The 72,089-nt window shown below is 36.2% G+C and overlaps 2 protein-coding genes and 1 pseudogene across 3 annotated transcripts in view; 1 reads left to right on the top strand and 2 right to left on the bottom strand.

The window, feature by feature from the left end:
- The window catches only part of LOC306858156 (ectonucleotide pyrophosphatase/phosphodiesterase family member 7-like), a 3,846-nt pseudogene extending 1,077 nt beyond the window's left edge, over positions 1 to 2,769 (top strand). Inside the window, exons 3-6 of the transcript in view lie at positions 1,130 to 1,412; positions 1,710 to 1,928; positions 2,474 to 2,597; positions 2,685 to 2,769. The product of the transcript in view is annotated as an ectonucleotide pyrophosphatase/phosphodiesterase family member 7-like (transcript). The remainder of the gene's footprint in view (positions 1 to 1,129; positions 1,413 to 1,709; positions 1,929 to 2,473; positions 2,598 to 2,684) is intronic.
- Positions 2,770 to 13,651: 10,882 nt separating this feature from the next.
- LOC306857329 (noggin-3) lies at positions 13,652 to 15,358 on the bottom strand. The gene has a single exon (XM_079397231.1). It carries the CDS (start codon positions 14,923 to 14,925, stop codon positions 14,254 to 14,256), a length of 672 nt encoding a protein of 223 aa, XP_079253357.1. The 5' UTR covers positions 14,926 to 15,358; the 3' UTR covers positions 13,652 to 14,253.
- Positions 15,359 to 24,941: 9,583 nt separating this feature from the next.
- LOC306858155 (ankyrin repeat and fibronectin type-III domain-containing protein 1) lies at positions 24,942 to 62,315 on the bottom strand (the record flags this gene model as incomplete). The annotated part of the gene is made up of 17 exons (XM_079398554.1): positions 62,124 to 62,315; positions 60,354 to 60,564; positions 51,377 to 51,571; positions 49,488 to 49,601; positions 48,606 to 48,703; positions 47,060 to 47,150; positions 46,247 to 46,354; positions 39,279 to 39,378; positions 37,930 to 38,062; positions 37,058 to 37,174; positions 36,294 to 36,509; positions 35,989 to 36,155; positions 33,746 to 33,887; positions 32,690 to 32,858; positions 31,855 to 32,021; positions 27,732 to 27,945; positions 24,942 to 25,705 (listed from the first exon to the last, which is right to left on the bottom strand). The coding sequence occupies exons 1-17, from the start codon at positions 62,298 to 62,300 to the stop codon at positions 24,942 to 24,944; spliced, it is 3,183 nt and encodes a 1,060-aa protein (XP_079254680.1). The 5' UTR covers positions 62,301 to 62,315.
- Positions 62,316 to 72,089: the final 9,774 nt, after the last annotated feature.

Raw genomic sequence — 72,089 nt, 5'->3', positions numbered from 1 at the left:
AGTGTATATTTGGCATGAGTAAAGTTCACAAAAGATCACAATATACTTTGAGTGTTCATTTACTGTAGCCCAAACAGACGAGCATAATGCTAGCAATGTTAATGTCATGGATTCGATTCTTAAGGAATACACAAACTGATCAAACATTTACCATGAATGCAATGAAAGATGCGTTGGATATATGTAACTGCCAATGTATGAACTAGTGCGGTCAAAATTAGCACACACAGGCGATTCATTCTCATTTTAACAGATTAAAAATATTTAAGGCAATTAACACAGGGGTGGAGATAGGGTTGGCAACCCCACTCACAACTGCTACTTCTGTCTTTTTTTTCTTGACAAGAATTGTTTTTATTTATACGCAGAACGTCTTTACTGTCACATCAAACTGGAAACTTTTCAGACTAACCCTCCAACTTCGCCTCAGCACCAGGGCGCTAGTCAAACAAGCGCAGAAAAGGTACAGGTGACAAGGAGCTTCAGTAGTACAACAGTGAACTGCGATCAGATGAGATGTTGTCAGGCCACATGTCATGAAAAACGATTTTTCCTGTCCTGTCAGCCATTATACTGTGCTTGTAGCATGCTTGAAGCATGCCATAAAAAGTAATGAGTTGCGAGAAAACACAATGCCTCTCAAATCCACGTCATGTTCAGCAGTGGCAGCTCTTAAAGCAGCCAAAATAACCTACTAACCCGGTGCTAAGATGTCTGTTAATCAAAGAACAGAAGAAAAATAAAGGAAATCAAACCCTTTTGTAGCTTTAAGGATTCATCTATATTTAATTTAGAATTTAGCATTTGATAACTTATACAATTCCTGTATATTTCCTACTTCCTGAAGGGCACAGCACAGCTAAATATGACGTTTATTATAATGTTTTTTTTGCAAAGATTGTTTTAAGTTCACTTAAATTAAAAGTTGTTATTTTTTTAAGTCTAATAGATGTTAAAATTGATAGCTCTCACTTATACTGTAATGCTGAATGGCTATAGCCAATGGTTAAATATTAGGAAAAAGAACAATTTCATAGAGACATCAGTAGTATTGGTATCAATGATACTCTCGATTAAACAAATATCAAAAAATACTCTGTCTTTATGTTGTTTCTACATTAATTTAAAGATTGAAAGTGGCGGTCAAGAAAGTGGACCAAACTGTGGGCTACATATGGGAAACTGCTGAGAAACACGGACTCAGTGACCATCTGAATATCATCATCACAGCTGACCATGGCATGAGCACCGTGTTCAAAGGGGAAGATGTAAAAGAGATAATACTCACTAACATCCCTGGATTCTCTTTGAAAGATCTGAAATTTCACATGGTGGACTATGGACCTTTTGGGCTGCTGTTGCCCAAAGAAGGGAAGCTTGACAAGGTATATGAAGCCTTGGCACAGCCTAAGGCACACCTGTGCAATAATCATGCTGTCTAATCAGCATGTTGATATGCCACACCTGTGATGTGGATGGATTATCTCGGCAAAGGAGAAGTGCTGACTAACACAGATTTAGACAGATTTGTGAACAATATTTGAGAGAAATAGGCCTTTTGTGTACATAGAAAAAGTCTTAGATCTTTGAGTTCAGCTCATGAAAAATGGGGGCAAAAACAAAAGTGTTGTGTTTATAATTTTGTTCAGTGTACATAGAAAACATTATGCTATATGGGATCATTTCATATGTTCTAAATGCTATTCCAGTTCTACGTATTCCAGACCTACAAGGGGCAACACGGCTATGACAATGAGGACATGGACAAAGCCTTTCTTTAGGGCAGTAGGACCAGATTTCCACAGAAACCGTTAAGGTTTACCCTCTAATGTGCCACTTACTGGGGATAAAGCCAGAAATCAATGACGGGTCACTGGATAACACCCGACACATGCTGATATCCAACGGAGAGTCATGTGATTCTGGAGGTAAATCTGGAGGAATCTAAATAAAAGTGCATATCTTACAAATCTGACCAAATAATTCAAATACTTATTATATTGTATATATTTGTATATGCATAGTGCATACTTATTTCATATCTTAGAGGTCCGAGATAAAAATTATTTGTATTATTTTAAGAGGTAAAAATGATCATAATTGAGACAATATGATATTTAAATGACAGACAATAACAATAATCTGCCACATACTGCTATTTTATACTCCTATATAATGTCAAACTCAATCTCTGCTTTCCTCTTAGCTATCTTTACAGTTAAAGACAACTTATGGTATTTTGATAAGGTATCTTGATAAACCTTCATTTAAATTACACCATTCAAACAAGTAATGTCATCAAATTGTATCACTCTGTCAGCAAATGGATAAAATCCTGCAAGGAAAGTATTTCAACTCTTTTACCCTGTCCTTCACCATATGAACCAATAACACATGATGAACCAGCACTATTACCATCTTATCACAAATTACATGAGTTAAAGGTCATCAATCAACTTTTTTTTTCTTGTAGATGTTCCCAAGTCAAATCTTCATAACGTGTTTGTTGGTCTTGCTGCTGTGGCTGGATTTTTACTGCTTGTGTTTATGGTTGTTACATCCTACAACATGTATAAAAGACGGAAAGCAAATATGAGGTATGACAGAGTTCCATTATTGTTTCCTTCAGCACATTACCTCTCTATAAAAATCTGATTTATTACTTTACCTTCACTCTCCAACAGAGTGAAAGTCATAGATGATGAGGACCAGATAAAAGCTGACTACATGCAAACATCGTTTTTAAGAGGAACATTCGCTTATTCTTGAATTGCTTGTCATTTAATACTACAGTGTGATCCAAAAACTCAGAGACCACATTAAGACAACATTTAAGGCCTTTTTTCCATTGAAACCTTGGTGTGAGGTTTTAGGAATCCGAATGGATGGATAAATAAATAATTAAATAAATAAATAATTTTAAATATTTTATATTTAAGTATTCACATCAAGGCATCTCAAGTACACTGGTCAATAAAAGAAAAGAGGAACATACTGTACAATATGAAGATATTTATACATTTATATTCCATGTATATTTTTCAATTAACCCTTCATTCATATTTTTATGCTGATGAAATAATTTGTTATTAAAATATTCTATTAAATTAGAAATATAGTTTGTAATTTTAAAAACTTGTTTTAAATTATAAATGATTATAAAACAATTTGTAATAAAAATTTTATTTTTTTATTGTTTGAAAGCAAACTGCAAAATAGAAGCATTTTGACTGGTTGTCTCAGACTCTCAGCTGCTTTGTATTGATTAATATGCAGCATATTGTATACAGTATATACTGATGCCATCTAGTGGAAGTAGTGGGTATTTTCAAACTCAAAACAATTGTGACAGTATATGTGAACCAACTGCATTCAAGTAAATGCTAACTGTTAATGATGAAAATCGCACATTATTTATAATAATAATAATAATAATAATAACTTTATTTTTATATAGCGCCTTTAAACAGTTTCTCAAAGCGCTTCACATAATAAAACAAAACACATGTTTTATTTTTACTCAATTCTTGAGCTTTTCATTTCTTCCAATTCCGTTGCGTGCACACTCATTCAGTACACACAATAGGCTGCACAATACCAGTCAGTTCTATGGAAAAACACAAAGCAGAAAAAGAGCTTATGAGGACTAAATGACTGACAGAAGTTATCATTACACAAAGCTGCAGATTCAATGATTTATGGTGAAATCCCGTCCAGTCATGTGGAATTTTCCCAAAATAAGTTTAAGTAAACAGCTCATGACAAAGAGGCACTCAGAGCAGGCTGGTATGCATAAACAGTTTGAACAGTGTGCTGCAGTGTAGCCCCCTCCAAACACATTCACACATACACACACACACACACCCACTCAGTCACCCGCCAGAGCAGAGCCAGTCTGGAAATGTGGAGTCTCCCCCTAGCACGCGCGCCAGACTCCCATCCATGTTCCAGTGCAATAACATTTCTCTGTCTCTCTGTCTCTGTCTATTGCTCTACTACTGTTGCAAGACACACACTCTTCTCCTGTCTGGAGAGATCCTATATGCTGTTGGATGCAGGGCGCTTTTAAAGCAACATCATCTTGAATGCAGAATTTTAGCACACTACAATCAATGAGATGTCTTTCAGCGGACATATTAAACCTAAGCATATAACAAGTTAAACTCGGTTGACAATACTTGTGGCAGAATGTTGAAAACTACAAAAAAAAAAACATTTAGACTTGTCCCTCCTTTTCTTTCAAAAAAGCACAAATCTGGGTTACAGTAAGGCGCTTACAATAGAAGTGAATGGGGCCAAATTTAAACTTAATATAAACGTAATATATATCAAAATTGTAAACAATGTGCATGTCAGTGTTTTTTGGTGCATGTATAGTTTATTAATATTTTGAATATTTTTTTAATAACTATTTTATTTTCTTTTGTCTATATAGTTTTCATTCATTATTATTATTTATTAGTAGTAGTATTATTAATTAACTAATTTCTTTAAATGAGGCCTTGGCAACTAGTTGAAATAAAATATGTTTTTTTATATATATTTTATTTCACTTAACATTCATTTTTTTCAAGTATAGCAACATTTTTTATGGTTTTAGTTTTAATAGAAGAATTAATGCAAGGTCTTTTATAAAATTACAAGCTGCTCATTTCTGCTTTGGCCCAATAGCTTTCATTGTAAGAATCTCACCATCAAATAATTCATTGCATTTTTAAAGAAATTAATCTAAATTTTGTGGTAATTAATATTATGCCACAAATGCTTTAAATTGGGCTTATACTCATTCTGTAATATTCCCTTTTGTCAATACAGACATGTATTCTTTTAAACTTCACACAGGTTTGGATATGTCAGTAACGACAAATAGGAGACGAGTGTTAACTGCTGTGCTTCCTCTTGAGACCTTGTTATGACTGTCAATTTGACCAATCATAGTGTAAACACTTGGGAATTTCCCTATGAAGACCTACATAGCACTTTTATTCTATCACAACATGTCAGCTCCTAACCGCGCCACTCTAATATTCTCTGCTCTCATCCATTATTAGCTGTGAGAGCACGTCAAACAGCCACATTCTTCTGAGTGGATTTTCTCCTTCCCTCTGACTACGTGCATGTCTGCGATGCTCAGTGCTCAGAAGAACGGTTGAGCCAGGAAACAAGCATGTTTACATCTGAGGCTTAACAAACGTGCTGAGCTGAAGGGAATGCAGAACGGAGTATCAAGAGGATCATGTGGACTATTTTTCCAGGGCTATTTCAGGTTCATAGTGTATTGTATTTTTTTTTAGCGCCACCTTTTCTCCTCTCATCGGGCAGAATATACTGAAATAGTCGTCTTATATTAATTTGAACAGTCATTTAAATCGAAATTCAAATATAGAGACTTTTTATTGTGGTATACCCAATAAAACTCTCAGTGGATGAGGTTTGAAAGCATTTAAACTATTTCACAAGGACCGGCCAAGATGCACTGGTGGTCTTGGTCAAACTCCATGTCTCGCGGGGGCGGACAAGAACCGTGTCGCCTCACACTCTGGTGAGACCTCTTAGGGGATTGCGACGACAGATTTACTCCAACAAGCTCTGTGTTACTGCCGCCTGGCTCCAGACACCAGCACACCACTCTGACATACCTGTCAATGAGGTGTCACTGCACAGAAAGCGCACCATGCTTTCTTCTGCAACGCCACCATGGAAACACTGACTCAACACCTACATATCCTCACTCGCTTGCTCCTACAGTCCCGCTCAAGCAGTTCTGATGAGGTATTCCTTTGAGCTGAAACAAGGCATTAATCCATGATAACTTCTCCTCATGCCAGCATGCGGGTGCAGGTCTCTCCTCCAATGCTTGCCTCATGCTTTCATGCCTGCCAGGTTGAATAACTCTAATGTAGCTGCAAGATTTAGGAGGTAATATCTATGTAAAGAGGGAAATGGTCTCAGCAGTAAAGCCATAAATATGTCATTCGTACTTTGATGGATAGATGCTTCAGAATCGTTTCCACAAAGCGGCCGAACACAAAAACTGCCATTCGTCTGTGTCATATATGGTTTAGTTTTATGTATTTGTGTGAGCAGTGAGGTGTACAATATGACACTAATAGGTAAGATGCTTTTTGCTATGTAAAAATAAATGACGTCCTTCTGGACGAAGGTTTAATCAAAATCTGGTTATGGATTCTCACGTATATAAACAGTCAAATCAGAGTACAATGAGTCATGTGCTAAATGGAGCCGAACCTCTCTGACTGTGAATATCTACAGAACAAATTAGCCAACAGGTCAACTGGCCATATGCCCAAAGGCCTATGACCACTTCACTTGACCACCATAATAGAAGCCAGACTTAATGTACAATGACAAACTTTTAAGGAATTGGAACATGAAGCTAACCATGAAGAGTTGCTTCGCCATCTTACATGGTCATGAAGTCAGATAACTGACTTGTTTCCTTTCTGATTGAATTAGCCATTTTGAATTAATCGTTTGATTTTAATGATTCAATAAACCATTTTAAACAGGGACTTGCTGCCACCTACTGGCGGTTTTATTGTTATATTTATTTATCCATGACTGACCTGAACCAGCCAAGCTGCCAGCACAAAAACACATTCAGCAAAATAGTTTAATTATTAATATTTATCAATATCAAAATTATTATCAATTCCTCCATTTTAGGCCCCAGGAGGAAAAAAATATATAAATAATAGTTCATTTAATAAGCCTAATTTTTACATTAAATAAAAACCTTTTCAAAAATATTTATTGTTTATTTTTGTTTTTACAATTCGACCACTGTATGTATGTATATATATATATATATATATATATATATATATATACAGGGCTCGAATTGAGGGGGGACAAAAAGCATCACCTCTTTAAAACCACCCCTTACCATCCCCTTTGGATTATTAATTTTGTGTATTACGTAAAACTTATTGACATGAAATGTTAAAATGATCCACTTTTGATCATATACTAACTAAGTAACGGCGATTGGCCAATCAGAACTCAGTTCTGTAACAAGCTGTGCACAGGCAGAAGCAATTTCGTCATTTTTCGCACAAAATGGTTCAAGCGCAACTTTTGAAGATCTTCTAAAAAGAAGACAACAGAAGGTATGATTTTTCCTTGATTAGAATTTAAAGACATTCTCCTGACATAATGTAGGTGTGACTGTGAGGGACTGAGACGATAGGAGAGCTGATATTATCCAACTTTGAGGAAAAAAAAAAAACACGTCTTGAGAGTCCAAAAGCATCCACTGCGCGATGAAACCCATTAGAATACAGTTAGAAAAATGACATAATTCCAGCAATGAAACAAAAAATACCCATGTATGAGTTTTTAAGTGTTTAGATTCATTGCACTTGCAATGTACTTTTCTGTATATCAGCGCATGTGCGCGAGCCCGCAAGCACAAATGTGCTATTAGTTTCATACAACAGTGCAGACAGAGCAACATGGCGTTTCATTCTGTTTAATTTCGGTCTCACTTCGTTTCTATTGAATCAGCCGTTTTGAACGAATCCTTTGATATAATGATTCAGCAAAAACAGGGACTTGCTGCCACCTACTGGCGGTTTTATTGTCATACAGAAGACCATACTCTTTGCCTAAACCAGCCAAGGTGCCAGCACAAAAACACATTCAGCAAAATAAGCAGAACTCAATCTGAGCAGCCGAATCCTTACCAATCTTCAAGAAATGGCTAAAAACTCATCTGTTCCATCTTTACTTAACCCTCTAACTCTAGCACTCTCTATTCTAATTTGTTGCTCTTTTGTTGGTTTTGATTGCTTCTTATGTCCTCATTCGTAAGTCACTTTGGATAAAAGCATCTGCTAAATGACTAAATAAATAAATAAATAAATAAAATATTGTTTAATTATCAATATTGACCAAAATCCCTCTATTTCAGGCACCAGAAGGAAAAAAAAAACTTATAAATAATAGTTCATTAAACAAGGATAATTTTTCATTAAATATAAACCAGTTTTGTAATCATTGTGTAAAATTAGCCACAGAACCAAATACATATATATAGAGAGAGAGAGAGAGAGAGCGAGAGATAGACATATATGCGTATAAAAGATGGCTTAGGCTACTATGGTGACCTATAGACACAATTCAATGTTCCAGACTGAGTGAATTGGTCTTTATAGAAATGGGGTGTCTAAAAAGTACATGCTTTCTTGTTAACATAGTGGTGTTGTATTTTTTCTTCAATATATGAAAATATAGTGGTAGCCTATAAGGTAGAGTGGGGGAAAACGCCCCCATGGGGATTTTTCATACTTGGTTTATAATTTATGTCAGTGTCACTAAAAGTATGAAAAAAATTTCTGAACACATTTAACCTTTGTTTTACAATTTTTTTTTTTTTTTTACAGTCCTTAAGGGGGGCGTTTTCCCCACTCTATATAATAATTAGCCTACCTATTTGTGAATGTGAATAGCCTCTCGGTCAAATAATTGTGTTTCTAAGTTTTTATAAAGTCATGATACATTTTCTAGATACAAAAAAAAAAAAAAAATCAATGACAGGCACAGCTTTACGTGTTCTTATATGGACCACTAGGGGGCGCATCGTATATGAGATACACACAGTACAAAGGATGCTAGAAATGTCCACATGCCTCAAGGTACGATGGCATTGATCTTTCAACAATAAATTATGACGAATGATCTAAAGCGATTCTAATGTGTCCTTCTGGATGAGATATAAATTAAGATATAAAAGAAAAAAGTTATTTTACATGCCTTGTCTTAATACTAATTCTTTATGGTTATACTAATATTATACAAATACATGTATTGGTGGATGAAGTCAGTAGGCTACTTTCACTGAATAAGAGTCAGGCCTGAGTCAGAGATGATAGTTTCGACTGACAGATTCTAAAACAATTAGACAAACCATTGCTACATGTTTGTTTTCTTTGGCGGTGAAACAGAAGAAAAAGAATCAAAGCTGAATTAATTTATAAAATTGGATTAGCAATTCTCCTGCCGCCTCTATCCATCAAAAACACCACTCGTTTACTTTGGAAAACGCAGCCGAGACATTTAATGCCATCTTAATTCACATCTTCTGTTACACCGCTTCTCATGTTAAGAAAGGCTGTGATCCATAACATTTCAGTCCTGAGCCTACATTTGGAAATAAATAGTGGGGCTATCATTCAAGAGGAATTACAAACTTTGATTCCATTACATACACAGACACAAAAACATGCGCTCACATGCTGTCTCACAAACTCACCTAACACACACACAAAGCAACGCTCATATGCAGAGGCACATGCGAGAGTGGCGCCACAGTCTGCTGGGTGCATTTATTATGAATCAGCTTTGCCAATACTTTCAACACCAGTCCAACTTCCTTCAAACAGCCACAGGCCGATGCGTGATGGATCCCACTTTTGCGTAGAGAATCAATGCAGGACAAATAGTTCCTACTTCGGCCCGTGTCAGTACCGCCATCCAAAACACCTCTCAATCCAACACCTAAATTATGTGAGTAATTGATCTGGACAGCGAAAGGCTGAGATTTGGGGCCTTGCTTGTTCAGTTTGCCACAGATTTCCCTGGTGGCTCAGTTGTTGAGCTCTTGATGAGCTTCCATGATGTTAATTAGCTTGAACACAAACAAAATACTGTTTCCACGCGGACTGAAGGTGATCTGTTCCACCTCATTACAAATTAAACCTCCATACATTCATCTAATCTCCTGTAAATATCCATTGCAGCAGTCGAGCGTGACGACAGCACTGTGAAATTTCAAACGGAGGAACCTGATCTAGACCTGAAAATATTGAGAACGAAGCATACGGGTGGCAACTGCGTACACAGAGATTTGTCTTTCAGTAAAGGATTAAAATGTTTGTTCGAAGTGTTATGAATACAGAAGAAGAGATCCTTCCTGTGCTACGGGAACAAGTCCGTTCTTTACAATATATACAGCGATGGGTGGAACGATGGCACAGAGCCCACATTGGCCTGGCGATTGGGGGAAAATTATAGGGCTACACTGCCAATTTCTTAAGGGAAAAAAAGCAAGGAGGAACAAAAGGGAGATGAAGCTTGCGGTTTGATTAAACCTCAGTTGAGTCAAGTATTTGCCATCCCTCATGTTTGTGTAGTGTTTTTGGAGGGGAATAAATGATGAGAACTTGTGCTCAAACTGAATGCTGAAGGGGTTTTAGGCATTTCTATCTGTCAACCTTGAGGAGAAGTGCACAAGATGAGCTTTCAGATTTAAACTGTTGTTTTTCCTCAGTAAGAAACCAGAATTTAAGGTTGCAAGACATTGAAAAACATGAAAAAATAATACAAAAACTATACAAATCTTAACAAAAATCAATGATTTTTTTTATTTAATGTAAAAAAAAAAAAATCAATTTGCGGTCCAGATGATTGTGCATTGATGTTTCCCTTTCATTAATAAGGAGACGTTCTTTAATCATATCTGGTACAGACTCTCTTACACTTCAAAGTCGGTTTGAGCCTGCACGTCTGCAAATATAGCTCTGATCTTCCAACATCTGACATGCAATCATCCCCCTGACCCCATCGCTATGATCTCTGGTATGAACTTGAGATCATGCTGACTTTTTTCTCAGTGAAATCATCCTCAAGAGCACACTCAGATACCCTGATAACACCTTGCCATTTTCAAAGGTGCCTAAAAACAGCATTTAATGAAGTCCAAGACACACAAATATAATACTATTGAGTTTTTTTAAGAGAGAGAAAAAAAGAATGCAAACTAAAGTGAATTTCCTTGTAGCAGAGTAGTGACAGACATCAGCCTGAGGCTTATGTTGATACATGTCTCTTCCTGACATCATTTGCATAACTGTAAATGTAAGCTATAATAAAGAGTTTTACCACATGTTGTTTTTGAATGTCACACTCTCATAAAATATGAGAAATGTTGACAAGTCAAGGCTGTAAAGTGACACATTTCACTGCCAATGTTGAAAACAACATCATTTCTCAGTTCTACAGATATGCTTTCACAGTTGGAGGCTGATTCTGTTTTTCGGAGGCTCATTTGGTCCAGCTTTAAAAGTATAATAGCGAAAACAAACAAAAAGCTAATGAAACTTCACAGCATAGGCTACAAAAACAAAAATATATATGTATATATTATATAGTGGGATCCAAAAGCCTGAGACTAATACTGAAAATGTTTCATATTCCATATTTTGCATACGAAGTGTAAAGTGGATGTTTATGTTATTGAGCACAATTCATTGGACTATATATATATATATATATATATATATGTGACCCTGGACCACATAACCAGTCTGATTTGGCCGAGATACAACTATTTGAATATCTGGAATCTGAGGGTGCAAAAAAAATCGCCTTTAAAGTTGCCCAAATGAAGTTAACAATGAATATTACTAATCAAAAATTAAGTTTTGATATATTTATGGTAAGAAATTTACGAAATATGTTCATGGAACATTTACTTAATATCCTAATGATTTTTGACATTAAAGAAAAATTGATAATTTTGACCCATACAATGTATTTTTGGCTATTGCTACAAATATACCCCAGCGACTTAAGACTGGTTTTGTGGTCCAGGGTCATATATATATATATATATATATATATATATATATATAAGATATATCATATATATATATATCATATATATATATATATCTTATATCATATATATATATATATATAAGAGTGTAAAGACCATCGACTCTACCGTGCGACTCCACCGGGCAGGGACACCGGCAAGGGATAGTAGTAGCTTTTTATTTAATTTTTTCATTGATATGTTTATTATTGAAATGTTGTTGTTATATGCATGTGTTAATTTTATTTAATTTCTTTATTTTCTTAAATATGTGGGTAGATAGTATTTATAGAGTTGTAACTTTTTAGTTTTAGTTACTTTTTCTTATTTGTAAGTCGCTTTGGACAAAAGCGTCTGCTAAATGACAAAGTAAAGAAAATATAAGATTACTCTTATGTTTAGGTCTTTAATTCAGATCTTTTTATCGTGGCTTTAGGTCATATTCTACAATTTGACATTTAGCCAACAATGCATATCAGTAGCCTTTTAAGGATGGATGTTGTATGAACTTTAAACCCCATTAAATGATTATATAAATATATTTGTGTATGATATTGGAGCTGTTTTTTTTTTTGTAAGGAGTTTTCCAGCCCATTGGTATTGCCCACAAACCTACTCACGTCCCCATGTTCCTTTGGTTTGGGTTTCCTCCATTCTCTGCACGCCAGCTATTCGGTCCTGTCGCCAGGAAACACGCACGAGGTTCAGACCAATGAGAGGCTTTTGTCTTAAAGGGAGTGTCTATGCAAAAAAACTATCTGAATGACTGGTGGTTTTTCCGCTCTGTCATGGTTAGAGAGAGCGCCTGGGTGGCCAGACTGGCTTTCATCACGGGAAGGGTGCAGCGTGTAACTGTTCCTCACACCTGATTGTTAGTGATACTGGATGGACTCCAGAACTTGGGTGGCATGTTACTATGCGAGATGAAGTTTCCAGTTATATCTCCTGGGATGTGATGCCCTGAGAGCGATGAAATGGGATCATTCAGAGCATCTATGAGTGTTTAGGTTTGAGGGTCGCAGATTGAGGTACATTAAGCCGGCGTTGAAAATCACACATGGTGCTGCCCAGTTATCACTGTGTGAAAATATGCCTCATGAAGAGAGAAAGAAAGAAAGACACTGGCACACAGCATTTCTTGTTAAGTAGAGTGGAGTGACAGGTCCATAATCGTTGCTTATTGGAAAGCTGGAGGAACAGGCAGTGTTTTTATTCTGCGGCGAGCTGAGAAGTAATATAAAGACGTAATGTTCCTTCATGTAAACTCTCCTTAGTGTGCAAAACCAAGTGATGCTGGACAATGTGCTGGTGGATTAAGTCAAAATCTATGTAACAAAAGTAGGATTCACTTTTTGCCATGAGGGAAAGTTTCATTTTGGTTTTAAAGCTGAGTATTAAATGTTACATTGAAGCTTATGCATGATTGATCCCTGACTGTGTTTCACTCTTGGGGCTCTTTGAAATGCTGCAGTGTGATGTATAAATGCCTGAATATAGGGAAACAAAAAAGTAAAAGTCATCTACGTGACGTTTGTCAAAAAAAGGAGCTTAAACCTAATCGATACAGAGCAGAACTTCAGTATCTTCATTCCTTTGCTGGGTGAAGTTGTTCTGTGCATGCCAATAGACTTTAGGCAGCAGACAGAGCAGAGAATGTTTTTACATGTGATCATCCATCCAGCATGTGTTTCAGGCGCCACACAGATTAAATGAAAGAATCTGAAAATGAAGGTCTTTAACTTTTAATCCTTTTACAAAGACCCTTCAGACTGTCTGAGGACGGAATGGCGTCTCGAAGGAAAAAAAAAACAAAGTAACTGATCCACTCCCTCTGAGGAATACGAATCACCAATTGTCCATTACGATCCAGACTCGACTTCATAAGTCAAATTAAAATAATATCACCTCAATTAGTGTCACATCATCGTGGAGGGCTTTATAAATAGCAGCTGGCGGTTTTACTGCGTGCAGTGCATGTTAAGCAGATTGTGTATGTACAGCAAGTGAAATAAGCAAAAAACAGTTCATGACATTTTTAGTGGTTTTATTTTATGCATTTCGACTACATGGACATAAAGAATAAATAGTTTCTTTTAATTTACATGAGCAGTTATTTTCCATTCCCCTTATATTTACAGCACACCACGACTGTAATCTATAATCTCCCGTCTGAGGTGTAAAAAGATAAAGTTTTTTTTTTTTTCCGAATAATGGAAAAAGCTTGGAATTCCTTCAATAAACGCACTTTGAATGCAAAATGTTCTTCGACATAAATATGTATAAAGTTACATTACAACCAAAGTTACAGTAGACACTGGATATTATAGGCAAATACTGACCTTTTTTCTTTTCTTTTTTTTTATAAATGAATCAGGCACCACTTTACATTACAGTTTCCATGTTAGACATATTCCTATAATTATTTACTATAATGACTATAATACCAAGCAGCTCCACAAAAGAATCACATGTTAAGTACACAAAGTTTTGTCAGCATCACTCGTCAGTACTTCTGTATGAAATTACACAGTAACATGAACACCAATGTAAAGTGTAACCTAGAATGGCACAACATATACATCAAATATACATTCCTACACTGGACAGTGCACGTGAGAATGAGCACGGAGCTTATTTCAGTTCGGGCAGGAGCATTTGCACTCTGATATAATGGGGTACTGAACTGGTATCCAGGCACATTTGAGCCCAACCTTTCTCTGCAGGCACCTCCATCGCAAAACCGTAAAATGGCTGGATTTGGCAGGTTTGCAAACCATCCCTTCTGGAACCGAACAAGACCTTTTATTGTAGCAGCTGCCCACCTTCACATAGCGGGGCCAGAATCGGTTCCCCAAGTCCTGCCATGTGTGCACCACCGGGCAGAAGGCATAGGACCACAGCCACAGCTGAAGCCTTCTTCTGAGTTTCTTACTGGGCTTGTGTTTTTTCCCATGCTGGATCTCAAACTCCATGGCTTTGATTTCTTTGGGCATGGTGCCGATGGGACGTTTGAAGAGTTCGGACTCGTTCAGGTCGTCCTGTCCTGTGTATTTGTCCTCCGGGGGACTGATGGACATGAAGTTCTGGTCGAAGTGACTGCCTAGCATGGCTCTGAGTTCGGTCTCGTTCAGATCCCGCTCCTTAGGGTCCAGTATGGGATCCGGGTCCTCCTTGAGTTCCACTATAGGCAGAGTGTCACTGGGAATGGGACGAAGGAGGTAGTAATGTTGGCACATCCCTTCTTCAATCCTGAATCCGAGGGAGAAAATTAGCATGTATGTAGCCAGAAAACAAGGCAAGTTATCCATCTTTTCGGCTGATTAATCCTCGCGCTTGAGTGTTCGCTTGAGTTTTTGGCGAGCCGTGAGAACGCAGTCTCCAGCGCGCGCGGTGTCTGCCCACGAGCGTTCTCCTTAGAAAGAGTTCGGTCAATTCAAACGGCACTATCCTCGGTGCCACTTCGCGCGTAAATGCGATCGGGGGTCCAAGAACGTTGTGTCAGTGTCTACTTTGTGGTCATTCCGCGGGACTCGTTCCGCTTTTACGCACAGGTTCCCATCAGCAGAAGGGCTCATGACAGCATCAGGCGTTTTCAGCCGGACCCGGTCTCGTTTTTGAGCTCCAGGGCTCCTCGCGTCTGAATCCGGAGTCCTGGTGTGTGAGGATCCGCATGGTTTCTGGTGACGGGCGCCGAACTGAGAATCACCTGGCTCGTCTGATTTATCCTCGCGGGTCGCGATAGAACCCAAAGACCCATTCTCAATTGTGGGTCTGTTGCCAGAGCTCCACGACACCTCCTTCTATTTAGGGAGGGGAGAGGGGTGGGATGGACCGGTGTGGGGGTGTGTGGTGTAGAAGGGGGTCCGGAGGGATGACTATCGTTGGTCGCCCTCTGCCGGTGCGCGCGCACATGTGTGACATGTCAAAAGATGAATGACAGTAGCGAGGACTAGAAATGAGTCTTTAGGATCTGTGTGAACTGGACTGAAACGTCAATTGGACTCATACATTCATTCATTTATTCATTTTAATGCAACATTTTAATTATCGTTTAGGCCTACTGTATTTCAATTAGGCCTATATAATTGTTCTTATATAAAACGTATAATAACAAGTATTTAGTACTTATATAAAACTATATCTTGTATAAAACCTTTGAAAAAACTGTATGTCAATGGCAAATAAAGTATAAAGGAGAGATATCTCTCTGTGTGTGTGTGTGTGTGTGTGTGTACTTGTTTATGCTATATTGTGGGTACCAAATGTCCCCACAAGGATAGTTTGGTCAGTATGAAAGTAATAGTTATATGTCTTTGTTCTAAATCTATGGAAAGTGCCCACAATTCACAGAAACAAATGTGTGTATATGCATACATATACGTATGTAAATAATTTCAAATAATCACAACTTAATTGAAAAAAATGTAAAAGTAAAAAAAAAAAAAAAAGTTTACAAACATGTTTTTAAAGTTAATCTTTTAAACCAATAAACAATTTTTTAAATATATATTTGATTTATTGAGTTGCAAATATTGACAAGGTCATTGCACTAGACCTGAATCAAATATGCCTTTTCATAAAGTTTTATGCAACATGTTGTCACATGCCAACAAATATTAAAATATTAGTAATATTTTAAAACAAATTGCTTCACTCCTTCATTTTCTAAATAAATACTATTAAAAGATTGAAAGGGTAGCAGCATTTCCAAGAATTTCATCCATTTATTATCAGTTTCTGCACAGTTACACCGCCTTGACATTTAAGCCTCACCAAAAAAAAACTCGATTCAAAAATCTTTTCATTATCGATGATGTGCATTCAAATGATTTTTGAAACTGATGCAGACGAAAACACTTATTGAAATATTTATTAAATTGTTCATTACATGTAGGCCCGTTACAAAAGTGATGTGAAAGATATGTAATGTATGCTGCAGTTTAAATCATTCTCAGTTGATATCATCTTACTCTGAAACGCATTCTGAAATCAAATCAATGGGTGCCACTGTTCACATAAAATGGCTTTTTTGGCTTTTCTTCCAATGACAAGGTTGCATTCAGACATCCTATGATATTCCTCTGCTCCTCTTTAACGTTTAAATTGACCTTAGAGCAATTTTCTGGATTGCTCCTGTGTCAGCGAGTGTCCGGCGCCAGTAGAATGCAACTTCTTATTTAAAAGAAAGGAAGTGGGCTGAAATTGTGTTTTTGAGATAAGCTTGCCAACCAACTGTAGTGACGAAGGAATCTGTGGCCCTTGAAAATGGCCTATCCTCCGGCTAGAATTACAGAACGCAGGACCGCCACAGTCTACCGGTGAACAAAGACATTTCTGAGAGCCAAATAAAGAGCTACACTGTTTTCCAGAGTCCTCCATATGAACATAAAACTGATTAATGCATTTGTGATGAACAGACGCCATACTGTTTTAGTATTAAATGTCACTCATAATAAGTATCTTAACCTGTGAACTGCGGCTCAGTTGATGTATGCTGTTGTACTCTCATGGATTCCTTCGTTCTGTTTTGTAATTTGTACGAATGACTGTTTAACTGTGTTACAATGGTTTCCATGGAAGTGTGTCTTTGGACACATAGCAAAGTGGATAAGAGGCCATATTCAAACAGGCTCCTGTCAATTTTAGCTGCGAATTGAGAACATTGCGTCATTCTGAACCTAATCATCAGATCATCTTCTCAATAGCAATATTCGCCACGGTTTGAGTTCGTTTCCAACATACACATACATTCTCATTTCTTCCCCTTAACTGACGGCCAGATCCACGTGTTTCAAATCATCTGGAGGTATATTTGTCCTTTGATTTTCGTGAAATATCTGGGCAAAGGCCAGTCGCGCCTCCATGACCATCAGTGTCTGATCCCACTCTGAAGTTCACTTAATCTTAATGACGGATCAGAAGGCCTCCCAGCTCGAGGTCAAAATCTTCCTGATTCTTTCATGACCCAGCTAGATAAAAATGTCATTTGTTTTTGTTTAGTTCCCTGTGAAGACCTTTGATGATCTAACAAGAGAGCAATTTGAACGCTCGATTTGAAAGTTACGATTTCTAACATGCGGTCAGTTCAGTTTTAAATACAAACATACACACAGAAACACAGTCTCTGTTTGGCCTGTTTGTTTAAATTGTTAACATTGTAAACCAAGCTTCTTATCAGTTTCTTCTAAATATTAAACCGATATAACAAACACTAATAAAATTATATAAATATATTATAAAAATATCACTAAAATAATTTTTAAATATTCATATAATATAATTTTCTGTATTTTTAAATCTATATTTAACTTCTGTAAGATCAGCATTTCCTACATTATTTATTTAGTCATTTAGCAGACACTTTTATCCAAAGCGACTTACAAATGAGGACATAAGAAGCAATCAAAACCAACAAAAGAGCAACAACGTGCAAGTGCTATTACAAGTCTTAGTTAGCCTAACGCAGTACAGGTAATTATTATTATTATTTATTTTTTAAAATAAAAAGACATATAGATAAAATAAAATTAGAATAGAGAGTGCTAGAGTTAGAGGGTCAAGTAAAGATGGAACAGATGAGTTTTTAGCCGTTTCTTGAAGATGGGTAAGGATTCGGCTGCTCGGATTGAGTTGGGCAGGTCATTTCACCAGATGGGAACAGTTAATGAAAAAGTCTGTGAAAGTGTTTTTGTGTGTCTTTGGGATGGCACAATAATGTGCCGTTCACTTGAAGAACGCAAGCTTCTAGAGGGCACATAAGTCTGAAGTAATCAATTTAGGTAAAGGGGTGCAGAGCTAGTGGTGGTTCTGTAGGCAAACATTAATGCCTTGAATTTAATGCGAGCAGCTATTGGTAGCCAGTGCAAATTGATGAACAGAGGCATGACGTGCGTTCTTTTCGGCTCATTAAAGATTAATCTTGCAGCGGCATTTTGGATTAATTGTAGAGGTTTAATAGAATTGGCTGGAAGACCTGCCAAGAGAGCATTGCAATAGACAAGTCTGGACAGAATAAGAGCCTGAACAAGGAGTTGTGTTGCATGTTCCGAGAGAAAGGGCCTGATCTTCTTAATATTGTATAATGCAAATCTGCAGAACCGGGCAGTTTTAGCAATGTGGTCTGAGAAATTCAGCTTATCATCAATCACAACTCCAAGGTTTCTGGCTGTTTTTGAAGGAGTAATGGTAGATGAGCCTAACTGGAAGGTGAGATTGTGATGAAGCGATGGGTTAGCTGAAACTACAAGCAGTTCTGTCTTAGCTAGGTTGAGTGGTGGTCCATCATCCAGCAAGAAATGTCTGTTAGACAAGCTGAGATGCGAGCAGCTATAGTCGGATCATCAGGATGGAATGAGAGGTAGAGTTGAGTGTCATCAGCACAGCAGTGATATAAAAAGCCATATTTCCGAATGACAGAACCTAGTGATGCCATGTAGACAGAAAAGAGAAGTGGTCCAAGAACTGAGCCCTGAGGCACCCCAGTAGCTAGATGTTGCGACTTGGATGGCTCACCTCTCCAAGATACTTTTAAGGACCTATCAGAGAGGTAAGACTCAAACCACTGGAGTGCGGTTCCTGAGATGCCCTTTCTCAATAGGGTTGACAAGAGGATCTGATGGTTGACCGTATCAAAAGCAGCAGACAGATCCAGCAAGATAAGTAATGGAGATTTGGAAGCCGCTCTTGCAAGTCTTAGGGCTTCAACAACAGAAAGCAAGGCAGTTTCGGTCGAATGTCCACTTCTGAAGCCAGATTGGTTATTGTCCAGGAGGTTGTTCTGTGTGAGAAAGACAGAGACTTGGTTGAACACAACTCGTTCAAGTGTTTTTGCAATGAAAGGAAGAAGGGAAATTGGTCTATAGTTCCCTAAAAGAGTTGGGTTAAGAGTGTTTGTTTTAAGAATATTATATATTTATTATATATTGTCAATTGGCCTGTTTAAATTGTTTACATTGTACACCAAGCTTCATATCAATTTATAAAAAATATGAAACTATAATAATAAAAATATAAAAAAATAATAAAAAATAAATATTTATATAATTCTGTATTCTATTTTACCTCAATTTTCTGTAATTTTTAAATATGTAGTCCTCTGAAGAATTAACATTTCATAATTATACATTTTGATTGGCCTGTTTGTTTAAATTGTTAACACTGAAAACTAATTTCAATTTATAAACACATAACAAAAATAATATAAATATAAAATCTGTATTCAACTACTGTAAGATTAACATTTCATAATTATGTATTGTCAGTTGGCCTGTTTCTTTAAATTGTTAACATTGCAAATTAAGCTTCATATAATAAAAAAAATAATAATAATAATAATAATAATTTATATATATATATATATATATATATATATATATAAAACAGATAACAAATATTTATTAAAATATATTATAATATAATTTATAATATATAAATTATTTTAAGATGTTTAAAAATATAACATTTTAAATGTCTCTATTTCAAAATCTGTAGTAAATCACTGTAAGATGAACCAACCAAAATTTAATTTTAATTTTAAAATATATACATGTATATATATTTTAAATTAAAAATAGTTGAATAGGTCTGAAATGAAAGAAACACAAATAACATAAAATATTTACACTGGAATGTTTATTTTTTTATGACTTAAATACATCTGTCACAACGTCATTCTCAAGATGCATCACAAAAAGCAAACAAGTTACATCAGAAACTTCTATGACATGGGACCAACCATCAAAAATACAATACTGAAATATATTATTTGGATCAATAAATTCATAATTCAAAAATATACAGATATGACGCCTTTTAATTGTTTTGGCTTGCATTGTGCACAGTATAAAGGTATCAAGACAAATATACCATATAATTTAACAATAATACCCTAACTGGAATGCCAGTTGCAAAGAGTTCAATGATTTAACTGGAATATAGGTAAGGTGGAATATGATAAATAATGCCTCATGTCTGTGGGCTTGTGTTGAATGCATACTGAATGCATACCGGTGTGTCAGAACACTGCATTTACCCACAGGATCTGGAGCACCAGCTGACATCACTGTACATTAACCGGAAGATTAAATCTTTTTTTTTTTTTTTCTTTTACAATCCTTCACAGGAGAAACTCCAGTTGCGACATATATATATATATATTGGAAATCAATAAACATTTTGTGCAAATACCATTTTTCTTTCTTTTTTTTGTAAAAAAAAAAACAAAAACACTACAAACATTAATAAATTGTTGAAACATTGCAACAGAAACATTCACAATGTTGCTTGCAAAAGCTGCCCTTTTCATTTGGGAAAAAATATTTCACTTAATTATAGGGTGTACATGGATTATGTGAATAAATATATACTATATTCACAATGAAACTGTTAGGTAATAATCATTGCAAAATGAATGTGGTATAGTTTTACAGAATTAATGATGCATTACTAAACAAACTACCTTTTTGGTTATGTCCTTAGACCATAACTTGCATTTCATTTCAAATATCTATGGCTTTATTGACAAAATGAGTGCTGTGATACTAGTAAGTATGCAAGAAGAATAATCCACTTCCACATCATTGAAATGTGTGTTTATATAAGTGGCACAAATTTGCGGTTCAAGCAAATAAGGTTCTATCCTCTGCAAAAAGTCCGATTCAAAGGAATCCAGCTATCAAACTCTTAAAAGTTGTGGGATGCCGATATACTGTATATATTAAAAGTGCAGTTTTTATCATTCCTTCAACCTGTAAAACATAAGTGGTTTTCATTTCCTTTCAGTGGGTTACCCAGCATAAATAGGAACAGAAACAAACAAATTACAACGAATCTTCAAATGTGAACAATCACACGCCACAAACCACCATCATATGGTAAACATTACACAACTGAAGGTACTTTTCAATGAAACACATTCTGTGGAACAAATGTCATGCACTCTTACCTCAGAACTACTTACCAGCTTTTTAATTTGAAAAGGGTTTGGTAACAGAGTCTGTAGTGATGGGACCATTTTTCATTCATCTAGTGATTCTGAACACTGAAATGCAATCTATTAGAAACGGATGTAGTGTGAAGTGGATGATGTCACTTCATACATCAATTGTAAGAGCAAACAATACTAAATGGGCAGTGAAATTAGCAGATACATCAATCTTTCATAGCAAGTTAACACATAAACTGAATTTTAACCGACCCTCAAATCACCTAAATCCACTCTTCACCTAAAAGCACCACAACAGAGCCCAACAGCATGTGTCCGGATGTATAAATCCCATTCAGAGAACTTGGTTTTTACAAATAACTGTTAAACCTTTCAAAACAGACTAACCAGAGGTTAAATCAATTAATTTAGATATGTTCATATATATTTTTTTAAAACAATGTTGTAGGTAGGTAGGCAGGCAGGTAAATAGATAGATAGATAGATAGATAGATAGATAGATAGATAGATAGATAGATAGATAGATAGATAGATAGATAGATAGATAGATAGATAGATAGATAGATAGATAGATAGATAGATAGATAGATAGATAGATAGATAGATAGATAGATAGATAGATAGATAGGAACAGTAAAGACAAAATTGCTCTGTTGGCTGTGGAGTCAAGACATTTGAATATGACATAAAACTACAGAACGTCACATTTTATTATTAGCCGTTTCAACACATAAATGTTTTACCAAATAAAAAGAACAGCACTTTTAGAGTTCATCCCACTCATTGATGTGAGCATAAGTATTGGGACAGTTGAACATAAGGCAGATATAAAAGATTAAAAGCTATTATTTAGTTGGAGATTCCTTGCGCACAATCACAGCAGTGAGTCTGTGACCCATAGACATCACCAGACTCTTGGTCTCATCCTTTGAAATGCTTTTCCCAGCCTTTAATGCAGCCAATTCCAATTGTTGCTTGTTTTCGGGAGTTTTTGCCTTTAATCTCCTCTTCAGATGGTGAAATTCATGTTCAATCGGATTTAAATCTGGAGATTGGCTTGGGCAATCTAAGACTTTACATTTCTTTGCCCTTATAAATTCCTTGACTGAACTGGCAGGGTGTTTTGGGTCATTGTCCTGATGCAATATGAAGCACTTCCCAATGAATCTGGTGGCATTTTCTTGAATATTGGTAGGCAAGATGGTTTTGTACCCTTCCAAATTCATTCTGCTACTGTCATCAAACATTAAGTCATCAGTAAAGTTCAGAGGGCCTGTTCCAGAGACAGCCATGCATGCCCATGCCACGACATCAACTCCACTATGCTTTACAGATGAGGCTGGATGTATGCTTGGGATCATTGCAGTTCCCTTTTTTCTCCACATTTTTTGCTTTCCCATCACTTAGATAAAGGTTCATCTTTGTCTCATCGGTCCATAAACACAGTTCCAAAACTCTTCTGGCTCACCTTTGTTCTTTTTTGCAAACTCTAATCTTGCCTTTCTATTTTTGGTGCTGGTCAGCGGTTTGCATCTTGCTGTGTAGCATCTGTAATTCTGTGTCAAAGTCTCCTGAGGACAGTAAATTGTCAGAGCATCACCCCAGCTTTCTGGAAGTTGTTGGTGATTTTACAGACACGTCTTTTAAGATTCATTTTCCCAGCTTTTATGATTTGTCTGTCATCAACTACTGTTGTTTTCTCAGCCGATCAGGTCATTTTTGGTTGCTGGTGTCGCTGGTGGTTTCCAAACTTTTGATTTTTCCATGCCCTTTGTTTTTGCTAGAGCTCTAACTGACTTCCTCTTTTCTTTTAGAATCCAAATTGCTTGCTTTTCTCTCAAAGTCAGCTCCCTCGTCTTCATCCTGGTTTGTGTGTGTCATCATCGAATGCAAGATTCAGAATGCAGAAGTAATGGATATAACTGATACAACACATTCCCTGCATTTAATATCTGAAGAATTAATGCAACAGGCCCCAGCTGATCACTTAGAAAGACCTGTGAGGCAACTGTTCCAATATGCTCACATCAGATAGAGGGATGAAACTCTAAAAGTGCTGAACTTCTTAGCTGGTAAAACATCTAAGCGTTGAATCACCCAATAATAAAATGTGGCATTCTGTAGTTTTGTCTCATATTCATCTTTTAGTCATATTTGTAAATGTCTTGACTCCACAGCCAACAGAGCAATTTTGTCTTTACTGTTCCAATACTTTTGGAGGACACTGTATATATATATGGTTGATAGATAGATAGATTCAAAACAGACTAACCAGAGGTTATATCAATTAATTTAGATATGTTCATATATATATTTTTTAAAACAATGTTGTAGGTAGGTAGGCAGGCAGGTAAATAGATAGATAGATAGATAGATAGATAGATAGATAGATAGATAGATAGATAGATAGATAGATAGATAGATAGATAGATAGATAGATAGATAGATAGATAGATAGATACTGTAGATCTATATTATATCTACTAATATATATATAATCGCCATCCAAAATAATAGTTTTTGTTTACATAACTTATGTGAATGTGAATGAATGTTTATATTTATTATGTATATATAAATGCACACATATGCATGTATTTAAGAAAATTATGTTATGTAAATACATGTAAATATTTTCAAAATATATACTGCATGTGTGTGTATTTATATATACATAATAAATATACAGAGTACACACACATATATTATGTGAACAAAAACTTTTATTTTGGATGCGATTAATCGCAATTAATCGTTTGACATATATATTGTATATATATATATATATATATATATATACATACATACAATGTTACAACTTTGTGTGTGTAGACAGACAGACAGACAGACAGACAGACAGACAGACAGACAGACAGACAGACAGATAGATAGATAGATAGATAGATAGATAGATAGATAGATAGATAGATAGATAGATAGATAGATAGATAGAGTTTAAATACACTTGTAGCTTCTAATCCAAAATATAATATAGAGCTGGTTTGTGTTTCAGTCTGAAGACATTTATGAATCCCCTATGGTGATAATAAATGGGAAAAATACATTCAGAACAAAGGCTCACTGTTGGGCTCTATTGGCTGAGGCAATTTCAAGTTCTGAGGAAAAGCAGTGCTTTGTTTCACGTTGCATTGATATTTAACATTGTAACAGTCAGAGCCATGATTTATGAGTCCCGCAGAGTTGACCAGCAACTTCATCCTCTGCAGTGAGGATGCAAGAATTGATTAGGCTAAGTGTTCACTCATTACAACTGTGAGCTGTAAAGTGTGCGGTTGGAGAGGAGATAGGAGTTCTGGAGCTTAGAGGCAATTTAAGTGGTGATAAAAACACACGTCTGCATGATGGAACACTTATATCATCCTAAAGAGTGCTGCTGAGGACCTCCGACACTTGTTCATTTGTTTGCTCATCCGAATCCATGTCCTGAGCTTCTGCTGTGGTGCCATATCCCGATCCAGCATCTCTAGGTGTAGCTCCTCTTGATCCCGTCTCCTCCTCCTCCCAATGCGGGGCATCTCTGCAGGGTGACGTCTTGCTGCACGACTCCACAAAGATCCTGCGAACGTTGGGCTTAGACTCCCTGTGGGGCGGTCTGTACTCATCCAAACTGTAGGAGGTAGTGGGCGAGTGCGGTAGGGAGAGTGGTGTCTCCAGCGGCAGGTTGATATCGCTCTGTCTGGTGTAGATGCCTTCGGATAGCGAGGGAGTGTGACTCTCGCTCTGTGCACGCAGCCAGCGGTGAGGCCCGCCAAAGTAACTCCTCTGGGGATGGCTTTTGGACAGTAGCTTACGTTTCGTTGGTGGATCGGCCAGGAACTTGCAGCGGGACGGCTTGTCTGTGGTCTTCACAGAGTAAGAGGACAGTGATAGGTCCTCCATGTCCTTGGTGCACGATTCAGTTTCCAGGATGGACTTGGAGCAAGCGCTGTATTTGAGATCATGCATCTGAAGCACATCAGGAGCACTACCGCTGAGGACGTACACGGCCTGATGGGAGAGATCCTGGGCTGAGGAGTAAACTAAGTCCAGGTCACGAGGGCTCAGAGCGTCACTGGAGTCGTAGTCGCTGTCTGTGGGGAGAAAGACCTCTGAACAGCCCTCTTCATCTGAACCTGGTTGGGACTCTGTAAGAGATGGGGATTGAAATAATAAGTCAATTGAAATTAATAAGCATAATAATGCTTCCTCAAAAATCCATTTTAATAATACAATAAACAATTAAAAAGCATAGTTCTGCCTCTAAAATCTGATTGGATGAACCATGTTCAAAATTTACTGTGGAATAGCTGATATACAGAACTGTTTGGGGTCGGTTAGAAAGTCAAAAATAGTTAAAATAGTTATATTGTGAAACATTTCAATTCAAAATAACTGTTTTCTATTTCAATATATTTTAAATTGTATTTTATTTATGTATTTTATTCAAAATGTAATTTATTTCTGTGATAGTAAAGCTGAATTTGCAGCATCCATTACTCCACTTATTTGTGACACAAACATCTCTTATTATTATCAATAATGAAAATAGTTTAATTAATATTTTTGTAGAAACAGTTATATATTTTTCCTCAAAGAACAGAATTTATTTGAAATAGCTTTACTTCATCTTCGGAAAAACAAATTAAGATATTTTTGATGAAATCCAAGAGCTTTCTGACCCTGCATAGACAGAAACGCAACTGACATGTTCAAGGCCCAGAAAGGTCGTAAGGACATTGTTAAAATAGTCCATGTGACATCAATGGTTAAACCGTTTATTCAGCAGACTTTATTCAACAACGTTTTTTCTATGTCAGTCTTCAACACGTGTTCAAGAGAGTACCACCACGATGCACAAAAACATATTCTCGTAGCTTCATAAAATTACGGTTGAACCACTGATGTCACATGGACTATTCTAGCGATGTCTTACGATGTGCTACCTTGGCCTTGAACATGTCAGTTGTGTTGCTGTCAATGCAGGGGCAGAAAGCTCTCGGATTTCATCAAAAATATCTTAATTTGTGTTCTGAATATGAATGAACATCTTACAGGTTTGGAACGACATGAGGGGGAGTAATTAATGACAGAATTTTCATTTTTGCGTGAACTATCCCTTTCAGATTTATATAATGTAATAATATTTGTTAAACGTATTAAAAAGATACTATAAAGTTATATATGGTTTATAGTGAAGAATTCTTTCTGAAAGATTAAAAAGCTGTTTTAATATACTTCAGTAGCAAGTTGTTGAATACACATCCTCACACATAATACAATAATTATAAATCCTGAGAAATCTGGCATATAAAAGTTAGAAAATAAAAGTAAAAACACCCAGCAGACAGGCAATATGCATATTTATTACACACATTTGACCACACAAGTAATTATATTTAAATGGGCTTAATAACATCTGTTTTTAATTCATGTTTTTAATTTACTTAAAACATTCAAAACAAATGTAAAGGCGTATTTTATCAGAACTGCATGGTTTCTATTTTTTAAGAATGCATTAAGACACTGGCCAGTCTGGGTATTATTAAATCATCAATATTTGGCTTTAAATTTGTCTCCACTTTGTGTTTTAAAAGGTAAAATGAGCAATTTGCCACTTCAAGATTTGTGCAATGCCTTAGTCAAATGCAAAGCTATCAAATCAAGACACAGCGCAATTGGGTCTTACTAGAACAGACGCAGCAATGATGACCGATGTCTGTGAATTATCATAATTTGCCAATCCTTAGTGAAACAGACCGAAATCTTAAGAAGCCCAAATTTCCAACAATTACACCCTGCAAGAACATTACTTAAGTGAGCTTAATCTGAAATTTCATCTGTTTCTTGTCTTTTGTTATATTTTTGTTGCCATAATTTTAGAAACTCTTCTTCCTTTTATGCCAACTAACATCCTGTAATGCTCTGCAAAACACATGGCAACTCAAAGCTTCAATACTGAATGATTTATCATAACAATAAATGTGCTGAATTATAATTAAGTCGATGCACTGATTTATTTTCTGCAGAAACTTTATTTTGTGCTGTCAACAAATGCCACATTCTCACTACTGCAAATATAATACATATTCGAATGCAACACAGACACGCAGTCAAGCACGACACATATTTTTATGCCTGGATGAAAGGCAGCTATTGAAAAACAGCATTTACCGATTGTGGGCTTTCGTCTCCTCATTTCTGGAGAGGGCGAGGGAGTGGGCACGTAGTCTGTGTTAGAGGACATAGAGTCATTCTTCTGGACAGGAGGCTCCACGCTGACATCTACTATCCAGGTGATAGGCACCCAGCCGAGAGGCTGTTTATAGCGGGCGTACTGCAGGGCATTGGTGATCCAGCGGACGTCTCGCCACATCTCGTCCAATTGCTTCAAACACACAAAGGAAAAAACAAAGCGAGGTTGAGTGCACTGTTATTTCATTGGAAATGCTGAAAATAAGGTTAACTTGAAAACTAAAGGGTACTATTTAAATGTTGATTCGATATAAATGCAAATCGCAGCTTTCAGTGTGAGAAATGCGGTATTTCCCCCACACAAACCTCGCAAGCGTTTTCCCCACAAACATCACAAAGCTTTTCAAACCATTAAAGCGCATCACACAAAAGCTTCAAAAGGAGGCCACAGCAAACTTACTGTGAAGTCTGAAGGGGCATGACCATGACTAATATCATAATTTATTTTGTGTCATCTTCCTCTGTTCCCCAATCACAGCACGTCAGAGCTGAATCGTACACATTGCTCCTGTTTAGTGTGCAGAAACGAAATGAGAGGTAAAATGTGTTTTCAATCAGAGCTGTTAACCTCCATGCAGTGAATCTTCACAACTACCACTTTCATATTTTCCATCCTTGGGACGTACTATAGCAATTGTATTTACAAGGAGCTTATTTCAAATTGGAAGGAAAAAGGCTGTACAAAAATGAAGCAGGGTAGACGAGAGAAAAAAAAAAAACCCTCTGCAATCTGAGCTTTTTCTAGCAAATGCCATGTGAGATCCAGCTTATGGGAATGAGCTTTGACACCACAGGATGACTCCTTTGGAAAATATGCTGGGCTTCTAACGACAAAGAGGGGACTCCAGTATGACAAGGGCAATAATATGAGTTTCTTTAAGTTACGAAATAGACTACTTCAACTAATAAATGTTTGGCTGATGCTGCTGGCTGGGAAATATTGCAACAAATTAGGGGAAAATAAGAATAAATAGGAAGGGTGGCTTATATCATACCCAGTGCTCCAGTATAGCATCTCTCAACCCAAAAATGAATCACAGGTCTGTTCTGATAGCCGTGGACAGCAGGGAAAATTCATGTTAAATGGAAATAATAAAATGTAACTGACCATATAATTGTGCATATTTAGGATAGCAAAATGAATATTCCTGACCATTATTAAAGGGATGAGAAAATGTTTTCCTTTTTATGTGCGTCAAAGGCTGTGCAGTCAAACTCAACAGTATTTTGGTGCAAACTATTTGGCAAAATGTTTTTTTTTTAAATACTAGAGAGATCCAACATGGACAGGCTGCTTGTCAGCCATTCCAACAGGACCGTGGAGTGCATGGAGAAATAATGTTAAATGGGAATAATAAAATGCAACTGACCATATAATCATGCATATTTAGGAGAGCAAAATGAATGGGCCTGACCATTAACAGGGATGAGAAAAGCCTGTGAAATCAAACTCAACAGTATTTTGATGCAAAATATTTGGCAACAAATGTTAAAATATTAGACCAATGCAACAAAGTCAGAGACAGGCTGCTTTATCCTGAAGCCATAAAAAACAACACAACATTGATGAAAACGAGTCATATTACATTAAATAAAAGTTCAGTTCCAAGGAGAATAAGAATTGGTTTGTGTCAAGCATAATTTGTTTTGTGTAGTGAGTTATTGGCTGTCAAAACTAACAGTCAATGTGCATTTTCAACCATGTTAACAATTTTAGTGTTAGATTTAAGAACGTTTTTGTTAATGTTTGTATCATACACAACTTTGGTATCCTGTTGGTTCATCACTTTATGTCCATAGTAAAATCTGGGCCCTGAACTAACTCTATAGCAGTGAGTAATATCAGATTAACTAGAAGGTTATTTCACTTGCATTACATAGCAGCAAACTTGTAAATCTGCCAACTTAAAGCCAAAAAGTTGCATTTGAATGTCATGGAAGCTCCGTCTCAATGACACATCTCGCCACATGCATCTAAAACACGCATTTTGCAGTCTGCCAATAGCTCTTTGAGAGGACCTCACAGTGATATAAACCTGCCCTCTCGCACGAGAGCGGAGCGCAAAGCATTTTCCACCACCGTGCCACTCTGACAGACGTGGCTCTTTCTGGTTCGCCGCCTCTTGGAACATTAAGGTTTTCACGCTAACTGATGCCACATTGCTCAGCCCCACACACACATTCATGCAGTCACACTCATTGATTGGTATTATTTTTTCCCCTCGTCGCTCTTAGGCGCTGTGTAATCTGTGGTCAGTGTGCTGCTTTTTTTCAGCGCCTTTTGGACCTGACATCACACAAACACTCTTGTGGTTTTGTGGTCAATCTCAATTAATCGTCCAGACCGGGGTGGCGGAGAGGGATTATTTCAGACCGGCACACTTAACACACGCCTCTCTTTCAAGTCGAATTGTGAGAGAGTCTGCTGAGCTGTTATTGAAATTTCGACACAAGAAAAACAACTTGTTTTACAGTTTATACGTCTAGTAGTTATGCTTTATGACATCAATAAACTATCCTAATTGGATTATTAGTTTAAATTGTTTTTGTAGTTTGATGTTTCCAACACTCCCAAGCGGCTGGGAATAAACATGTGATCCTCAGGACTGAAACATGAATGACGTATTGCTAAAAGTTGTAATTGAAACAACACGAATGTGGCTAATAAAAGGGAATTAAGCAGTAAAACATCATTTCAGATAGTGTACAAACAATATAAAAATACAAAGTAGCAATAAAACACCACCATAGCACTATCCTAAACACCTGGTCGTTGCTATATGTTATATTGCGCATATGATGTCTGACCTATAAAGTCATTGCACTGACATAAAACTGAAATGACCACATGCAATACCATTCAAAATTTGGGGATCAGTAAATTCCTGAAAAAACGTTATCAGTTTACACAAAAATATTGAGCAGCACAACTGTTTTCAAATTTAATAATAATAAGAAATTTTATTTGAGCACCAAATCTGCATATTAGAATAATTTCTAATCATGTGACACTGAAGACTGAAGAAATGGCTGCTGAAAATTCAGCTTTGCCATTACAGGAATAAATTACATTTTAATATATATTCAAATAGAAACTAGTTATTTTAAATTGTAAAACATTTTCAAAATATTACTGCTTTTATTGACCAAATAAATGCTGCCTTGGTGAACATAAGAGACTTATTTCAAAAACATTAATAACAGTAGTTTTATTCAAGGTGATTAATCAATATTTGTTTAGTGATTGCTGAAAATGCGAAAGCATATTATTTAGTGTAAATTCCCTGTTGTAGACCAAAAACACTGTTAAGCTTGGCTAAGGACGAAGATGCAAAATGCCTGCAGTGCAACAAATTACTTAAATTGGGAGGAAATGGATTTGTTGTGATGGATGTGCAAAGTGGGCTCACATTGAGTGATCCAATCACAATGGAGAAGCATTTGCAAATGATTCCTGAACTAACATAGTTCCAAGACGTACAACAAGCTGTACTAAACACAAAATAACACAGATCTTATAAAACATCTATTTAAGAGCGAGATTTAAGTGAAGAAATGAGAAGAAAATGCTACATGTTCAAATCAGGTATTTCGCTTGAACAATCACCCAAAAAGATATTGCTACAGAAAAAGAGTTTGCATATGGTGACAAATTATTATTTTGTTTTATATTTATGAGTCCAAGCCTTTATTAAGTACTTGGTATTTTTTTGTAAAAGAAACTGTAAAAGAAGCTAAAAAATGGCATTGCTCCATCAATATATAATATATATATTATATAGAGCTGAAATAAATTATGTATCAATGTCATCAAAAAAGCTACTGCTTTATTCAAAGAATTAGCATAAGGTGACAAATTATTTAATTTATGAGTCCAGGCCTTTATACAGTTCTCAACAGTAAACCAAAAAAGTTTTGCACCATCAATATTCAATAAAATACTGGATTATGTCCAATTTAATTTATAAAGATAAATCTTTTTTGTTTATTGTATAATTTGGAACAAAAAATGACAAATCACATTACCCTTCACAGATCATACCTGAATGTAGTCCAGTATGTGCTGGTGTCTCTGTTTGGCTGTGGACACCTCTGAGTCAGAGATGGCCTCTCTAAAAGCCTGCTGGGTAATTAGAGCGTCCAGGTCCAGCACTGAGGACAGCCGGCAGTAAAGACCGATAAATTTCTCCTTATATGAGCAGAAGTGAACTGCACATGGGAGACAAAAAATATAAAATACCACAGTTAGTAATGGACACTGTCATATAAGTGCAACACTAGTCAGATGTTATTGCATTTTTGAAATTGACTTCACTGGGTTGTGTGCGCGTGAAATTGAGACCCTAGGAAGGTTATCATTAATGTCCGAAAAACACTGACGAATCTTTTTTAAAGACGTTTTTGTAATGGAAATCTGTGGGTGGTTTACAAGTGTATGGTGTTTGGGTTGAAACTACCTCACAGTATAACGTTTAAAAAGTTGTTTGAAACTCTCCCCACAACAGCAGCTGAATAAGCTACTAAGTGTTCTAACTGGCACCACTGCTAAGCATACAAGCACACTAAAAACAAACCCTGCTATTTGAATGAAAATGATCTGCCGTTCTTTAAAACACATTTTATTGAATTATAATATTGATTACTTGTTTAACCTTTCCTTATTTTACACAGTCTGTGCTCAGCGAGGGGGGTGGGTAGCTGTTTGGCTAGCCGTGGTGCGCACCGCCACCCCGCTGGTGTCTGCATGTGTGTGTGTCTGCTTGATTTACTAGAGGTCCTAAGGGAGTGTGACTGGGGGCAGAGGGGGGAGGAATCTGTGGATTTTTATAAGGCCAACTGAGCTAATATTGTAGGGGTTGAAACAGAAGCCAGTGTACCGAGCTCAAACATTTGAAGAGGGAGGTTGAGGAACCCCGAGTGTGGTGTGTAGGGGTTGGTCTGTCCCGGGGCAGAGCAAACGTCGTCTGAGGCGGGCAGCAGCAGAAGAAAGGACACATTGTGACCCAGCTCCAGCACCTCGTGTGTGTAGAGACGGAAGTGCTTGGCCTGTGCGGGACACACAGAGACACACACACAGAATGTAACCCACGGGGGTCGAAGGGTAATAATGTTATGCCGTAACTAAGTAGCGAGCAAAAATTCCTGAAACTCAGTAGAACAGACAAGAAGTTATTCTTACAAAACTATGGTAACCACAATTTATCTGTAGTATCTATAGTATAGCACAATCTATCTATAGTATGTCTATCTATCTCTCTCTATCTATCTATCTATCTATCTATCTATCTATCTATCTATCTATCTATCTATCTATCTATCTATCTATCCGTCTGTCCTTCCATCCATCCATCCGTTTATCTATTATCCATTCATCTGTCCCCTCCAACCATCCATTCATTCATCCCCTCTATCTATCCATCCATCCTTCCGTTTGTCCATCCATCCATCCCCTCTATCTATCCATGTCTTTGTCTATCCATCTTTCTATCCAGCCATCCATCCATCCCCTCTATCTATCCATACATCTTTGTCTATCCATCCATCCGTTTATCTATCCATCCAATCGTCCATCCCCTCTATCTATACATCTGTCTTTGTCTATCATCTGCCTATGCATCCATCTATCCATTTGTTAATCCATCTATGGCGTTATTTTACTGCCAAATGTCGAGAGTGCATTTTTGTAGAGCGAAAGTAGATTATTATAATGCGCGAGCGCGAATCTCTCTCGGATTTCCATTTCCATCTATCTATCCATCCATCCATCCATCCATTCACACTACTAGGTTTATATAAGCTTTAAAATTGAATCTCTCTTTTCAAACAACTTGCTATTTTAACCATTTTAAAAATAAAAAAATATTGGTAAACTTTAATTTTTGATGATTGTGGTGCTTTTCACCAAGTTACCACAGACTTGTAGACTGCAGTACCTGGTGGAGAGGTACATTGATCTGGTGCAGCAGACCCTTAATGGCCGTCTGGAGCTCAGAGAAGAGGAGGCAGTCTATAGCCTGATATGCTGTTTCCACCTCCACAGGGCCAGACAGTGACTGCAGCCATTCCCACTCATCCCTGGGTGGGAAGAGACAGCGTTTAGTCAACATACACACAGCTCTATATTACTCTTTCCAGAAGAGCCCTTGACAGAGTGGTTTCCAAAGGCTAGTGCGATGGCATGTTAGGTCTGATTTTGAGAGTAAGGTTTGGTGTGATGCTTGTGACCAACCACTCAACAACTTTTCCTTTTAATATGAACATGCTACACTTAGAAAAGCACTAGTTTAATGTCCAAAAATGCTAAAACGGACGCCTAGAAAAGTGACGACCCTTGGGTATTTGTAAATTATTGCAGAGAGAATTTAAAAATAATTGAATTAGGTTTTACATTATTATCTGTGTGAAAATATCCATAAATTATGTTGGCAAATTATAGAGAAAACCAGATTTTTACAGTGAGGTAAAATGATTTAAAATTCATTTAACGTTCTATAAATTTCATAAAAACTGAGAGGATGAAAAGCATTAGCTCACAGTACGCGGTTAAGATGACGGGGCAAAATATAGTAATTTGGTCTTAGTCTCAAGGACACCCTCAAGGCTAGCAACTAGGGGGTAGGTTGGTGGAAAAAAGGGAGAATTTCTTTGCTCCAGAGGTTTTCCTCGAGCCGTGAGTGGGCATCATCCTGTGTGAACCTCCCACTGACTTCCACAGTCCGGCCCCGTAGTAAATTTAGTTTTACTACCACACAGAGTTGCAGGATAATACTCTGCCTGTCTCTAGCTACCTACCAAGGTCAACACCATGACCCGAGATGAAAATAAATAAATAGTTCCTTTACCGAACAAAAACAAATAGCAGTTTTGTTTTGACTGTAAAAAATGGTGGTGTCAAGAAACTATGTAAGCCTGTGGTGAGGGGGAGCCCGACACGGAGTTCAGGCATATTTCAATCTTCTCAGGTACACTCGCTCTGGAGAGCTCGTATTCGCTTCACAAGTAAAAAATATGAACTTGCTCTTGTACTATAAAAGCTTTCAAACTGAACGTCCATATCAATAACATTCATTAGATTGCATGAAAGTTTTCTTGATGAGTCAAGATGTACTGTACATATACATTTGCTGGTACTTTGTTAAAAGCGAAAAATGTATAAAAAATTAAAGAAATAATTATATGTTTTAATTACAGACTTTGAATACATGCTTTAATTGTCTTTGTCCGATTTTTTTAAACCTAGGGTTTTTTGTCCTTCAATACATTTTTGACAAAAAAAAGACTTCAAGAGAAAAAAGGTCTTCTGAGAACTGCTTTGCGAACTGCAGGATAATTTGAGGAAAAAAGTATGCTAAAAACACATTCACACTCATTTACTAGTTTAATTAGTGTAATATATTCAGAATATTCTATTTTCCCTAAAGCAAGCACAACAAATTTTCTCATTTGTTGCGTCACATATTATCTAGTCTTACTTTTTATTAGCACAAATTAGCATTTTTCATTTAAAAATCTTTCATTTAAAAGTTTATGGGACTAGCTATGGAAGCTTATTTCCACCATGGGTTTAAAAAAAAATAAATCAAAGGATAATTGGTCTTTTTTTATTCTCACAGTTTAGACTTTTGTTCTTGCAATTCTGAAATATAAAGAATTGTGAGGTATAAATTCAGAACTCTGATTTATCTTACAATTCTGTTTATATTTTGCAATTCTGACTTTTTTCTATGAATTCTGAGTTTAAATCTAGCAATTCCGTTTTTTTGTTACAACAGGAAATGGATTTTTATCACACAATTCAGAATTTTTCCCTCAATTATGAGATAACATTTTGTGATTCTGAGTTTATAACTGGATATTCTGACTTTTCCCCCCAAAAAAATCTAATTGTGATACATAAAATCAGAATTGTGAGATAAAAAGTGGCAACTACCTTTTTATTTTTGAAACATGCTTCCATAAGTAGCTCATGATGATAACATCATAATGGGCAATCTGCAAGCGGTCTAAATGGGTACACCAAAGTAAAAAAAAAACAACAACAAACAATAAAACTTTCTACCTACTTAACATTTAGTTCAAAATAGCCTGTGACACCTCTGATTTAAAGAGAAAAACAAATAACAAGAACTAGCAGTAAACATAGGTGTCATCAATAGTCATGAAGAACACTGCTAACCTTGACACATTCCAGTTGTCTCGTATCTTGGTGTGGCAGAGCATGTTGGGCATACGTTGAGGAACCAGAACTTTGATCTGATCCACAGAGCTGCTGAGCTTCAGGTAACCCAGATAAAGCCCTGAGGACAGCCGGTGTTGACTTCGTCTCTGATAGGCCAGAATGTCCTTCAATCAAAATGGCAGTTTAAATTACATTCTCTTTCTGAATAAGAAATAAATGGTGGATTGTTTGGGGTATCATTAATGTCTTTAGAATAAACGGCTCAAAAGTTGATGTTTGAGTCAAGACAGAGCTGTAGTAACCTGTATGGTTATGAGAAGGATGTCCAGGGCATATGGTTCCTCAGGAGTGGACAGAGACTTCCTCTGACTCTGCAGTTTGGATACCTGCATCCATTTCCCATTGAAAAAGGAATAAAGGCTATCCATCTCCCTCACTGTCACAAGCAGCACATTCCCATGACGATCCTTAATGGGCTCATAGTGGACTCGACCCAAATTGTGAGTGCCCAGAAGATTCTATTTGGAGAAAGACAGAGAAATAGAAAATAATTGAACCCTTTGATGTTGTGCATGGTGACCACTACAAAACAATTGTTAATTGTTTTTGGAATGATAATAATATATCACTGTCCTCAACAGAAATACAAAATGCCTGACAAAAAGGACAAAGCACAAAGTATTTCTGGAATGTTGGACTGGACCGATGTGTAATTATCTAAAAATGTATATATATATATTAAAAAAATAATAATAATTAATAAAATAATATTTTATATTTATGATTATTTAATAATAAAATATATAAACTAAGAGTTATATAAGAGTATATATTTAAATATTTTAATTCAGTTTCCAGAAAAAAATCATTATTGTATTAAAAATCAGTTAAGTAGTGCATGTTGGCCAAAATAATTGTTATGCAATATGAAATATGCTCAAACACAGGCACACACTCCGCTCAGAATCCCACATAAGAGATTATTCCACTCAATTTCAATTTGCACTGAGATCAAATCCCATTATAGTGATAAATTGTTAGCAAGGCTCATCACGGGCTGGCAAACCTGCAGTTGGCCCGCGGCTGCCAGCATCTTCTGTCTGGACTGCAGAGTGGAAGAGGAAGAGGTGGAGACTGCCAGGCTCTGTCTCAGCCACCGGACGTCTTCCCACATACAGGACAGCTGCAAAATAAACACACACACACTTGTGAAGTTGGAGGAAGCTATTTACCTAATTCCTCGACATCATTCAAATTCTGTGCATGAATGCCAGAGTGCTTTATTTTCAGTGAAGCGACATCCCTGCTATAAGGTGCTTTAGACAGAAAAGTGCATCACTCTTAAAGAAGAAACCATCTGTGCCTGCCTGTTTATGCGACTGTTTAATCCTTCAAACTATTTTAAACTTGAAGACAAGGTTTATCAAGCTAACATCAAAATTTGATTTGACAAACTTTCATTTTTAAGTTGCATATTAGGAGACAAGTTGTAAAATAAACATTTGGATTTGGACATGAGCGCTTAAAATGCTGCAAGGCTCGTTCCGTGAGTATAAATTTACCTCCAATCTCACCATAAAATCTACAAGTATTTGGCCATCAAACAAAGAGCTATATTCTGCAAAGACTCTCTCTGCTTCTTGCATCACACCACTTTAGCCTTGTAATGATGGGCTAATTACAAACGCGCGGCCTAACGTCAAAAGTGTGGTGACTGTTCACTTTGACAGAATATATTTAGGACGCTAAGCTGACCACAGGCTGCATTTAGAAGAAACCAACAAAAATATTGACGCTTGTCAAAGAGATGTGTAATGCAAACATTGAAAATTTATGTTTCAGTTCAGCGTTAACAAAATGCACGTTACTTTAGTGCAGTATCTCCACGCTGACCTCTCTGCTGCTTAATGTCGCGGTTGACTGTATGTTTTTGCATACCTTGGTGAACCACAGAAAGTCCTGCATGAGGGAGCTGCTGTATGAGTCGTCCACCTCCACTATGGGGATCTGATCCTCATTAGTCACTAGCAGACTGTCCTTATGGTAAAACACTGATGCTATATAAACTCCCCTGAAAAAAAAAACAGCCAAGAGAACCTATTCAGAACAAGGTGAATTCAACATATTTAGCTGTAATGTCAATTCTATAAGGCTTGGCACTTTCCAAGAATAGAGTACAAAATAGGCTCTGAGATTCCTAAAAAGCGCTCATTTTTTTTCTATTTTAGCAAATATTTAGTGATATGTGTTTCTTAGATTTTAGATAAAAAAGAAGATATTACATTTATATTTTTTATTATATTTTTATTATATTTATATTTCTACATTGATATATTCATTAGCAGAGATACCAAAGCAACATTATAGTACTTTGTAATAATTATACGAGTTTTACTTTCTATCGATTAGAAAAAGTTCATAAAAAAGTTTGCCGTTTTTGCAGCTCTTGCTATTAAATGTTGTTTAAATTTTGACTTTTTGTAGCAATAAATATTACATAAACATCGAAATTAAACAGACAAAATAGTTTTCTATCATTAAAATTAGATTAAGTTTTTTACCGATAATTTAATATTACAATAATTATAAATAAATTATAATTATTTTAAAAAATGCCGATGGGAGAGGAAAATTCTGCACGTGATTTACTGACAAGGCGCACATTAAAGAACACAGATTCAATATCTCATTTCCATAATGACCAGCGCAATCTACCAAGAACAGCGCAAATTACCGCCTGCTTCAAGACATGCTTTTTTTGGGGTTAAATAATGGCGCAAATACAGTACCAGTAATTTCTCAAGGACGAACGTTAGTAAATCACGTTGCACGATTCAATTTAATACTGTCCTCCCATAAATTTTGCATCTGAAAGGGAATCTCCTACAAATGCATGTTCAAGCGCAAAAATAACTGTGCCCATGCCTTTTCAGCGCTAATTCTTCACTGCGCGTCAATCCTGACAGTACTATTTTAACGCTAAAAGATGGTTTGCGCTGGCGCAAGCTCTTAGTAAATCTGACCCTTAATCATTAATTCAAAAGATTCTTAAAAAATATGACGTTGTTTGATTTTTATTGCTGTATTCAGTTGAAAAGGTCAAAAACACCTGAGGTGGAAAAGGTCAAATTGCCATTTTAAGGCTGAGGATTAAAAAATTTCATATGGTCAAAACCAATTTCATGCACCATTTATGCCTCTAATGCTGTAATAAAACTAATGTGACACCAATATGTAATCTATCTGTGGGAAGTGCCACCTATTTTTTTGTAATATGCTCATACCACCTTCTGAGACTCTTGACAAATTTAGTAGAGGAATGAAAAAGGTGTTTCAGGCTCCGGGACACTGATTGTTTTCGACTCGGATTCTGCAACTTTGATGTGTCTGGAAAAAAAGAGAGGCAAGAAATGGAGTCAAGATGAACAAAGAGGTGAAAACAAAATATATAAACTCATCTGGGAGAATTAAGATAGTGTGAGAGACCTACAATGTAAAAACAGCGTGAAAAATCATACTCTAATTGGTTCTTGGATTCATTTTGGTTTCATTATGATTGAGTAGTTGTTTAGAAAACCCAATGATTAACTTGAGTATGAACTATGTAGTTTTGGTCATCCTCTGGAGATTATCATTGTAAAGAGCAAAACACACCAAACAACATGCTGAATGAAGGAATAAGCATAGGGAACTTTGAAGACAGACAGGGTGAAAGAGCCTCAGGGGTGTAAGAGAGGGTTCGGGGGAGTCAGGCCACCGTCAAACTGGTTATCTGGAACATTTCAGCTGCGTATCTCCTGCTTCAAGTGCAGCCATATCAGCCCACATTTCAGCGATGCCAATCTTCAGACGTCCCTGTTTTCATGAAATTAAGCGTCACGTAATTGCCCCCCGTGTAAACAGCAGGGCAGACGGAACAATCCATTTGGCTGAGAAGCTGTTTACTACGTGAAAGTAGCCGTCAGAGCAAGCGAGTCACCGTGAGAGCAATCACGCTAACCCTGGTCTCCGTGTCTCCACCGGAGGGGCTTGAAAGGGAGGTAGGAAGGCAGATTTTCCATTTGAAAATCACTATCAAACCCCTCAAGGAATAATGTGTCTTAAAAGTCCCTTAAGAAGATTAACCCTAGGCCCCTTTGACCCTACAGTGGCGACTGTTAACAGTACATGATTAAATGCGAACACTGATTGTTTCCTGCTTTGCTAGATATCAATATAACGTAACTTCAAAACCGCAACACGGAATCTTACTGGAATCTCAAGACAATTAGGTCCCTGCTGAAAAAAAGTAAAGTTTGATTACATACACTGGAATATCACAACCAGATTTTAAGGTTAGGATGTCAACTGCAATTTTTGTATCACAACAAGCAGGAGTGAGAACATAATTATCCACTTTGGAAACACATTAATCCGTTTTAACATTTTTTATGTGAAGTTCAGCGTAGTTCCCAGTCTGTACAATTAGAGCCATTGCACGTGTTGATAAGCTGAGTGCAGAATTTGTATTTATTTCTGCCTCGGAAGGTTAACTGGCTTTGACAAGCAGATTATAAGACATGAGTGTATTGGTCTCCTGTGCCGCCAAACTGTCACACTAAATAAATAAAGAAATGCCTTTTCATTTATGAAAGCAAAAGGAAAAAAAAAAACGGATCGCATTTGATTAATGACTTGGCAATCCATCTGTCTACCGCACAGTGAGTGCAACCATGAAATGAGGTGAGTGAGCGAGCGCTGGTAGCATTCTTCATTTTCTAACTAATTTAGCGGGGGTCAACGGACCCTTTTCAACATACGAGAGTGAGCGAGATCATCCATAACGATCGTGGCCAGACTTTCCAGGCCTTCTCTGACAGAAAGCGCTTACATAGCCGCGGCGGAGAGCGCGGAGGTGTGCGTGTGAGCGATCGTGTTGTGCGTGTGGGTGTTGCTGTGTCTCATGCAGGAACACTGGGAGCTGTGTGCACAACACACACACACCCCTCGGCTTGTGAGCAACCTCTCAGCTCCACATATACACATCATAAATTAAGATAACCCCTGCTTAAACGAGCTGCATTTTTTTCAGAGCGGTTTTTATAGTAGTGTCATTGTACCGATGCTGATTAATTTTGCAGATTTATTTTCTAACAAAAATAAGTTGTCTACATACTTTGCCTATGCCAACATCTGTGCTTATGGGCACATGCATACATATAGCAAATAAATTTCATTATCAATATTTTTTTTATCTTCTTTTCCAGTAAATTTCCTTAAAACTAGATTAATGTTGTAAGAAATGTATTCTTGTTTGCTCATTCTCTTATTTTTTTGCATTTCACAGAATTCCAGCTTATATTTAAAACTTGACATTGTACACTGCAAATATAATTGGCTCAAAAATAGTGACTATTACTTTTAATAAGACGCTTTGGATAAAAGTGTCTGTCAAATGAACAATGAATAAATGTAAATGTAGAAGCAAAATTGAATAAGACAAAGACTTGTTTTCAGAGATTATATACAGCATACTGTGTGTGCATATATATATATATATATATATATATATATATATATATATATATATATATATACTACACATTACATTAAATCCGATTTATCGTTAAAATAAGAAATAAAATAAAAAATAAATAAATATTAAATGTATGGTAAGAAAAATAAACAAAATATTATATTTTTTCTTAATTACTTTTTTTTTTTTTTTAGAATATTCTAACTGGAATTTTTTTCTATTCAATATATATTCTCTGGAAACAAGTCTTATTATCTAACACCCACATTATTATCTAAAAACTCAAAATCTCACTCTGCACATATTTACATATGATGAAACATAGATGAGCCTAGAAGAGATTAATTATGAAATTTGTGAAACCTGGTTATTGTATGACAAATCCAAAAACACACTCAAGAAAATAAATAAATATCAGAATAAATAAATGTCAATTATATATATGCTTGTTTTGAGGATAATTTTAAAATATTCTTTTATTAATAAGTTTTTAAAGAAGAGTGTAAAGACCATCGACTCTACCGTGCGACTCCACCAGGCAGGGACACCGGCAAAGGATATAAGTATCGCTTTTTATTTCTCCTCTTTCCTACTAGTACTTGTTTCATTTCTGTTTCAGTGTTTATAACCATTTCTTCTTACTATGTGTAAGTAAGTTGTGTTTTTTTTAGCATGTTTGGCAGTTATTTTTAAGGATTACTGAAACTACTGTCATTTGATTTGTATTTGTTATTTATTTTAATTTTAGTTAAGTTATGTCTGAATTTATTATGTCTGTATAGGTCTTTTATTAAGTTTTATTTAAGAGTTATTTTAATACTTCAACAAACTAAATGGAAATTAAATAATATATATATTGAATTTATTAATGTGTATGTATATATATGTAAAGAACCTTTTGCTCTTTAATATTTTGAATAGTTTTTTAGCTTTATTTTTTGTTTTTCATTTAAATGTTAAGTTTTGAAATTTTGTTGTATGCATTTGTTATTTTTATTTAATTTATTTCTTTATTTCTAAAATGTGTATAGATAGTATTTTTAAAGTTTTAGCCTTTAGTTTTGGATCTGTTTTTAGTTGTTTTAATACTACAATTGATTGCTTCTGTTGTCCTCATTTGTAAGTCGCTTTGGATAAAAGCATCTGCTAAATGACTGAAATAATAATAATAATAATAATATGTTTTTACCATCCTGAATATACTGTATTTGTCAGTCCTGTGTCGTGTGTCTTGTTTCCCGCCTCTTGTGTCCTTATTTGGTTTGTTTACAATTATTTGTTTCCTTGTTTAGTGTCATTATTAGTTAATTCTTGTCCAGTTGTGTTTGTCTAATTATCTATGATTATCCCGTGTATTTATAGTCCTGTCTGTTCAGTTAGTTGTCACCGTGACAGTATTTTATTAGTATATAATACATTTTTTAAATACATTTACACTCACCTAAAGGATTATTAGGAACACCTGTTCAATTTCTCGTTAATGCAATTATCTAATCAACCAATCACATGGCAGTTGCTTCAATGCATTTAGGGGTGTGGTCCTGGTCAAGACAATCTCCTGAACTCCAAACTGAATGTCAGAATGGGAAAGAAAGGTGATTTAAGCAATTTTGAGCGTGGCATGGTTGTTGGTGCCAGACAGGCCGGTCTGAGTATTTCACAATCTGCTCAGTTACTGGGATTTTCACGCACAACCATTTCTAGGGTTTACAAAGAATGGTGTGAAAAGGGAAAAACATCCAGTATGCGGCAGTCCTGTGGGCGAAAATGCCTTGTTGATGCTAGAGGTCAGAGGAGAATGGGCCGACTGATTCAAGCTGATAGAAGAGCAACTTTGACTGAAATAACCACTCGTTACAACCGAGGTATGCAGCAAAGCATTTGTGAAGCCACAACACGCACAACCTTGAGGCGGATGGGCTACAACAGCAGAAGACCCCACCGGGTACCACTCATCTCCACTACAAATAGGAAAAAGAGGCTACAATTTGCACGAGCTCACCAAAATTGGACGGTTGAAGACTGGAAAAATGTTGCCTGGTCTGATGAGTCTCGATTTCTGTTGAGACATTCAGATGGTAGAGTCAGAATTTGGCGTAAACAGAATGAGAACATGGATCCATCATGCCTTGTTACCACTGTGCAGGCTGGTGGTGGTGGTGTAATGGTGTGGGGGATGTTTTCTTGGCACACTTTAGGCCCCTTAGTGCCAATTGGGCATCGTTTAAATGCCACGGCCTACCTGAGCATTGTTTCTGACCATGTCCATCCCTTTATGACCACCATGTACCCATCCTCTGATGGCTACTTCCAGCAGGATAATGCACCATGTCACAAAGCTCGAATCATTTCAAATTGGTTTCTTGAACATGACAATGAGTTCACTGTACTAAAATGGCCCCCACAGTCACCAGATCTCAACCCAATAGAGCATCTTTGGGATGTGGTGGAACGGGAGCTTCTTGCCCTGGATGTGCATCCCACAAATCTCCATCAACTGCAAGATGCTATCCTATCAATATGGGCCAACATTTCTAAAGAATGCTTTCAGCACCTTGTTGAATCAATGCCACGTAGAATTAAGGCAGTTCTGAAGGCGAAAGAGGGTCAAACACAGTATTAGTATGGTGTTCCTAATAATCCTTTAGGTGAGTGTATATGATAAGATGTTTTACTGAAAAACAAGACAAACATACTGATGAAGAAAATGTTTTTTTTTTTTGTAATGCACATACCCCATCCTCTCTAAATTAAAACAGACAAATACAGATGTATTATTTTTTCTTTCCACATCAATAAAAAAATCTCATACAGTGTTTTTCTGGTAGAATCAATTCAATAAATTCATTTGCGACATCATCTGATTTCTGACATCATTAGTGTTGACTTCTAAACAGATGAGTGATGCCGTTTTTTTGCTCACCCCCCTCCTGCTTGTGGCCTGCTGCATAGCTGGCTAATGAAGTTGCTGTTTGTGAGCAGCACAGTACTGTCAGCACCAGGAACAGCGTTCTTCTATACCTCGGTGGCCGGCTTCTGGGCTAGAAAGTGGGCTTGAGGCCAAAGCAGACTGTCTACGCTTCACGCTACGTCCAGCCTGCCTCGTTTTAAAGGTGTCTGTGCTTGAGCCCTGTGATTTACAGTGCTGCACTATACGGACGACATGCTTGACACATAGATGTTAAAATCTAAAATCGATAAATGCATTAAAACATTATTTATTTACACATCCTCCTCCCCTGCCTCGCTACTCGCGTGAAGAGCGTAGGAGGGCAGGCAGCAGGTATGTTGAGAGAGCGTATTCATACTGCTCTGGATGGCCATACTTGAGTCAAAACACTTTGACCATGCTTCATTTCGTCACTTTAATACAGAGATCATCTACTGGAAGAAGTGCGGACTTAGAAGACGAGAGGATGATGGGAGGGAGGGATTTCTGGTGAGTGGGCAGATGGGTGGAAGTGAGAGAGAAATGGGCAGAGAGAGAGAGACGATGAGAAAAGTGAGAGCATTATGAGAGACAGACAAGGGAAAGACCAAACACAATAAAAGAAAGCAAATAAAAGAGCACCAGCTGAGCAAAAAAACAGAGATGATGAGGATGAAGTCATCTGGTGAATTTCACAATGGAACTTCCTGCTCTGATTCAGAGGATGTACAGTCTACAGCAAACAAGAACAAGCTAAGTCAACTACAGACTTGCCCTTTGTATTAATTATTCATATTAAAAATATACAAACAGCTAAATATCACATCTTTCTGTTAAAAAAGTGTGGGCTGTCTACAAGGCCATATTTATGGAATTTATGAAAGTACCAAAGAGAAGGTTTAGTTCGTGACTGAACTGTGTGGAATCACTTAATCACTCAGAATTAATCTGGTCTAAAATTTGTCCCTGCACCACTGATCACAATGCAGCGGGGATGAGATTCCCAATGTTTTGAACCATTTACAGTGCAATAGGTTTTCAGGCTCACATGGGAGAGCAGATATATTACAGAAACTTTCAAATATGATTAAATACACCTACGCTGCTGTGGCGATTTATTATGCTCTGAAGGAAGGTAGGAGGACCAGTTTGATTTCAGGAATTATAAACATATTGCTTTAAGACAAATGGGGATGTTGACCATTCTGAGTATAATTGTCTAATCAATCCAAGCTCATAAAACTGAAATATGTTTGAAACACACTAGTGCACTATTTTCTTTTAAATGTTTTTGAAATCTCTTATGCTTACCAAAAAAAAAAAAAAAAGTAAAAATAGTAATTTTGTGAAATATTATTACAATTTAAATAACTGTTGTCTATTTTAAAATATTTTAGAACTGTAATTCATTCCTGTGATGAAAAAGCTAAAATTTCAGTAGCCATTACTCCAGTCTTCAGTGTCACATGATATTTCCGGAAAGCTTTCTGATATGCTGAATTGGTGCTAAAGAAACTGTTTTAATTTTTATCAATGTTGAAAAAATATTGTGTGGAAACCATGATATTTTCTAATTCAGATTCTTGTTTGAACAGCATTTGTTTGAAATTAAAATTGTTTATATAAAATTAATGTGCTCCAGTGTCTTGCTATATCACATAATTTCTCGATCCCAATCTCATTTTTGTGTACAATTATATCAATAAAAGGTAAGTGTAAAAGTGAGATAAAAGTGTGATAGTTTGCTTATACTTAGAGACGTATGTTTTATGTATATGAATCACTAGGAGTATGTGTGTGTGTGTGTGTACCTCCACAGCAGTAGTGCTGGTGTGTGGCTCGAACCTGCTGTAAAAGCCTCTCCATAGCCTCAATGTGACCTCTCCTCCTGCTCTCTCTCCCATCGCAGTCCTTCCAGTCTAACAGAGAGCAATATTACACAAAACTCAGTTTTGTGACGTTTTCTAGATGTCAAAAGACATTTAATTTGATTCTGTAAGACTTGCACAAAAAAGAGCAGAAGCTTGTCTAATAATCCTAAAGTATTCCAAAATAATCAAAACATAAGCTGAGAAGTTGTTGGGGCATTTACAGAATAGTGACTCATTACCAAGAGAGGGTCATTTGAACGCAATGTATTATAAAGAGTTAAAAAAAACTAAAAGGAAGGACAGCCTAACAGTAAATTCGCCTTCAATCTTCATTTCACCCAAACAAGTCTCTGTGCCTGCAGTACGTACATGCAGTTTTATAATAACGCTGGATTGGTTACTGACACAAAACTTGTCACCCCTGTGACACAGTTTGTTTTTCTTTGCAGTGTTTATTTGAAAGCTGAAACTCAAGGTCAGATCCAGAGAGTATGAAAGGCGGCAGGGTGAGTAGAAGTCGTGATGGTTAAATAATAGCGCAGTCCTACATCCAAGGATGTTGGCTACAATCAATAAAAACATTTCTCAGTTCAACAGACATGATATTTGAATTAGAAGCACAAAACTATGCTGATGCAGTGCTCAAAGTTTCGAGACCTTTCCAGTCAAGGATGTCTGGAGCTGTAGTATGTTTTTTTATACATTATCCTTTAATGTGGTACTTGGGAACTGTGGCTGCTTTGCAGAACTTACTGGAGGGAACAGCAGAGGGAGGTTGAGAGAGTTGTGCCGGACCCCAGCCTTTCATATTGCAGGCGGAGATTTGAACGTAGTATTGTCTACCCTGTAACAAACAGAAAAATATCTCAGAAATCACCTACTACAAAACAAGCTGTAATTTCTGGACATAAGGTAACACATAATAATTTACTGCAGACATATTCAACATTTTTTATACTATAAAATGGCACAGAAAAGTGCATAACTTTGCAAAATGAGATTCTATGATCCACAACTGTACTTTAAAGCCTACTAACTGCAGTAAAGCCATTCAAGCCAGTTTTATGCCTGCGGTAATTATGAGTGAAATGTCACGTCATCAGTGAATAGGTTTACATGGACATCAGTAATCTAATTATTTACCTTATTCTGAATAAGACAATATTATGATTAAGGTGTTTACATGAGTTGCTTTTAGAATAATCCTTTCATGTTCCCGTTTTACATGTTATAGTACATAGATCGATTAATGGCACACGTCATTACGTCACCACGCAACGCCATCCGACGTCCCCTCCATAATTTCACGTATAAACATTTAGTTCGTCTTAGTGATGATGCCATATACAGTTTTGGGTGTTTCTTTTTTCATTTTATGAAAGCTTTAAGTTCAGTTAATTATTTGTACACGCATACAGACAACGGCGGTGTTGAAGCGCTTTTATTTGCCGTCAAACAGTTGAGCACTGCCGTGTGTGTATCCTGTCGCAAAATGCGGCGAAAAGTCCTACACGACGGTAATAGTTTGATTAAGATGTGTACATGTCGGTACTGCACTTCAATAATGCGACTAAAATTGGAATACTCCACATGTCTTAATTCGATTTGTGTTTACTTCGATTATGACTTTAGCCCGATTAAGGTAATCAAAAATCTCTGTTTACATGTTAGATTCTTAATCAGAGTATTGTCTTAATCGTATTAAAATCGGGGTATTGATGTCCATGTAAACATAGTCAGTGTCTAGCAAACAGTGCCACCTCGAGGAATAAAGGTGAACTGCATGTATTGAGTCATCAGATATTGAATTATTGTTGCGAAGGAAAAATATACTTACTAATCACCTCGGGTCTCTAGCGACCCTATACACTTTTTACAAAAAAGTAATCAGAAAACAGACATTATTTTATTTTTTATTATTATTTTTGTCATTTTATATTGTTTATAATGAATAGATTGAGGAATACTAAGAAAGTTGATGTCTAACTTTTAAAAAATGAAGAAGAGATAGGGTAGCGAATGATGTCCTGGGTCGCTAATGACCTGAGGTATGCATTTAAGGGTTAAAATTAAGTGCATTATTCACTAAAATGTATTTATTATTTATTTTTACCTAAAAAAACTTTTAGAGAAGTTTTTTTTTCTGTACAGTGAATGAACAGATAATAATCTGTGTGTCGGCGCACAACAGACTACATTGTGATATTCTGAGAAAAAATGTATCCTTGTTCATGACTTAATGTGACTCAAAGCATCTATCACAGTTCCCAGTAAAGAATGTGCAGTAATTTTATCTTACCGTGGTAAGACCTGTTATTGTGCATTTTAGGGACTGCAGATTTTCGAGGATCATCTCTCCGGCTAATAAAGAGAAGTCCTTCAAACAGCTCCATTCCACTGCAATAGACATCATCACACATTAAACAGTTAAAAGCTGAGAACATCAATAAATGAGTGGATTCTAAAGAAACTAAATAGGACAGAATGAAACTGGACCATTATAACGTCATCTACAGAAATGACAGCTACAACAACATTATAGCTTGAATAACTAGATACTTATATATTAGAAAACGAGAGTGGTTTTGTCCATGCAAAATTCTGCACCACATTGCTAGGCTGTTGAGAGTGGCTGCTAAGAGGTTTTAGGGTGGCTGCTCACTGATACATTTTTCTATGGATAAAAGATCCAATCTCCAAATCTCTGTAATATTCAGATGCGTAGATATGAATTGGCCCCAATTTAAGTCAATGGGTACCTGTTTTTCATCTGTTGAAAATAGGTGTAACTGCTAGTAAAAGTAATAAACACCTCTTCTCCACCCCTTTCAAACTATTTGTTAGTTAAGTAATGTTAAATGATGAACAATATGAACAAATCCCTTATTGGTTTAAAAAAAACAACAACAATAACAGATACCAATACTATAATAATGATACTGTAACTATTTAATTATTCTACTTAATTTTTGAATTTAATTAAATTACTTAATTTTAATTAAATAATTAAATTAAATATTAAATTAAATTAATATGTTGGGGTGGGAAAGTTATAATTTTTCTGTATTTTGAATAATAACATGTAATAAAAAAAACAATTGAAATAAAAAACACTCTTTCTCAAGGCTATCTGGTATATGCATGTGTAATACAGACAAATGCGAATTAAGGCTGCACTGACCTTTGTATTTGGTCACTACGGCGGAGTTCATGCTGGCAGGTTCCTGAAAGCTAACAGTGAGGGACGTGCTGCCGGTCACACTCAGACGCACCATCAACGGAGCCTCCGGTGGACCTGAAAGAGGCAGTCTAAAGGTCACATAGAATAACATGCACATAGCTTGCTTGCATTGTGCTTTTACTGTAGGGAGGGGAGAACTATTGCTGTTGATAATTAAATAACCATAAATAGTGAAGTGAAGTGAAATACAAGTAATGTGTAATTTTTTATGATAATATATTCCTATAAAATACTTAATATGCAAAGACAACTATAAGTAATCCATTTGCAGGTTGACTCCCCTTAAGAATGAACATTGTATCAACATCAAAACATTCTGCTCTGTCTGAGCATCTCAACCAGCCTGACTCGGCAGCATTAGCTATGTTTTTGGGGCAATATCTGTTAGGCAGACTAAGGGAGAAGTGTTTGAATGTCTGCACACAAAAGTGACTCGACTGACCATATATTTTCACAATTAATGAAAATAAAGTCTGAAATTGCTTACGGCTTTAAATGGACATCCTATTGTCCTTCACAGGTGGAATTTAATATCTGTTTATTGCTTTACTGTTGACCTGCTGTCAGTTTATATGGAGCCGCTGTCTGCCCAAGGGGAATCCAACAGCAGTGGAAAACAGTATTTTCTGAAGGTGCGGTAACATTTACCAGTGATCAACAAACTTTTTGGGGGTGAAATCCACTCATTTCAATAGAAATCCATTTTGCGTAAGAGTAAACCATTTTTCAATGCAGATTTCAAGTTGGATTTAAGTTGGTCATGCGAATTCAAAACAACACAAAATTGCTTGGTTTGGAAGTGACTGTGTGAGCTGTGCATTATTTATCGCTACATTGACAACAGTGTAATTGACAATACACAATTTCATCTGAAAAAAATTTCATCTGCATGTCACACATTTGTTTTATTTTTGTTTATTATTCACCTGAAAATATATTCTACTAGTATTTTAGTCTTGTTTTTCAGTAATGCTATCTAAATATTTGTAAAACAAGATACACTTGCTTGAAATAAATGTTTTTTGTAAAATGTATCAATATTGTGAGTTTATGCTTTTTTCTAACCCCATTTGCAGATAATTGTCTAGTTTTAAGGATAAACTCATTTTGATAAATGTTTCAGAAAACAAGACTTGATATATTATGTCATTTTGTTTCTTAAGTAAATGTATCTATATTTAAGAATGCAAACTGTGAATCTAGCTGTAGTTTGTTTGGCTGAACTCTATCCTTTTTATGTCCATTTATATGTACCTGCACGTTTTATGCAGTTCCATCGCCTTGTTAGCACCTTCATTTTGTACTTGTAACCCAAAGCACACAGCCCAGCTAATGGTGCAGTTGTGTTTCCTGAAATCCTTTTCATAGATACCTCTTGAGTATTTCTCTGCAATCTTATATTTGAGAGTGTCTGCGGCAAAGCGTTGCTGATTTATCACGGCTGCCTTCACTTGAGGTTGTTTACAAAGAGAAACCAACGAAACTCGCCTGATATAACGAGTAATCAATATGACAGGAGGGCGAGAGGGACACTTGCCTATTGTGTGCGTTCGCTGCTCAAGAGTCATTTCAGGCCAATCAATCTGATATTAATATCTGTGGGCCAAATGATCATAGTGGCTTGTTTGCAGAGCCTTCCCACTCCAATAAAGTGAACAGTGGGGCCGATATGGGAACAGATGACCTTTCCGCAGAGATACTGATAGATTAGACAGGACTGATAGTAAATAAGGCCAGTTCAGTGCGTATTGTATTGTAGAATAGCCTTTGAATGACCTTTTTATCCCCTGAGAGGTTAGGCATCAGAAGCAGACTCGGGTTTGACTTACGTGCATGCTCGAATCCTGCGCGCATTCGCTTGTAGAGTTTGCATCTCCACTCCCAAGCTTTGAGCTGTTTTTCCTTGTCAGATGTTTCCAGGCTGAGACTCTCTCTCATCACCTGGGTGGATAGCTCGCTAGCTCTCCTTTGGGCTTCCTGCACCAGCGCTGAGAGATGGGCATCTCTGCTCTCTAAACTGACAACTGAAACACAGCACAGAGGTCTGGTAATGAGACTTTTCATTTATTCCAATGAGTATGATTTTTGTAGCTTCTGGATATTTGCATTTCAGCCTAAAAGTATAAAAAATCTAAAAGCAAAAATATTTGAAAACAGATACCAGATTACATATTTAAATTAATTTATTTAAAAGTAGGGCTGGGCAATAATTCGATAATAGTGAAGTGACATACTGCCAAGTATGGTGACCCATACTCGGAATTCGTGCTCTGCATTTAACCCATCCAACGTGCACACACACAGCAGTGAACACACACACACCGTGAACACACACCCGGAGCAGTGGGCAGCCATTTATGCTGCGGCGCCCGGGGAGCAGTTGGGGGTTCGGTGCCTTGCTCAAGGGCACCTCAATCGTGGTATTGAGGGTGTAGAGAACACTGGACATTGACTCCCCCCACCTACAATCCCTGCCGGCCCGAGACTCGAACCCGCAACCTTTGGATTACGAGTCCAACTCTCTGACCATTAGGCCACGACTTCCCCATATATGGTAAATAATGGTAATTATCACAATATAATTTTCCTCGATAGAACAATATGAAGAGTTCGCTAAATGCGATATAATATTTATGCGCCAAAAGCGGAACGAAACAGTGCGAATCATTTGAACCACGACATCCGCTCGGATAAAATTTCAAACTGTTGCGTGGCGCAAGCTCACTCAGCTCAGATGCAGATGCGTTTACTCGGTCACTTGAGCATTAAGCAGCGCTGCGAGATCCCGTGTGAAACGCTTGAATTCAGCGGTGAACACAAATGACTGTGATTTAAATTAAAGTTTAAATCCAAACAGGAGAAACACTTTGTGCAACGAGACAGTCAGAAGGCTTTTTAACCTACACATTTATGGACACATATGTGTAGCTAAATTCAATTTGAAATGTAATATGCCAAATGGCAATGCAATATGTAAAATGGCAATGTATTTGTGTATTTGAATTTACATTTTCCCATTCCATATGTGCAACATTTAGTGCAAAATGAAAATGAAAATTCAATTATATAATTTAAATTTGCCATTTTTTACACTAGTTTTAATATGCAAATTAAAAACATTTTAAAGCTTTATAAGTTGCAAAATGAAAATGAAAATGTATTAACCAAATTGATTAGATATGTTTAACATGTCCAAGCAAAAACTGTAGCAAAATTATAATTTAAATGCTTTTTTTCCTAAATGCATTTAGATTTAGGGGTAGGACACTTGCATTTTCATCGTGATACTGCGGGATAATTGTAGCAAAATGCAATGAGAGTTTCAAAATACATTCTGAGCCAAAGGTGCAACAAAAGGGCAGCAAAATGGTAATTCAAATGTCTTTTATTTTTCTTAAATGCATTGACACTTACACATATATGACGTTTCAATTGCATTTTCATTAAATACCCCGCAATGAATATAGTTTAAGTCATTGTGGATTTGAAAATGCATTCTGAGCCGTGCACGCCTCCTAGCTGTCAATCATTACATCAAGGCGGGGCTCGGCAACAGGACGCACGATAGGTCAAAATTCACCATTAACCAAACGCTTTTCACCTGCCTGAACATCTCTCACAGTTTACACTCGGATTGATGCGCATAAGCAAACAGACAGTGTTTTTCTACACTTATTTACTACCTTACCTTATATTTTATTACTCTTTTATTTTTAATCCGTAAAATAGTGTGTGTTCCGTGGCACCTGAACAAGGACGTGCAGAGAGTTCCTCAGGGGCAGGGGCTCAAATGTGAAGGAAAAAAAAAAACACAAAAAAAAACAATTATAGGTAAAAAGTTTGGATACATTACTATTTTATATTTTTGCAATAATTTACAAAATTTTAATATACTTTAAAATACATTTTATGCAATGCTGATTTATTAACAATGTTGGAAACCAGTCATACTTTTTTCAGGATTCTTTGATGAATACAAAGTTAAATAAGAACAGCATTTATTTAAAATATAACTTTTATAACAATATGCACTACCATTCAAGCTTGCGGTCAGTATTTTTTTATTTGTTTTTATTCAGCAAGGATTAGTTAAATTGATAGAAACAGTGATAGTAAAGCTCGATATTGTTAGAAAACATCTTTAATTTGAATAAATGCTGTTCTTTTTCAATTTTATTTATCAATGAACCCCAAAAAAGTATCACAGGTTCCAAAATAAATCAATAAAAATAAAAAGCAAAAAATTAAGCAACACAACTGTTCCCAACATTGATAATAAATCAGCATATTAGAATGATTTCTGAAGGACCATGCATTGAAGACTGGAGTAATGATGCTGAAAATTCAGCTTTAAATGACATACTATTTTAAAGTATATTAAAATAGATAAACATTCTTTTAAATTGTAATATTTCACAATATTACAGTTTTTCTGTATTTTTGATCAAATAATGCAGGCTTGATGAGCATAAGACACTTTCATAATGCTGCATAATTATCAAAAATAATAAAGTCCTTTCACGTCACCATTTCGCCAGCCCACTTCACATAATAGGCCTGTAGGTGGCACTTGGGCTTCATTAACTATGAGAGTTTCATCAAATAGTAAACGGTGTAGGATATCATACATAAATATAGGTGTATTGAATAGCCTACTGATTACCATTGTTGCGACTTTTGTTTTGTGCAGCGCTTCTGTAGTCATTCAGCATCTATTTTCTCAACGATGTAATATTTGATTTATAAAATGAGACAAACCACAGATCCAGATCGCTCCACAAACAAGCTCGTCTGTCCCATGTCATTTTCTACCGATTTATGAATAAGAACGGAAAATGACTGCTCCACTTCACATTATTGTCCAATGAAATTTGAACTTGAGCCAGATCATGATTGGTTGGTGTATTATAAATGATAAGCGGGCATTGATGAATTATGTAATATTCTAAAATGTATAATATATTGATTTTTAATTAAATCGACACTCTAGCTTTGATTATTGATGAAAAAAAGTTTAAAATATTGTTTGGTTTATTTTTTTCTTTCCGTCGACCCACTCACTGAAAGAACCATATATGGCTATAAGCCTATGACTTCTGAACATACTGTGGAATATCAGTAAGTATGTAAGTATATAAGTCAAGCAAAGTGCACGCAAGCAACGCCTCAGATTGACAGATATGTAAAAATAAACAGGAATTTCCAGACTTTTGAGCGATTAGTTATCGTTTTGTGCACATTATCATGTTAATTAGAATTCAAATGCATTTTGTTTTATTGACCAAAATATCATTGATATTTGTCTGAGAGGGGCACTTTTGAATCATTTTGAAAAAAGGGCAGGGGCTCGAGCCCCCAAAGCCCTGCCCCTGAGGAACTCTCTGCACGTCCTTGTTCAGGTGCCACGGAACACGCGCTATTTTACGGATTAAAAATAAAAGAGTAATAAAATATAAGGTAAGGTAGTAAATAAGTGTAGAAAAGCACTGTCTGTTTGCTTATGCGCATCAATCCGAGTGTAAACTGTGAGAGATGTTCAGGCAGGTGAAAAGCGTTTGGTTAATGGTTATTGACCTATCGTGCGTCCTGTTGCCGTTGCCGAGCTTGATGTAATGATTGACAGCTAGGGGGCGTGCACGGCTCGGAATGCATTTTCAAATCCACAATGACTTAAACTATATTCATTGCGGGGTATTTAATGAAAATGCAATTGAAACGCCATATATGTAAGTGTCAATGTATTTAAGAAAAATAAAAGACATTTTAATTACCATTTTGCTACCCTTTTGCTGCACCTTTGGCTCAGAATGCATTTTGAAACTCGAATTGCATTTTGCTACAATTATCCCGCAGTATCACGATGAAAATGCAACCCCAAGTGTCCTACCCCTAAGTCTAAATGCATTTAGGAAAAAAAGCATTTAAATTATAATTTTGCTACAGTTTTTGCTTGGACATGTTTAACATATCTAATCAATTTGGGTAATACATTTTCATTTTCATTTTGCAACTTATAAAGCTTTAAAATGTTTTTAATTTGCATATTAAAACTAGTGTAGAAAATGGCAAATTTAAATTATATAATTTAATTTTAATTTTGCACTAAATGTTGCACATATGGAATGGGAAAAAATGTAAATTTAAATACAGAAATACATTGCCATTTTACATATTGCATTGCCATTTTGCATATTACATTTCAAATTGAATTTAGCTACATATATGCTTCCATACACATTGCCATCATTTACCATGGATTTACTGTAGTAACACTCACTGCACCATGGTATTGTGGCAGACATGTGGGATATTCACACTGAATTTTATTACAGGAGTAATGGTATATAATTATAGTATGTATTTGTGATTAAGCTATAGCATGTGTGCATTTATACGGATTGTTTTTAGACTACTGTTTTTCATACAAATAGGCTACCTAAAAAACATTTTTACCATGGTATTGAGGTGCTATATGTGGTTTTAATTGTGTTTATCACGATTTAAATCCCAATGGTTAAAAAAAAATTAAAATTAAATTTTTTTTTTTTTTACAGATGTTACTGATTTTGATAATGAGCAAAAATTTACCTCTGCATCCTAACTCAAGCTACTATCAAATGTGCATTTCTAAGAGACAAAAAAGTGATATTAATATTATCAATATTATCCGGCAACCAAAACCTGTTTCTTGATTTGAAACAATATCACTCATTAGAACATGCAGAAACTAAAAAATGTTTTTTTTCTATTTAGATATTTATTGTAAGGAAAATGAATGGTCTGGTTTCTACAACTTTCACTTTGGAGCATAAATCTGGCTTTAAACTTGAAAAAATAAAGATTTGACACTTATCGTGATAATTATTGATATCGACTAATATGACTAATATAATTTTTGGCCATATCGCCCAGCGTTATTTATAGAGAAATGAAGACTTCATTCCATGAAGCATTGAGATTGACTAAATGAAATACAAAAACTACAGAACAATATGTAATGAAAGACTTTAAGTCATATTAACAATATATTTTGACTTTATTGCAAAATATATATGTATTTTGAGAGTGTAGGGAGCAGCGATTTGTATTTACGTAGAAACAGCGGTTTCTGATTGGTTGACCTTTCTTGAGTAATATGGGTAGTGTGACAAAGAGGCTTTCAAGCTATAAAAAAGTTTTAAGCCCATTTTAAAAAAATTTAAAGCAACAAAAATCAAAGAAAGTAGAACCAAATAAACAGAAGATGGTTTACACAGAACATGAACTCATCAAAACTCAGCAAGAAGGCCAGCGTGAACCTAGAAAACACACAATACTCAACAGCTATAGAGGTAAACATAAACCAGTAGCTAAAAACAACACGACCAATCTACCAATTGAAAAACAACCAGAATTTGAAAGAAAGGGAAAGCGAACACAGACAAGTTACAAAGAAAAGCTAGATAAACTAGCTTTGTGGTTTTTCATCAGAAGTATAGTTATCCCTGTTATAAAATGGAGCATATGTTTGTTCGGTATGTTTTGAAGCATGGCTGCTGATTTTTAAAAATGCCCCGTGGAGCAGTTGGGGGTTCGGTGCCTTGCTCAAGGGTCTCACCTCAGTCATAGTATTGAGGGTGGAGAGAGTGCTGGTGGTTATTCACTCCCCCCACCTACAATCCCTGCCGGACCTGAGACTCAAACCCACGACCTTCAGGTAACAAGGCCGACTCTCTAACCATTAGGCAACGACTGCCCTAAAAAGCGGGTTTAAGCTGGTCCTTAGCTGGCCATGCGCTAGTTTAAGCTGCACATGTACTGGTCATGAACTGGTTTAAGCTGATCATGTGCTGGTTCTGAGCTGGTCCTGAGCAGGAGCTTGCTTAGGACCAGCTGAGGACCAGTTTAAACCAGCTCAAACCAGCAGCCATGCGTCAAAACATACCTAACCAGCATATGCTGGCTTTTTCAACAGGGATTTTTCTGAAATAAAGTTAAATTCAAACTTGTGGCTTCTCCAGAAGCATATATCAAAATTTAACAGCCTCTGGGCTCATGGTAGATCTGTCCTAAAGGGTTTATGTGTTACTGCAGAAAATCAATTTCTCTATGGAGATAATGACCAGGATTTTTACTTCCAGAAACCTCCTGCAGTTTAAAAAAAAATCATACACATATTGACTACATGAATTAATATGAAAAATATATTTTACACATATACATCGTAAAAAAATGATTTCAAGAAAATACTATATTAGTCTTCCTACGTCAAAATTTCAAGTTAAATCAATGTGTAATTTGCCATTTTTGTAATAGTGAAATTTACTAGAAAAAAATGTCTTTCAGTGTAGGCAGGGCATAATAGTTTTTGCTTTTCTTTTGCAAATTCATCAACTTGTTTATAATCAAAACTGTAAAGTGAAAAAGACACGCAAAATCAGACTTATCAAATGCATCCCAAACTTACATAAACCAAAAATGAATGTCCTGACTGAAACGACAGGAAGCCCATTACACTACAATTAATTCTCCAAGCTCACACTACTTGTGTCAGCACAGTGGCAGATGAAGTCAGCCGTGTGGGGTGAAGGGGAGAGGTGTGGATGAATGTAGTCGATGGTCGTCTGGAACACACAGGACTGTGTTTGGCCATATACATTTGACATGGTAAAATGAATACCACCTGACCAGTCCTCCTCATACGCCGTGAATACTACTGCATTTTCTTTCAGAGCCTTAGTCATAGACCATGACAGCAAAATAAACAAATAAATACATGGCTAAAGAAACCCTCTTTCACTGGCCCAGCCAAACCCCAGGAGACGAGAGCTCTCTGGGGGTGATGATAAAGTGCGTGTTGTCAACTCGAAAAAAAGAGGGTCTAACCTAGCCTAGGTCTTACACGGGGGTCCACGGTGCAGTAGAAAAGGCAGCCATATTAGCAGTCCTGAGGTGCAATTTCCTGCGCTCTGAAGATTGACATCTGGCTACTACGTGCGGTTAATTGAACAAACTATAAATTAATGGGCGAGTCGGCCGATATTGCGCTGTCACACACAGTTGGCATTGTTGGGACTTTGGGACGGCCCTAAATATAGGCATTATGGGCCCCAGTCCTGCCCATAAACATGCTTTAACTTCAGCCTTCGGTCGGACCTCCAAACTGTCAGGCGTCTGGCTGATTGATTTACTTGGCACTTCTGGCCTGACATAAATATAATGCCGAAAGCCCAGGAGGGGAAAATACGGCAATGTTTATTTTCTGTTTGTTTACAAGGATTGGATTGTGCCACGATGAAATGTTTTGAAATTTAACTGCAGCCTGGGTACAATAAATCACTTAGTATAATTGCCCCCCGTTACATGCATCATTGGAAAAGTTAAACCATTAAACGACAAACCTTGTTAAGATTTTTCTGAGGGATGCCGTGTGCTGTCTACCCCACCCCGGCCCCGCTCCGGCTGCAGTACAGTGCTCCCTGTTTGGTCTCAGACAACATTCAGCTTTTTCACGATTGCACCAAGAGCTCAGGACTGGAGGACTTTTTTTTCCACGTCTTTCAAGGTAAGAAACACCTGTTCTACTGTTGCCGAAGACTCAGGGACTGAATATGCTATTGATTAATCCAAGGGCAATGGGTGCAGATATTTTTAACAGACCTGTTCTTGATGCATTAAAAGCTGATATTCACAAAAATAGTTTGGTAAAATGCAAAATGCCTGAATGACAACAATGATTGTTTTATTCTGTGACACTGTTATTTCCAAAATATTGCATAATGAACGCAATTCATTAACTCATTAGTGGTCATGACAGATGTCATTAGATGTTTAAAGTAGAATTATGAGTGCTTATGGCAGCTGTCATGGAAAAGTTTATTCTAGTATTCCTACTTGGGAGGCGATTATTACACAAGCCCCTAAAGCAAAGTGCCAAACACTCACTTCGGCTCTGTCTGTTTATCGTCAGCTTCATTCTAAACAGCTTGTCCAATTACAGAGCATCTGCTTTTGGTCCCCAAAGCTAAACAGGAGTGTGTGACGCAAAAAAAAAAAACCTTTTGATGGTGAAACCACATAGAATGCACTTCTATTCCTTAGGGAAGATGTGATGATAAACAAAACATACAAAAGTACCCTAAGATAATAAAAGTAATAAAAACCTAAGTAACACAAACACATTTTTAAATTGTAACCATAGTTTCAGCCAAAACACAGAATTATAGCTACTATAAAATAGATTTTATTTACTGTATTACTGTTTCATAGATTTGAACTATAAACACAATAAAATGAGTGTGTGTGCATATATGTGTGTATCTATGTGCATATATATGTATGTATACACGCACACACACATTTATATATATATGTGTGTGTGTGCATGTGTGTGCCTATATATGTACAGTATATACTGTACTAGTATTCTAGTAGAGTACTAATATACAATACTGTCATTTGTAATATATTTTATAATCAATATGCAACAGCTGACATTTAATGAGGGGACACAAGATTTAATACATTAAATCAAATAAAATCTATAAAAAAGCTTTACTAAGAAAATGCTTGCATTTTAAAATTTTATGTTTTCATCAAAAAATGGGGCAATACCTATACTATGGAATTTTGGTGAAAACTGCCATGCCAAATGTTCATAAAGAACTAGATTAATGAATTGATTCGCTCCAGTCAAATTACATTGTAAATTTCAAGGATGGTTTAGTGGCTCTTTAATAAGGAAACACTTTAGACAAGAGAAGCCCTTTAGACACACTGAGGGAATTGACCGTTTAAAGCTTGTCGCTGTTAAATATGCATACTCACAGTGAGGGCTCTCCTTCCCTCCTGCTTTGAGCAGCAGTTTGGCTATGGGGACGTTGTTGGTCATGATGGAGATGTCCAAAGGTGTCAGGCCTTCACTGTTGGGAGTGTTGAGGTCCAGTTCATCAACTGTGTACTGGAACAGCAGGATCTGCACGGCATCCAGGTCTTGCTGTTCAACAGCCTCGAACAGAGCCTCACTGCTTTGAATGTTCTGTGAGGAGAAGAAACAGTTGAAGGTAAGCTCATGATATTCTTAAGTAGTCCTTTAGCAGACAATTTTATGCACAGTAACTAGAAGAACACTTATTACAGGAACAGTCCCTCTAGTGCACCCTTTTGGTTAAAATCTCTGCTCAACAAAAATACTATTTAAAAAAAGGTGTTCTTTTGAACATTCTATTTATCAAAGAATCCTGAAAGAAATATATCACAGTTTCCACAAAAATATTAAGCTGCAGTCTTCAACATTGAGAATAATAAGAAATCTTTAAGCACCAAGTCAACATATTGCTGGCGAGCATATGAAACTGAAGTCTGGAATTAATTACATTTAAAAAAAAAAAAAAAAAAAAAAAAAAAAAAAAAAAAATATATATATATATATATATATATATATATATATATATATATATATATATATATATATATATATATATATATATATATATATATATATATATATATATATATATATATATATATATATATATATATATATATATATATATATATATATATATATATAATAAATTACATTGATTTTAATAAACTATTTTAAATTGTAGCAATATTTCACAATATTTTCTGTATTTTTTTTTTTTAAATGCAACCTTGGTTAGCATAAATTCTTACCAACAACAGACTTTTCAATAGTAGTGTATATATAATAATTTTTGTTATCATTATAATCATATTCTGAACAAAAAATGTAATTCTACTCTATATTGATTAATTATTGACTGTTTTCAAACAGATTTCAAAATCTCCCCTGTCTATCATTAGTAAAGTAAACAGACTTATGCAATCTGTTTACCCAGTGTTGTTGTATTGAACTGGTTGGGATGCTCGAACAAATACGTTTTTCCAATGCACTACACAGACATGTTTATGCTCCTCAGGAATGTCAAGCTATTAATGGCTTACTTATAGATGTTAATGCATACGTTAACTGTGATCACAAAAAGTACTCTCAATTACTTTACTCTCAACAATCAGCACAGACAACATGAAAAAGAGCACAGATTGCCCATGGATGATTACTCATGGGTTTGACCTATAAACCTTACAATTAGCAGCACAGACGCATGGTAACCAGGCATGCACCAGAAGATAGGCACAGAAATTACTAGTTCCCCAATCAACGAATGCAATAATTATTAATAATTAAAATGCAAATTCATACATCTAATCTAACAGCCACGTCAGCTGAGTTTCTCCTCTTCAATTGTGAGTTAAATCCATGTATGAAAACATATGGAGCCAGCAAAGGTGAAGGATGTATTCGGGGACTTAAGTCAACAAGATGATTGCTAGATCTAGCTCTATATAATCAGTGACATTTGAGAAAGTTCTGAGAGCATGGAACAGCGCTGACGGTCTCATGAGCACCTGAAATGTCATTCCTGTTTAAAACATGTCACGTGTAAGGTCAAGTGAATGTTAACATCAATTCATTCTACAGAATATAAATGTCGACTAATGTCAGCTTTTTATAATAAGGAAAATTGTGAATTATTGATGCCCATTTTTTTAATTGTACAAGGTACTCACAGATACTTTGCGGATACGGTCGGATCGGCCAAAAAAGTAGGCATCCTCAAAGGAGGAGTGGCTCCCCTTGAGCTTCTCAGAGAGGTTTCGGTAGAGGCGCTTGGCAGCGCTGGGGGAGGCGGGTCCCGCCCCCTTCTTACTCTGCGTCAGCTGCAGGTTCTGCATCTGTTGGGTCATACTAATGGAGAAGTTCCTGTGGAGTCGAGAAGGGAAAGAGAACAGACAAAACACATTTAGGTGTGATGCCTGTTACATCAGGGTCTGCACTTGAAATAAATTTGTACCATGTTTCAGTATGTAATTTATGACTAAAATCTGAGTCAGCAGTGTCTTGGTGACAGATGGCCACTGGATAGTCATTAATGCTCCAGCTCAAGCAAAAAGCTACCTGCAAAATAACTGCATACTGATGCACAGGTATTTTGTTTGAAAAGAAAATGTAAATATGTGACATCTAAAGAAACCTTTCTGATATCTACACTCTATTGTCCGAAAGCTTATTTTTTTTAATAAATCAATACTTTTATTCAGCAATAATGCATTAAATTTATTAAAAGTGAATAGATTTACAGTTACAAAAGATTTCAATTTAAAAAATCCTGAAAAATGTATTACATTTTCTACAAAAATATTAAGCAGCACAACTATTTTAAACTGAGATACTAAATGTTTATTGAGCAGCAAATCAGCTCTTTCTTAACAATCATGACACAGAAGCTGAAAGTTCAGCTTAGCCTTCACAGCAATAAATTACACTTTACAATATGTTAAATTAGAAAACAATTATTTTAAATTGTAACAATGTTGATCAAATAATTAAAAAAAACTGCTTTATTGAGCATAATAGATTTCAGAGGCTGCATTCCTTAAAAAGAATTTAATAAAAAAACTTGACAGATTAATTTCATGGCATTAGTCAACGTCAAAACTGATTTCGCTCAATGAACCGTAACAGACAATTTTATTAACAATGGCCGCCAGACCGTGACTCTCACTGCAGGTCAACATAGTCTGGTTGTCAAGGATCTCCTCAGTGTTCTTATACTATAATGAAATCATCCAGGAAATCAATTAATTCTGAGCTAAGAATAACAGTAAACCCAGACAGTGAATGAATTATAGTAGCTTTTGAGAGAATCCTATTTAAAAAATATATTATTTTGTTGCATCCCAAAAATTTATGTATTTGTAAAAGAATATTTTGAAGACTGTTCTGATTGCCTAGTAAGTTGTCTGCCGTTTATGTAACCACAGATGAGTAACACCTCTATATCAACCATCAATCTCTCCATGACATGTCAAAACAATTTATATAAATGCCTAAAAAAGACCAGATCTGCTCCATTTGTCAAAACATCTTTGAGTACACACTGTCTGAACAGAGCAAAAATTGCTGTTGCAAAAATAAATATAAGAACTAAAAGCCCTCATCTGCCCTTCCAACACCTTTATTCCAAAAAATAAATAAAATCTCGCAACAACATCAAAATTATCCTTAATTGACATTCTCCTTAAAAGCTTTGGAACTGTAGGGGATCTATGTGGTATTTCTCATCCCAGCGGTCTATAATCCTGTCAGACATGACATTAAGGCAGTGTCCTGTTTTTTTTTCTTTTGCGCAGTTTTGAGTGTGCAAACACCCACTCAGAGCACTAATAATAATGCACTCTGCAGTGCCAGAGTGAAGCCTCTGACACCAGTGAGTAATCGAGCGAGCGAATGAGAGGTCGAAACGGAGCGGTGCTCTAAGGATATGCCTTAAATCCAATTAAGCCAATCAAAAAAGAAAAAGACAGCTGCCAGGAGGAATGAGAGGCACCTGTGGGACACAGCAGGGGGTGATGGGTAATTTTAGCAATGCTTAATGAGGGAATCATGCTGTCGGAAAAGTACACTTCAAGTGAGTGACTGTGGACGGAAGAGAGTGAAAGAGATGCTCAACTCACCTGTCCAAGCTCTGAGAGCTTCCCGGAGAGCCAGAGAGAAGGAAGAGGGGTCTGAAATCCTTAATCAGCGCAGCATCGTTCTGCCTCTGGTTGAGTCTCTGAGCCAGTCGGGAGATCCTACTCTCAGATCTGATGAGAGAAAGTCCAGTAAAATGTGGGACAGTGTTTGATTCAGGGCACTGGAAGAGGGAAAGGGTCAAAACAGACACCCCTGCTCTGGAGTCGCCCGGAGTACCAGGTGTTCACCGGAGCTCTCCTCTTCACGCGCATCTCGCCGCGTTGTTGGCTGGCTAATGTGCGGTGAGAGGAAAGAGAAGAGGAGATGGAGGGGGGGAGGGAGTGAGAGAGAAAGAGAGAGGGAGGGGGAGAGTGGGGCATTCTGCAGGCACTAGGATGAGTGACATAGACAACAAAAGCACACAGGCGTTTAATGCAAGATTCCACTGAGCATGCCCAGAGAACGCTGTGCAAGCGATAGAGACGGGGGGGGGGGGGGGGACCTGTTGTTCTTTTCTCATAATCACTCCAGTTGTCTAATTCTCTGTCTTATCTGCAGAAACAGGCATCTAATCCCCAACACAACAACAATCTGGCATCCTGACTGTCATGAGTGGACCTGAGCTGGATCCACAGGTGATTCGCCTCCATGTGCACACGTTTGCTGCTTCAAACCTTAGTGAGCTTGCTACACGGTATTTTAAGACATCACAGGAGGGCTGTTCCAAAAGGTAGGCAGCGTAATTATTAAGATTATGTTTCCCCCCTCTGGGTGCATTTTATACTAAGGAGCTCAACCAGCCACCACTGAGTTTTTATCAGATTCTTGGAAAACAGAGGAATCCACAGGTCATAGCCTCTGACCACAAACACACCCTGTTGACCTGACTACCTAGACATTTAAAGATATTATTTAAAGAAAATTATAGAAATAATACAAAATATACATTAATTTTATTTTTAGTTATTTTTTATATATAAATATACACGCTATAAATACACTTTTACTCTTAATTTTGTTTTTTAATTATCAATAAAAAGAGAACAATATGGTGATGGAAAACGGTGAATAGAAAATGGTTAACTTCTGCTGTGTTCTTTACTAAAATGTATTAATATTTTTCAACATTAAAGACAGTTTCTATTAAATCGATTTTAAATATTATAGTAAATATTTTATTATTTTATAAATTATAAAAATAATACTTTGATATTTTGCATAAATTAAATACATAATGTATATACACACACACACACACACACACACACACACACGTTTACTTAGCTATCTAAATGGGGACATTCCATAGGCGTAATGGTTTTTATACTGAACAAACTGTATGTGATATTGCTCTACACCTACCCTACACCTAAACTTAGCCCTCACAGGAGACTTTCTGCATTTTTACCATTTCAAAAAAACTTAGTTTAATTTATTTTTAAACCCGTTTTACAAATGAGGACGTCCCCAAAAGGAGGTTTTTGGAGATTTTGTCAGGTTTACCTCACTTTTTTTCCCAAAAATATGGTTAAGTAGGTACACACACACATATATATACAGTCAAGGCCAAAAATATCGGCACCCTTGGTAAATATGATGAAAAAAGGCCTTTAATCCTTTTGATCTTTTATTTAAAAAATTCACAAAAATCTAACCTTTCATTGGATAATAAGAATTTAAAATGGGGGGAAATATCATTATGAAATAAATGTTTTTCTCTAATACACATTGGTCACAATTAACGGCACCCTTTTATTCAATACTTTTTGAAACCTCCATTTGCCAGTTTAACAGCTCTAAATTTTCTCCTATAATGCCTGATGAGGTTAGAGAACAACACTATTTGATAACCGGCAGCAGAAGAACAACGAATGCCATGAGTTGCACACTTGAAAACTAAGCCCCCTAGACAGTGACCATGTGCTGATTCTGAACGTGTCTCTCACAGACTGACAAAGGAGTATACTTTAAAGGCTTGCACACTCAACTGTTTGCGAAATGGGGCTTTGGGCTCATGTATCCTACCTCTCTCATTCGGCACAAATCCAAATATTCCATAATATTTCCATATTTGCAATGTAACGTATCTGAATGCTAGACTATTATTTATTATGTAAATTATAGGCTTTGTACTTCAGTCGCGTTTCAACGGTGACACAGAGGCGGGTGCGGTGATGTTTGTGTTTTATTTTGATAAAGTACCAACTTTAGCAATGCTGGAACTGATGTGTTTTTGTGTGTGTGTGTGTGTGTGTGTGCGTGTGACACAATCACTTCAACTGTTTCCTTATACCAGCAGAATCCACTTTAAACAATTATCGTCTTAATAATGCATCACTGTATAATGGTCTGCTTTTATTTGTGTACATTCACAATGAAAACAAAACATTGTGGTTTTATAAAATAAAGAAAACAAATAGGATGTTGCTTTCTGCCATTTGAGTTTCCTTTCTGTGAACAAATTAAGCGTGTCACAAAAATGAACTGAAACTCATCATATATAGGTTATGTTACGTGTCGCACTGTTTTTTCCCCTTGTTTATCTGTTAACTAAATCAAATATATTTCAAGAATTTATTCCTTTTATGTATATATGTACTGCAGATTATATATATATAAAATGTAATATAATATTTCGTATTACTACTGTACTACTCTCTATTCAAAATAAAATCAAAAGAAACCGAGGATAGTAGATTTGTACCGAACCGTGACATCTGTGTATCGTGCCACCCATATACATATATGTATATATATATATATATATATATATATATATATATATATATATATATATATATATATATATATATATATGTATATATATATATATATATATATATATATATGTATATATATATATATACACATTTGTATGTGTATACATAATGTAGTCCCACATATGTATACATTTTATATAAAAAGTATATCTATAATATACAATATACTTAAAAATACTTAAAATCTTACAAGATACAATCTTAAAAAATACTTTTTAGTTTGATCTTTCTAACTATTTTACCCAAATAAGCATTTCAAATCAGTTACTTTTAAGTGTCCTAAAAGCAGCTTCCTATGACGGCAGTATGAAGTAAGGCAGTTCGCTAGGCTTTGGAAAAGAGCCAGTAAGCATGAATCACAAAAGCAATCTGTTGAAAACTCAATTGTGGCTAGTTGAACTCTTCAATATAAAATGTGGCCAGAGGGCAAAATGCATAATGCTCCAACTTAATTGAGGCATATTCAAACTAGAACATGTCCTAATTTCCCCTCGTTGTTGATGCTGTTATAATAATGATCAGAACATTATGGAAAAAAGGTTGTTTGTGTCTTTGTATTTGTGAAGACCCTTAGGTTTTAAAGCAATATTGAGAATGAGTGCTCAATCACTGCATGTAATGCTTTTAATCCATTAATACTGACTTAATAGCTGGAATGCTTGACTGTGTGTTTAGTGCCCTAGTGCACAAAAGCATGCCCTGATTTTTATTGTCTCCAACGGCCAATGGAAAATTACAGTTCCATTAACTAGCAGAGGATATTTCGAAGACTTTTTAGAAGTAACACTAGCTTTTAAATATGAAATCTGAATTGGACTACAAAAAAACAAACAAACAAACAAAACACACACACACACACACCAAACAAAAAACATGTTGTACTATGGGAGGATGTGCTCAGATTCATTGTAATTCTGTCTATAGTCGTGACATGGTGTGAAATGGGTCTCCAGGGAAAAAAGGAATATTATACTAATATGGCTTATTATCTCTCCACCTACTTGCATATCAGTGAATGCTTTAATTTCTCAGAGAATGGCTCAAGCCATTTATTTCTCATGCAAAATGGTCACTGAACACAGAAGCGCTAATGGCAGTCCTTCACCGTAGTTGTAGATTCTACATTCTACTCTGTGCAACTGGGGTGAAGTTACCCAACCATTCCAGCTGGCGATAAAGACAAGTTTGAGGAAAGAAAAGGGGATGATTCACACGACCACATGGACTGACAGCTAAGTGACAGACAAGACACATTTTCCTACTACACTCTCACCCACCTCTCCAGTGCAACCACATAAATGTCATGCTGTGTTAATTCAACCGAAAACTTCTAAGAAGAGAAAGACACCTCAAAGAAGAAATGAGGAGATATAAAGAAGAAAACAATAAGGTGATGCAAAAAGGTGAATGAAAATGGCTGCAATTTGACAACAGTATTCAGCTAAAAGATGTGTTCTTTATTAAAGCCAATGAATATATGCCAACATGAAAGACAGCTTCAATTGTTCCCTACCTAACATAAAATTTGACGCTACAATTTACTGGGTTCCTCAACTTGTCTTTCAAAAAACAACTGTTTTTTTTAGGTTATGCTAATTGGCAAACAAAAACAAATGATCAAGTGCCTAATAGACAATGTTAATATTTTATACTCACTTTTAGATAGGAAATAAATTGAAATATTAATGAAATGTCCAAAATTGCTCACTCATTCACTATTCTCTGTACATCAAATGACACATGTTCTGTATGAAAGAACAAATGAATAATCAAATTTACTGATGTAAATACATGTACTTTATTTTACGTGAACCTTTCTTAAATCTATACATGTTGCTTTGTTGTTTTGCAAATGGCACAGTTATATGTTATATAATAAATTAGTAAACAGTATTATGGACTGTAAAAAAGATTATTGATAAAAATAAGATTATTGCAGTATATTTCAGCCTTTTTTTTTTACTAATCTAAAAAATATTGAATTAATGTCAAATGTAATGTAATTTGTAACTTGTAAAATGTAACTTTTAATTCACTGTGTTACTTGCCATACCTTAAGAATTATTTGTGAAATGTACTAGCAATTAGTAAAAGTGAGTGGAATTGTAAATCCTACAATCCTCAATTTTTTCCAGTGTATATTTTTTCATGATATAATGTTAAAAATACTATAAAAAATAATATTTTATATACACACAGCACCTAATATACTGTATACTGTAGAAAACAGCAATTTCAGACACAGCTAAAGTTGAATTAAACAAAAAAATCTATTCATATACTAATGCTTTAAAGAACTAATGCTTTTACTTCCCAACACACGCTTTCAGGACTAAAACTGTCTCACATGCAATAATCAAAGTATATATGCTGAAATTACACCATAAGTGGTCAGCCTCTTTAAGAGGGAACTGCATCAAAACAGTTCAAATTTAATGGCAAAAATTTAGAAGAACATTTTCCATGAGGACAGAACAAAGCTGTTTCCATAGCTGCAGCTTAAAAGCAAAGCTCTCATCGTCTTGCATGCGAGCATTTAGGGGACACAAGCTTAATGAAAACTGACACTAATGGTACAGCGAGATACCCGTGTCATCGGTTCCTATCAGTAGAAATCCTCGAAAGGGTATTAGAAAAAAATTAAATAAATAAAATATAGCATCATTGTGCAGCACTCAGCCCAAAGCAATCTCTGATAAGAAGTAAATAAATGAATTAATTAGCATTTCTTGAATGTTTACTGCTACTTTTGCACAGTGCTACTGCATCCTGTGGCCTACAGGAATACCTCCGTGCAAACATTATGCTTTATAAACTCAATTTCTCATGTTTGGCAGCATTGGGACAAAGAAACAAATTTACAAAAACAAGACAAATAACTCTATCAACATGTAGTGGCTCTGTTAAGAAGGGCTTAGTTTCTTTCTAACGTCAAGAGTAAGTTAAAAGTGATACTAGAAGGAAACAATAAGGAAACCAGGCCAGCACTAACAGTACATAAGCACAGGTGTAGGATGACTAAAGGTACAAAAGAAAGGTGTGAAATCAGGTAGAACCAGTGATGTAAATGGAAAGATATAAAAAAGACACCCTTTCTTCGTTCCTATTGCTTGAAGCATGAAACGGCTTTATGAGTGTTCATTGAACTTCACGTGAAGTTGTAGCTATCACAAAACCACTTCTAAACTCATGTCATCTCCAACCTGATCCAGTCATCTCGCATTGCAGCTGCTTCCAGATATTTCTTGACTCATGGAAAGACAAGAAACCTGTAGAAAGGGGGCTCAGAGAGGAGTGAGCATGTAGCCAATCAGAAGGCAGTATACCAAGTCACGACGGCGTGAAAGAGAAAGCGCTCTCTTCTCAGCAGGCTTTTGTACGCAGCTCAAGGCTAAGTGTTCCATTTGCATGGCAGGCAAAACAAAGGCCACGGCAACAGCTCTGAGACGCACATCTCATCGGGGGTATGGGCTTGGAGGCTTGGTTTCTATTAGCATTTTGTTCAAAAACCAAAAATACTGTTTACTGGCAGTCAAATCCACGATATCATGTGTCGATTCCTCAGGCTAAGAGCAAACCATATGTAGGATGGCGATTAGTCTTGAAACAGCTACTGCAATGAACAGAAAAAGTGGGAAGTGGACACTAGAGCCAAACTCATGTTCCAAGAACTTGGAGAGTGAACTGTCTGCAAGATTTCAAAAATGAAAATGTTGATGTTTGTGTAGCTTAATGGGTAGAGTACAACAGGGGCTCCCAAACTTTTCCATTCCATGACCCACCTAGACAAGTATAATCTATTTCAAGACCCACCAGCATATTTGAAATAAAAAAACAACTGACATTAATATAAGCTTAATCTTAATTAAAAGCATAATATGGCAGAAATTAAGAATTTAAGAAAAATAACCATTTTATTTTATAGTACCACTGTAAAATTTCACTACTAATATTTACATTTTAATTTCTTTATTTACAGATGTTAGAGTCTATGGAATATTTCCATAAAACCTTGAAACGTGCTCACTCTGGTGCGGCTATAAACTGTTATCCGCACTGTGCGTGTTGTTCAACTCATCGCGGGGTTCAACGCAGAAAATGCCTTCACAACCAAACACATTTTTTGTTTTTACTTTAGCAAAGAATAAGAAGTGAAGCAGAATTATCTCAAACATTTTGGAGATTAAAATAATTGTGAAATAATTGTAAAAATAATAAACAGATGTGTCTCATTTTAAATAAACTCTAAAAACTGAGATGACAAATTTACTTCAGCGAGAAATGTACTTTTGCAATGATTAAATAAATGTTCAGCTATATCTTCAAAAGATTTTTTTAACAGGCACATTTTTTTCTCTATATAGTGATGATATGGCAAGGATATAATCAGAAATTTAGTAAATTCTGTTATTCTAGCATGTGGAAATGTTTGTATAGTGTTACAATTAACCCCGCATTTGTGCCCCGCTCAACCCATACATGTGAAAAAGCTTTTTACAGACAGTTTATGGATTAAATGCATATGAAGGAACGAAAACAACAAACTCTTTACATCTCCCGGAAAGATGCAGCGCCGAGTTCAAACATGAACATACCTGAAACAGTTTTCGCAAACATTTGAATTTTCCCGTGTATGCAATCTCATGCAGAACACAGCGCAGTGAAATGAGCGAGTTTCTTCTCATTAATAATGTGGACCGAGCATTTTAATAATGAACTGTCACTCTGAGACTCTCACTGTTATTACAACTAGTGTGCGCCCGCGCATGTTTTAAATCCCGGCCTTTGTGATTCGAAAATCGCACTGAGCAATATCGCAATTCGTAATTAATCTTTGTATATCGTCCAGCCCTAGGAGCTGTGTGTGACCCACCTTGTCCCACTCTGTGACCCACAGTATGAAAACCCCTGGAGTACAACACTAGAAAGTACTCAGGTCATGAATGCAATACTAATCAAATTTATAGCTTGACCAAAAAATGAAAAATAAAAATAAAACTCTCATGTCATTCCAAACCTGTATGCATTGAAGTAAAATAAACATTGGGAACCAAACAACAAATTGGAGCCCATTGACTTCCATTGTATGGATATCTTCCTTTGCATTCCACAGAACTCATAGTTTGGAACGACACAAGGGTGAGTAAATGATGACAGAATATTCATTTTTGGGTGAACTAACTTCAATTTGAAGGCGCCCAAGGCAAAAAAAATTAAAAATACTTTAGTTAAGCAAACTGT

This window comes from Barbus barbus, assembly GCF_936440315.1.
Source record: "Barbus barbus genome assembly, chromosome: 38".
Lineage (NCBI taxonomy): Eukaryota > Metazoa > Chordata > Actinopteri > Cypriniformes > Cyprinidae > Barbus > Barbus barbus.
The sequence above is the reverse complement of the archived record's forward strand: the minus strand, read 5'-3'. Positions and strand labels throughout refer to the sequence as shown.

Excerpts from the sequence above, each read along its gene's own strand:
- LOC306857329 (XM_079397231.1), bottom strand. The coding sequence starts at position 14,925 with ATGGATAACTTGCCTTGTTTTCTGGCTACATACATGCTAATTTTCTCC.